The 72089-nt window shown below is 41.3% G+C and overlaps 1 protein-coding gene across 1 annotated transcript; it reads left to right on the plus strand.

Moving 5' to 3' along the window:
- Window positions 1-31311: 31311 nt before the first annotated feature.
- On the plus strand, window positions 31312-38511 carry LOC104680021 (protein FAM205A-like). Its single transcript, XM_010385808.2, has 4 exons — window positions 31312-32111; window positions 32761-32806; window positions 33334-33394; window positions 34407-38511. The coding sequence occupies exons 1-4, from the start codon at window positions 31968-31970 to the stop codon at window positions 38164-38166; spliced, it is 4011 nt and encodes a 1336-aa protein (XP_010384110.2). The 5' UTR covers window positions 31312-31967; the 3' UTR covers window positions 38167-38511.
- Window positions 38512-72089: the final 33578 nt, after the last annotated feature.

Below are 72089 nucleotides of genomic sequence, written 5' to 3' on the forward strand. Positions count from 1 at the left end.
GTGAGAGTGTCCCAATTTTCCAGCTACCATCTGTCACAGCTTCCCTTGGCTGGGAAAGGGAATTCCCCAACCTCTTGCACTTCCCGGGTGAGGCAATGCCCTGCCCTGCTTTGGCTCACACTCTGTGGGCTACACCCAATGTCCGACAAGCCCTAGTGAGATGAACCCGGTACCTCAGTTGGAAATGCAGAAATCACCTGTCTTCTGCATTGCTCATGCTGGGAGCTGTAGACTGGAGCTGTTCCTATTCAGCCATCTTGGAACCAGAACCCTAAAAAATTTATTCTTTACAGCAGTTTTAGGTTTGCAGAAAAATTGAGTGGAGTATGGAGAATTCCTATATATTCCCCTCCTGCCACTGGCCCACATACACACTTTCCCTTATTATTAACATGTTGCACTACTGTAATACATTTGTTACAATTGAGGAGCCAATATTGATACACTATTATTAATTAAAGACTGTCATTTACATTAGGGTTCACTTTTTGTGTTATACATGCTGTGGGTTTTGACCAATGTATAATGACATGTGTCAACCATTACAGTATCATACTGAATAATTTCACTGGCCTAAAACCCTCTGTGCTCCAGGGAGGGGAACACCACACACTGGGGCCTGTTGGGGAGTGGGGGGCTAGAGGAAGGATAGCATTAGGAGAAATACCTAATGTAGGTGATAGGTTGATGGGTGCAGCAAACCACTGTAGCACGTGTATACCTATATAACAAAACTGCACATTCTGCACATGTACTCCAGAACTTAAAGTATATTTAAAAAATCCCCTGTGCTCTACCTATTCAATCCCTCTCTCCCTTCCCCCAAATCCCTGGTAATCACTGATCATTAAAAAAAATTATGGTAAAAATAGATATAACACAAAGCATACCATTTTAGCCATTTTTAAGTGTAGAATTTGGTGGCATTAAATACATTCACAATGTTGTGTGACCATCACCACTATCTATTTCAAACACTTTTTCATCATACCAAACAGAAACTCTGTACCTACTAAACAATAACTCCCTCATCCCTCCCCCGAACCCTGAGACCCTGGTAACCTCTATTCCACTTTCTGTCTCTGATAATTTGCCTATTCTAAGTATCTCATATAAGCGAAATCATACACTATTTGTCCTTTCGTGTCTGGCTTATTTCACTTAGTGTAATGTTTTCAAGGTTTATCCACGTTGGACATGTCAGAATTTTTTTTTTTGAGATGGAGTCTGGCTGTGTTGCTCAGGCTGGAGTGCAGTGGTGTGATCTTGGCTCACTGCAACCTCCACCTCCCAGGTTCAAGAGATTCTGCTGCCTCAGCCTCCCGAGTAGCTGGGATTACAGGTGCGTGCCACCATACCCAGCCAATTTTTGTATTTTCAGTAGAGACAGGGTTTCGTCATGTTGGCCAGGCTGGTCTCGAACTCCTGACCTCAGGTGATCTGCCTGTCTTGGCCTCCCAAAGTGCTGAGATTACAGACGTGAGCCACCATCCCAGCCACATGTCAGAATTTTGTTCCTTTTTATGGCTAAATAATATTCTATTGTGTGTATATACCACATTTTGTTTATCCATTTCGTCTTTGTTTCCACCTTTTGGCTATTGTGAATAATGCTACTATGAACATTGGTGTGGAAATATCTGAGTCCCTGCTTTGTTTTCCTTTGGGTATATACCCAGGAGTAAAATTGCTGAATCATTATGGTAATTAATAGAGGAACTGACAAACTGTTTTCCTTAAATGGCTATACCATTTTACACTCCCACCAGCAATGCACCAGGGTTTCAATTTCTTTTCATCCTAGAGAACACTTTCTTTTTTTTTATATATATAATAGTCATTCTAAGTGGTATGGTGTACAGTTGTGGTTTTGATTTGCATTTCTCTAATGAGTAATGATGTTGAGCATCTTTTCATGTGCTTATTGCCATCTGTGTATCTTCTTCGGAGACTATTTGAACACGTTGCCCATTTTTGAATTGGGCCTTTTGAGTTTTTTGTTGTTGACTATGGATCTTTTTACTGTCTACATAGTTTTGCCCTTTCCAGAATGTCATATATTTGGAACCATGCAGTATGTAACCTTTTCAGATTGACTTCTTCATTTAGTAATATGTACTTAGGTTCTTCCATGTCTTTTCATAGTGTGACACCTCATTTCTTTTTAATGCTGAGTCATAGTCCATTGTATGGATATACCACAGTTTATCTGTTCATCTACTAAAGGACATCTCGGTTGCTTCCAAGTTTTGGCAATCACGAATAAAGCTGAGATAAACATCCATGTGCAGGTTTTTGTGTGGATATAGGTTTTCAATTTATTTGGGTAAACATAAAGGAGCTTAATTGCTAGGTTGTATGCTAAGTGTATTGGATCCAAGAGTCACAGAGATCCCTTTCTGTCATAAACATCTGGAATGCTCATGCTTTCTTTCAAATTCTTTTTAAAAGTCCATGGACCTGGCCGGGCGTGGTGGCTCATGCCTGTAATCCCAGCACTTTGGGAGGCCGAGGCGGGCGGATCACAAGGTCAGGAGATCGAGACCATCCTGGCTAACACAGTGAAACCCCGTCTCTACTAAAAATACAAAAAATCAGCCGAGCGTGGTGGTGGGCGCCTGTAGTCCCAGCTACTCAGGAGGCTGAGGCAGGAGAATGGCGTGAACCTGGGAGGCGGAGCTTGCAGTGAGCCGAGATCGCGCCACTGTACTCCAGCCTGGGTGACAGAGCGAGACTCCGTCTCCAAAAAAAAAAGAAAAAAAAAGTCCATGGACCTAACTGGAATATTCAGCTAGGGACTTGGAAGGAGTGTGTGAGTGTGTGTGCGTGCGTATGTGAGACAGAGAGAGAGAGACAGAGAGAGAGAGAGAGAGAGAGAGAGAGAGAGAGAGAGAGAGAGAGAGAGAGAGAGAGAGAGAGAGAGAGAGAGAAAAGAGCTTTTGCTTAGGCTATTGACCTAGGAGGTTCCTGAAATGAGAGGCTGGGTCAATAGGCCCCAGACACTGCCCACATGCCTCATGAGCACCAGATGTGCTCTATGGTTAGGTGAAGAAGCATGTCCCCAACTGAGAGGAACAGACACACCTGGTGGAAGAATGCAAAACTGAACACAATTCTTTACTGCATACATTTCATATGACCGATTATATTGTCAAGGCTCCAGTGCTTTCCTCAGAAATCTTTCATGGTATGTTTTTCAATTTTTTTCACTGTGACTATGTAGTGACTGTGACCCACAGTAAGAAATATAGTTTATGAAATAACCCTGCACATCTATTTTTATAAATATGTTTACAGATCTGTAACTGAATTCAAAGTTTTGTGAAACTATCCTACTTTTATTACATGTGATGCTCCCTAATATTTTCTATCCTGTTTCAATAAAAAAAACTCTAAAGGTGATTCTCTAAAATGATTTTGTGACAATAATGGGCCTGGACCTGCAGTTTGAAAAATATTGCCTTAGGATCATTTTACAGTTTTTATTAAAGAAATACACTTCTGTCATTTTGTTTAAAGATGATTACCTCTAAGAGACAAGAAGAATTTTGTGGAGTATAGGTAAGCTTTATCCTTGACTGGAGTGATGCAAGCACAGAATTCTCAAGCTTAAGAGTGTGTGATAGTATGTGATAGTATGTTCTCACTTTTCTGTGGAATCTAAAAATCAAATCAATTGAACTCACAGACATAGAGTAGGATGGTTACCAGAGGCTGGGAAGGGGGTGGGGTTTGAGAGGAAGGTGAAGATGGTTCATGGGTTCAAAAAGATAGAATTAATTAATAAGACCTACTATTTGATAGCACAATAAGGTGACTATAATCAGTAATAATTGTATATTTTAGAATAACTTGAAAAATGTGTTAATAATTGGATTGTTTGTAACTCAAAGGATAAATGCTTGAGGGGATGGATGCCCCATTCTCCATGATGTGCTTATTTCATATTGCATGCCTGTATGAAAACATCTCAGGTACCCCTTAAATATATACACCTACTATGTACCCACAAAAATTTTAAAAAATAATAATAATAATTTAAGAAGAGTCTGTGTGATTGAAAGGTCTAGTGAAAACAGACACTACTAACATAACTTTGACTGGATAAGACCCTGTACTATGTGAGAGGCTGATCCTTTCTGACCTGCAGGCATATCTAAATTAATGTTTGTTGGAGCATTGTTTATAGCGATTAAGAGGTAGAAAGAACTTTAATAGGGGAATTACTAAATAACTTGTGATATACTCATGCTATAAAAAATAGAAAAAAACAGAGTAAATCCAACAGGAATAAAAAGTCTGGGGCAACAAATCTCAAATGGTGAATTGGTTAGATCCTGGGCAGGCAGTGGGGTACATATAAGAAATTCCAGAAAGAGGTGAGAAATGAGTGGATTGAAAAAGCATATCCATTATAACATACATCTTTATGTTTGAAAAACAAACATTAAAAGCTGTTACTTTTTTCTCACTTTGTAACATAGACTACAAAACAGCAGAGCTTTACATTACCTTCTTAGTTCTTAGGGATACACAGAAGACACTAGAGCTTTAAATAATTAGGGTGTGCCCCTTCCCAGAAGTTGCATCAGAAGTTTTAGGGAGCAGTCATAAGACTTTCATGTTTTAAATAGTTGAGAAACATTTGTTTGAAGACCTGGTAGAAATACACTAAATTCACTTTTTCAAGAGTTACTCCTTGGGGGAAAATCAATGGTATGCATGTGGTTCTTATTGCTTTTTTTCAGATAATATAAAAATAGTTATTAGACAAAGGACAGCCAAGTAGGAGGGTTACTCTATAAGTAAATGACTCACTAAGAGTATATCGGCAAACTAACCATGGACATCTCCTAACACACTGTAGTCCTGCTATAAACCATAATTCTCTGTAAGGATAACAAGAATCACTATTAAGCAATCTCAGCTTTTAATGATTTAATTGCTATGGTTTTGGGAGTTTGGAGGAGTTTGGGAGAATTACAATGAAGACTAAAGCTGATATTCACCATTAAAACAAACAAACGCTACTTTTCCCACTCTTCCCACAAAAACTCAATACTTTCCAACCATGACCATCAGCTCTAGGAGCACTCCTGTTCCTTTTATCTGAGAAGGCTCAATTTTCTAGGCTTCCTTATGCTTGTAAAGGCAGAAAACGTATAACAGAACCGTTAAAAAGAAAACATCAAAAGCCAAACAAGATCTCAAGTCTTTAAAGACAGGCTCTTACCATGTTGCCCAGGCTGGACTCAAACTCTCGGGTTCGATCGATCCTCCCACCTTAGTCTCCTGAGTAGCTGGGACTACAGGTGTGTACCATCACACCTGGCTGTAAGTCATTTTGAATGGACTTGTCTTTTATTCTCAGAGTAACTGAGAACACAACAGATTTAGGCTTCATGAATGAGGCTAAAACCTTTAAAGCTTAAGGGAGGAAAGGATCAAACCTATATACAAAAGACACATTGATTAAAAGTGAATGTGGCCAAATATCTAAGATGTGTGCATGGGGTATTTGAGAAATAAACAAATTCAGTGCTAACTTTCAGAGAAACAAGTGATAGTGGTTAGTGATTGATACAGTTTGGGTGTGTCCCCACCCACATCTCATCTTGAATTGTAGCTCCCACAATTCCCACATGTTGTGGGAGGGAGCTGGTGAGAAATAATTGAATCACGGGGGCGGTTTCCCTTATATTGTTCTGGTGGTAGGGAATAAGTCTCATGAGATCTGGTGGTTTTATAAAAAAAAATTTCCCCTTTTGCTTGGCTCTCATTCTCTCTTGCCTACCACCATGTAAGATGTGGCTTTGTTCCTCCTTGCCTTTCACCATGAGTGAGAGGCCTCCCCAGCCATGTGGAACTGTGAGCCAATTAAACTTCTTTCCTTTATAAATTACCCAGTCTTGGGTATGTCTTTATCAGCAGCATGAGAACAGGCTAATATAGTGATGGATAAAAGCAAGTGCCTAAGGAGTCCTAGCTAATGCAGTAAGACACAAAAAGGAAATAAAAGGTATACAGATTGGGAAGGAAAAAAAATCAAACGGTCTTTGTTCACAGATGACATAAGCATCTATGTAGAACATTAGCAAGGATAGACAGAAAAATCTTCTGGAACTGATAAGCAATTGTAACAAGGTTTCAAGTTACAAAGTTAATCTACAAACGCCACTTGTTTTCTATATGCCAGCAACGAACAAATGGAAGTCGAAGTTAAAAATACATTGCTGTTTACATTGGCACTCAAAAGGAAAAAATAAATACATAGGTATAAACCTAACAAACTATGTACCAGATCTTTATGAGGAAAACAAATAAATATATACATATACAAAACCCTGATGAAAGATATCAAGAACTAAATAAATTGAAAGATATTCAAAATTAATGAATAGTAAGACAATACTGTCAAGATCTCATTTCTTCACAACTTGATCTACAGCTTTGATGCAATCCCAATAAAAATTCCAGCAAGTTATTTTATGAATATTGACAAATTGTTTCTAAAGTTTATATGGAGAGGTAAAAGACTATCTCAACATGGAAGGAGAAGACCAAGGTTGGAGGACTGATACTACTCAACTTCAAGACTTATTATAAGGCCACAGTAATCAAGACAGTGTGGTCATGGTAAAAAACACATAAATCAATGGAACAGAATAGACAGCCCAGAAATAGATCCACAGAAATATAACTGATCTTTGACAAAGGAGAAAATGGTGCTGGAACAACTGCACATCAATATGCAAAAATGAATCTAGACACAGACCTTACATCCTTTACAAAAATTAATTCAAGATGGATCATAGAACTAAACATAAAACGGAAATCTAAAAAACCCCAAAAGATAACATAGGAGAAAACCTAATTGACCTTGGGTATGATGATGACTTTTTAGGTATAACATCAAAGTCATGATCTGTGAAAGAAATAATTGATAAGCTGGACGTCATTAAAATGAAAAATGTCTTCTCTCTGAAAGACAATGTCAAGAGAATGAGAAGACACACCACATACGAAAAAAATATTTGCAAAATACACATCTGATAAAGGACTGCTATCCAAAGTATATAAAGCACTCTTAAAACTCAACAATAATAAAATAAGAACTGAATTTTGAAATGGGCAAAAGACTTGGACACCTCACTAAAGAAGGTATACAGATGGCAAGTAAGCATGTGAAAAGCTGTTCCACATCATATGTCATTAGGGAATTGCAAATTAAAACAAGACATAACTACATAGCTATTAAAATGGCCAAAATTGGCCGGGCGCGATGGCTCAAGCCTGTAATCCCAGCACTTTGGGAGGCCGAGACGGGCGGATCACGAGGTCAAGAGATAGAGACCATCCTGGCTAACACGGTGAAACCCCGTCTCTATTTAAAAAAAAAATACAAAAAAAAAAAAAAAAAACTAGCCAGGCGAGGTGGTGAGCGCCTATTAGTCCCAGCTACTCGGGAGGCTGAGGCAGGAGAATGGCGTAAACCCGGGAGGCGGAGCTTGCAGTGAGCTGAGATCCGGCCACTGCACTCCAGCCTGGGTGACAGAGCGAGACTCCGTCTCGAAAAAAAAAAAAAAAAGGCCAAAATCCAAAACACTGATAATAGCAAATGCTGGCAAAGATGTGGAAGCAACAGGCACTCTCGCTCATTGCTGGTGGGAAAATGGTACAACCACTTTGGAAAACAGGTTGGTAATTTCTTATAAACCTAAATATATTCCTGCCATATGATCCAGCAAGTGAGCTTCTTTGTATTTACCCAAATGAATTGAAAACTTATAGCCACACAAAAACCACATGGATGTTTATAACAGCTTTACTCATGATTTCCAAAACTTGGAAGCAACCAAGATGTCTTTCTATAGATGAATAAACTTTAGTATGTCCATACAATGCAATATTACTCAGCATTAAAAATAAATGAGGTTTGAAGCCATGAACAGACATGGAAGGTGGTCTTTGGGTTGATTCCATGTCTTCGCCATTGTGAATAGTGGTGCACACCCTTGGTCCCAGTTACTTAGGAGGCTGAGCTGAGAGGACGGCTTGAGTCCAGGAGGTCAAGCCTGCAGTGAGCCATGATTGTACCACTGCACTTTAGCCTGGGTGGCATGAGACCCTGTCTCAAAAAAAAAAAAAAAAAAAAAAAAAAAAAAAAAAAAAGACATGGTAGAACCTTGAATACATACTGCTAAGTGAAAGAAATCAATCTGAAAAGGCTACATACTGTATGATACCAATTATATGACATTCTGGAAAAGGGTAAAACTATGGAGACAATAAAAGGGTAAGTAGTTGCCAAAGGTTAGGGGGAGGGATGAATGAATAGGTAGAGCGCAGAGAATTTTTTTTCTGGACAGTGAAACTATTCTACATGATACTAACAAGGGTCGATTTATACTTACCAAAATATACATATATACTTTATACATTTATGTAGTAATACCATACATTATATACTTATCAAAACCCATAGAATGCACACTCCCCCAAGAGTGAACTCTAATGTAAATGATAGACTTTGGGTGATAATGATGTGTCAATGTAGGTTCTTTAGTGGAAACAAGTTTAGGACTATAGTGCAGGATGTTGATAGTGGGGAAGGTTTTGCTGGGTGGGAGGCATATGCAAACTTTTTGTACCTTCCACTTAATTTTACTGTGAACCTAAAACTGCTCTAAAAAATAAAGCTTATTAATTTTAAAAAAACAACAAAAACAAATACCTGATGAGAAAGACTGGCCTCCCTTGTGCTGGAGGAAGTTCTAGGAAAAAGAAATTGTAAAGAAACGAAATGACAAAGGTGCTACAAATTATGCCTAATGATTACTTTTTTAGTTGAAAACTGGGAATTTCTGCCTTCCTAACAAGGATGAAAAGTCAGATAATTTGTGGTGAGGACTCAAAAAGAACCTCAAAAAGTGGGATAAGAAGGTAGATTAGGGTCATCTGGCTATATGAACTAAAGCAAATGAAGGCAGATTATAGCCTGAATCTTTCCTTGGTACTGTTGCAGCCAAAAACAAAACAAAATAAAACAAACAAAAACCTCTCTAGATGTATCTGTAAGGTAGTAAGATATATGCAGGCAGTGTGTGTATATGTGTGTGTGTATACAAAACACACACATTTCTCTGCAGAGAACTTGCTTATTTGTAAGGGTAAAGTGGGAGGCAGAGGGAGCTGTTCTGCAGCAGAAGGAGAAGACATTCGTATGGCCAAGAAACATGAAAAAAAAGCTCAACATCACTAATCATTAGAGAAACGCAAATCAAAACTACAAGGAGGTAACATCTCATGTCAGTCAGAATGGCGATCATTAAAAAGTCAAGAAACAATAGATGCTTGCCAGGTTGTGGAGAAAAAGGAATGCTTTTACACTGTTGATGGGAGTGTAAATTAGTTCAACCATTATGGAAGACAGCGTGGTGACTCTTCAAAGATCTAGAAGCAGAAATACCATCTGACCCAGCAATCCCATTACTGGGTACATACCCAAAGGAATACAAATCATTCTATTATAACGACACATGCACTCATATGTTCACTGCAGCACTATTCAGAATACCAAAGACATAGAATCAACCCAAATGCCCACCAATGGCAGACTGGATAAAGAAAATTTTGCACATATCTACCACAGAATACTATGCAACCATAAAAAGAAATGAGATTATGTCCTTTGCAGGGACATGGATGGAGCTGGAAGCCATTATCCTCAGCAAACGAACGCAGGAACCGAAAAGCAAACACTGCATGTTCTCACTTATAAATGGGAGCTGAATGATAACACACGAACACATGGTGGGGAACAACACACACTAGGGCCTGTCATGGAGGGCTGGTAGAGGAAGAGCATCAGGAAGAATAGCTAATAGATGCTGGGCTTAATGCCTAGGTGATGGGTTGATCTGTGCAGCAAACCACTGTGGCACACATTTACCTATGTAACAAACCTGCACATGTACTCCGGAACTTAAAGTTGAAGGAAAAAAAAAAGAAGGAAAAGAAGAAATAAGAAGGCATTTAGGGAACTTCCCTCCTTTGCTTTTCTCTATAAGGATAAGTAGCTGCAAAAGTCTGATGAGCAGCCTCCTAATCAGCTGCAACCAGAGTTCTCTCATACTGCTTTGTTAAATGCAAATATAAAAGATGAGCCTTTGCTTTCATTTGATTCTTGACATGGGGGTGACAACTTTTTGGAAGACTCAAAAGTATATGACAGTGATTTCCTGTTAAAAGTGAGAGAGCTTCATTAGGCAAAAACAAATAAAAGAAACCTCTGAAAGGGAGAATGGGTGGAAGCAACCACAGAGGGTTCAATAGGTAGAAAATGAAGTCCCAGTTTCTCACAGAGAACAGGACAGAGGAAAACAAATTGAGATAGTTCTCACTGCCTTCCACAGAGCATGTGTTCTATATATCTTTGTTGAATGAATGTCACAAAGATGACTGGACAATGTAAAATGTTTGAGATAATGGTGTCAGGATTCTTTCTTTTTCTCAAATTGGGCCAGAAAGACTGATCAGACCAAATCTTCAAAACTCAATTCCAGGAACGACAAAGCCTTCAGCTCATCACACCCACTCTGCTTCCCCAGAAGTACAGCCCGAACTGTGAGTCAGGGCTTGCAAGGATGAGAACAGGTAACCCATATGCTAAGTATGGGTGATTTTTCTGATCACAGAGGAGAGCTACAAAATTTTGGAATTTAACCAGTTTCCACAACCACAATGATTAGAAAAGAGAGACCATCACTACCAAAATCAACAGTCCCCTGCATTTATGTTGTGTCCTTCAGACTTGTGGCAGGGCACAAGTAGGAAGCTTTGAAAATGCATATCCTCTGTCTTGGGTCTAAGCTGGAGAAATTTAGCAAGAGTATCTACACATACAGGTGAAAATTTTCAGAGTGGTTGACAATTGGTTTCTGAAGACATGTGCCTGAAGAATTGTTTGAGAGCCTTATGAAAAGCCACATACCTAACATAGAAGTTGGCAAGCCTCAAGGGTATGGAAAACCAACAGAACCAGGGTCTGTAAAAAGTACAGAATGCATGGCACAAATCCTGAGCTCACTGTTCACATCAGTATCAACCCTGAGACTTTTAACAAAAACCATCCAAAGGAGTTCCTATCTTCTGTGGTCTTTGAGGGAATCCAAGCCCCAAGGGGTCTGATTGTTCTCCAGTGACTGGCTGTTGCTTTAGAAATCCAGTGCCTCACTACAGTGCTCTTGAAGCCTGTTCCTACTCAGCCATTGTCACCTGGCAGTAGCCTACAGGCTATTTTCAGCTTTCATGTTTGTAGACCCTGAAGGGGTCTATCTGATACCTCCCCACCTCTCTCTATTACCTCTGTTTGTCCAAGAAAACATAGTCACCTCAACTGCACAGGCTACACTCAGCAAATGTTTACAAAAGAAGCAAATAAGTGGATGGTGATACATGGGGTATAATAATTGCATTAAATGGCGACTGAATCTGTTCATCAGGGACCTAGTGCAGAGAACAGGGAGTGCCTCTCCAGTTTGCTGAAAAACTTTGCTTCCTAAGTACAATCCCACCAGCCAGTCACAGATGGTGTGATGTTCTTTAACTGCTGCTCTGCTTCTGTGGGAAGCCAGCACCGTGGCTTTAAATGAAGACTCAGCCCAGACCCCCAGAGGCTGAAGATTACGCCATAATTTTGTTCTCATGTATATTGAGCTTTTCGAGCTTTCAGTAAATATTATACAGCAGCAGGACTTTCCTCATACCTCGTAGTCTAGAGCTGAGGCCAGGAGGACTCAGTTTCAGTACTCGAAAAGCCCAAAATAGTTCTGTTAATTTAGGATGGCCATGCTTTCCTGGGATGACTGAGGCTAGTGCTGCTGTGCTGGATAAACATGGTGAATGGAGGGACAGTTGGTCTACAGAGATGGAAGCTAAAAATAGCATGTAAGTTACTGTCAGGTGACTGGCTAGGCTGGCTATCAACAGGCTCCGAGAGCCTTGCAGTGAGGTACTGGATTTCTAAAGCAATAGCAAGTCCCTGGAAAATAGGCAGACCACTGGGCTGGATTTCCTCAATGAGCAGCAGTATCAGGAAGGAGGTAGAAGGACACTCTTTTTTACGGCTTTGGTTAGTCTTATCAGGGTTGATGCCATCCAGATGTGCACTGAGCTCAGGGTCAATGCTGTGCATTCTGCAATTTTTTTTATAGGCCCTGGTTCTGTTGGCTTTTCATACCCTTGTGGTTGGTCACCTTTTATGTAAGGTATGTGGTTTTCCCTGAGGTTCTCAGACAATCTTTCAGACAATTGTCGACCAGGAGTCAATTGTTGACCACCTTGACGGGTGTTTCATGAGCTATATCTTGAAAGATGAGTAAGAGTTTCTGTAACGGATAAAGAAAAATTATTCCAGGAGGAGGGAAAAAGCACACAGAAAGGTAGGCACACAGCTCTACAGGGACCCCACTGTGGCTTGAATGGTGTGAAACTTGCCTTAGTGCTGGGTAGAAACAGGCAAGGAACTCTGCTTTCACATAAGAATTATCATTATTCCAAAGAGTTGGTTGGAAATAGTATGCTTAAAGTATTTGTTTAGAAGGAAATATATTTGGATTTCAGGAATTAAAAATAATCTGACCCAGAGAACTGGATATTCTGAGGACAGGGTGGCAGCCCCACCTCCTGACATTCATGACATTGTATAATTCCTTCCCTTAAGTAACTTGTCTTTGACCAATCGAATAGGGCAACACTGAGGTGTGTCACCTTCCATGAGTAAGTTACAAAAGATTATTACTTGTGACTTGATAGCTGACTTTCTATTGCTTTCTTTGTGCTCATGCTTTTATGAAGTAGCTACACTGGAGAGGCCCACATGGCCAGGAACTAAAGGTGACCTGTGTCAAACAACCAGTGAGGAACTGAAGTTCTCAGTCCAAAAGAGCATGAGGAACTGAATCTTGCCAACAATCACTGAGTGAGCTTGGAAGTGGAACCTTCCCCAGTTGAAACCTCAGATGAAACCACAGACCCCGGGCTGATACCTTGATTTTGGCTTGTGAGAGACTGTGAAGCAAAGGACCCAGTTAAGCTATGCTAAAATTTTACTTTTTGGGTATCCTTTGTATGTTTTTTGATTTGAGGTTACTACCATGAAGTTTTCATTTAATTTTTATTTTTTATTTTTTAATTTTTATTTTATTTATTTATTTTTGAGACAGAGTCTTGCTTTGTTACTTAGGCTGGAGTGCAGTGGTGCAATCCTAGCTCACTGCAACCTCTGCCTCCTGGATTTAAGTGATTCTCCTATCTCAGCCTCCCGAGTGGCTGGGATTACAGGTGCCCCCCACTACACCTGGCTAATTTTTGTATTTTTAGTGGAAGCAGGGTTTTGCCATGTTGGCCAGGGTAGTCTCAAACTCCTGACCTCAGGTGATCCGCCCACCTCGGCTTCCCTGCAGTACTGGGATTGCAGGCATGGGCCACCATACCCAGTCCCATGAAGTTTTCAAATACTATCTTATAATCCATCATTTTAAGTTGATAACAACTTAACACTGTTTGCACAAACAAGCAAAAAAACAAAAACAAAAACAAAAACAAAAAAAACACTAATAAAAATTCCACACCTCAACTGCTTTTTTTTTTTTTTTTTTTTTAGATAGAGTCTCGCTCTGTAGCCCAGGCTGGAGTACCATGGTACCACCTCAGCTCACTGCAACCTCTGCCTCATGGGTTCAAGTGATTCTCCTGCCTCAGCCTCCTGAGTAGCTGGGACTACAGGCATGCATCACTATGCCCTAATTTTTGTATTTTTAGTAGAGACAGGGTTTCACCATGTTGGTTAACCAGGATGGTCTCAATCTCTTGACCTCGTGGTCCACCTGCCTCAGCCTCCCAAAGTGCTGGGATTACAGACCTGAGTCACTGCATCCGGCCTGTCTCTCTGCTTTTTAACTTTATGTTGTTTGTATTTATTTATTTATTTATTTTATTTTTTTATTTTTGTTTTTATTTTTTGAGACGGAGTCTGACTCTGTCGCCCAGGCTGGAGTGCAGTGGCCGGATCTCAGCTCACTGCAAGCTCCGCCTCCCGGGTTTACGCCATTCTCCTGCCTCAGCCTCCCGAGTAGCTGGGATTCCTCAGCCTCCCGAGTAGTTGGGATTACAGGTGCCCACCACCTCGCCCAGCTAGATTTTTGTATTTTTTTAGTAAAGACGGGGTTTCACCGTGTTCGCCAGGATGGTCTCGATCTCCTGACCTCGTGATCCGCCCGTCTCGGCCTCCCAAAGTGCTGGGATTACAGGCTTGAGCCACCGCGCCCGGCCATATGTTGTTTGTATTTATAAATTATACTGTCTATGTTTTGAAAAGTTGTAGTTTTTATTTTTTTGATTCATTCATCTTTTAGTCTTTCTACTTAAGATAACGGTAGTTTCCACACCACAGTTACAGAGTTATAATATTTTTCAGTGTATTTACTATTACTGGTGAGTTTTGTACCTTTTGATGATTTCTTATTGCTCATTAATGTCCTTTGCTTTCTGATTGAAGTACTCCCTTTAGCACTTCTTGTAGGACAGGTCTGGTGTTAATGAAATCCCTCAGCTTTTATTTGTCTGGGAGTCCTTATTTCTCCTTCATCTTTGAAGGATATTTTCACCAGATATGCTATTCTAGGGTAAAAGATTTTTTTCCTTCAGCACTTTATGTCATGCCACTCTCTCCTGGTCTGTAAAGTTTCTACTGAAAAGTCTGCTGCCAGATGTATTGGTGCTTCATTGTATGTTATTTGTTTCTTTTCTCTTTCTGCTTTTAGAATCCTTCCTTTATCTTTGACCCTTGGGAGTTCATTACAAGCCTTGAGGAAGTCTTCTTTGGGTTAAATGTGCTTGGTGTTCTATGACCTTCTCATACTTGGATATTGATATCCTTCTCTAGGTTTGGGAATTTCTCTATTATCCCTTTGAATAAACCTCCCACTCCTATCTCTTTCTCTACCTCTTCTTTAAGGCTAATAACTCAGATTTGCCCTTCTGAGGATATTTTCTGGATCCTGTAGGTGTGCTTTATTGCTTTTTATTCTTTTTTCTTTTGTATTCTCTGTGTATTTTCAAATAGCCTGCCTTAAAGCTCACTAATTCTTTCTTCTGCTTCATCAATTCTGATATTAGAACACTCTGATGCATTCTTCAGTATGTCAGCTGTATTTTTCAACTCCAGAGTTTCTGCTTGATTCTTTTTAATTATTTCGATTGCTTTGTTAAATTTCTCTGGTAGAACTCTGAATTCCTTCTCTGTATTATCTTGAATTTATTTGAGTTTCCTCAAAACAGCTATTTTGAATTCTCTGCCTGAAAGATCACTATCTTTTTCTCCAGGATTGGTCCCTGGTGCCTTATTTAGGTTGTTTGGTGAGGTCATGTTTTCCTGGATGGCACTGATGCTTGTGGATGTTTGTTGGTGTCTGGGTATTAAAAGGTTAGGTATTTATTGTAGTCTCTGCAGTCTGGGTTTGTTGGTACCTGTCCTCCTTGGGAAGGCTTTGCAGTGCTTCAAAAGAACTTGGGTGTTGTGATCTAAGCACTATCTGCATTAGGGGGCATCCTATGCCCAGTAATGCTGTGCTTCTTGCAGACCTGTAGAAGTATCACCTTGGTAATCTTGAATAAGACTCAGAAGAATTCTCTGGATTACCAGGCAGAGACTCTTGTTCTCTTCCCTTACTTTCTCCCAAATAAATGGAGTCTCTCTCTCTCTCTCTCTCTCTCTCTCTGATGAGCCGGCTGGGGGTGGGGTGACACAAGCACCCCTGTGGCCACCACCACTAGGACTATGCTGGGTCAGACCTGAAGCCAGCATGGCACTGGGTCTTGCCCAAGGCTCACTCTAACCATTATCTGAATGCTGCCTATGTTTGCCCAAGGCCCTAGGGCTCTACAATCAGCAGATGCTAAAGCCAGCCAGGCTTGTGTCCTTCCCTTCAGGGTGTCAAGTTCCTCCAAGCCCCCAGTGAGTCTAGAGATACTGTCCGGGAGCCAGAGCCTGGAGTTGGGAACCTTAGAAATCTACCTGGTGCTCTATTCTACTGTGGCTGAGCAGGCACCCAAACCACAAGAAAAAGTCCATCCCACTCTTCCTCCCCCTTTCCACAAGCAGAGGAACCTCACCCCATGGCCACCACACTCCAGGCTATTGCTGATGTTCACTTATGGCCAAAGGACTCTTCAGTCAGCTTGTGATGAATGCTGTCTGGTCTAGGGCAGCGGGCTCCCTTCTGGCCCAGGGCAGGTCCAGAAATGCCATCCAAGAACCAAGGCCTGAAATTGGGGACCCCAAGCACCTGCCTGGTGCTCTATCCCCCTGTGGCCAAGCTGGTACCTAAGATGCAAGACAAAGTCCCCTTTACTTTTTCCTCTACTTTTCTCAAGCAGAAGGTGCTTTCCCCCATAGCCACCACACCTGGCAATGTGCTGAGTCTCACTGGAAGCCAGCAAGTCTGTCTCACCCAAGACCCACAGCATACTACCTGGGTATTGCTGCTGGTTATTCAAGGCCCAAAGGCTATTTAGTTAGCAGGTTATGGGTCCTGCCAGGACTAGGTCCTTCCCTTCAAGGGAGCAGGTTCCCTTCTGGGCCAGGCTGTGTCTAAAAATGTTGTCCAGGAACTAGGGCTTGGGATGGGGGCCTCAGAACTCTGACTGGTGCCCTATCTTACCATGGTTGAGCTGGTCACCAAACTGCAAGACAAAGTCCTCTTTTCTCTCTCCTCTCAAGTGGAAGGAAGGGATCTCTTTTGGAGCCACAAGCCGTGCTGCCTGGGGTTGTGGAGGGGTGGTGCAAGTATTCCCTTAGATGTCCTGGTTGGTGTCTCAGTAGATTACGTGCCCCTCAAGTCCACTGGCTCTGAGCCTAGTTCAGCAATAGAATTTGCTTAGAAGTTGCAGTTCCTGTGGTCTAGGCCACCTTTTGAGTTTATTTAGGGCCCTAGAACACTTAAGCCTGTGGTGGTAAGGCTTGCTGGAACTCAGATTCTCACTACTGGGATGGGTGATTTCCCTCTGGCTAGGGCCTCCTGCATAAGTGTTAGCTGTCCTGCCCCTTCCACCATGTGAGGACACAGCAAGAAGTTGGCAGTATGCAACCTGGAAGAGGCCCCTTACCAGAACCCCATCATGCTGGCACCCGGATCTTGAACTTCCCAGCCTCCAGAACTGCAAGAAATAAATGTTTTGTTTGTATTTTGTTATAGCAGCCAGAATAGTCTAAGACAGGAGGCATATGGTTTGATTTGTTCTAGTATTGATGATGTTAGATTTGGTTAAAGTGATGCCTTAACCTATGGGAAAATACTCTGAGGCAATGAAAATATCCTGTTCCTCATCAAACTTTCACCTACTAGTTTTAGCAACCATTATAAATTTCCCAATGTCATAATTCCTTCTATATTTATAAACTGTCATTCTTCTGTAAGAAAGAACTTTTCCTTCTCCCATACCTATTTATATTAGTATAGACTAATTAATTCTTATTTTATTTCATGGGTTATATACATTATTATCATTATTTATTTATATGCTCAAATTGTCCCCAACTTGATCAGTGGTGGCCTCTTTACAATGACTGCTATATCCTTTTGATATGTCTTCATGATTCTTTGAGTCCTTCTAGACTTTACAGCACAGAAGTTCTACGATAATCTTATACCTCCTGTGTTTCAGCCTCCTATTTAAAAAATATTGAAATTTGCTCTGGCAGACAATTTACTGGCAGATCAGCTTGATCCTTTTCAAGGATTTTTCTAACCTTTGTAAAGGTGGGACTAAAGTGGCCCTTATCTAAGTCTAAAGTAGCCCTACTCTATAGTGTGGCCTTTCTGAAAGGCTAATTGCATGTCCATAGGGTTCAATGAGGTATTTCCATTTTGACCACTTGGACTTCCTAACTCTAGCAGCACTGTGAAACCTCCAGAAGTTCCATTCAGTTCACAGCTCTCCAGCAAGTGACCTGAGCCAAACCTTACAGGGTCTCATTCTGTTACCATTTGGCCAGAGACTTAATAGGCACACTATGCATATTCCCGGTGATTTTTTTTTCTGCACAGCTGCCTTCTCTCAGGTAATCTTCTCTGAAAACTCTACCTACTTCAACAGCCAGAAATGCTGATCTTTGCCTCCTAAGCTTGGCTATGTAACTGTGCTCTGTTTGGGCCCTCTACCTCTCTGCATGTAGTCTACAAGATGCCCCCAGGGAGAAATTGTGAAGCATTTCTCATGTGTTTCTCCTGTGTAAAGAGATCATAGTCCATTGTTGCTTGTTGTCCAAACAGTTTGTGCATGTACTTTGCCCAGTTTTATAGTTCTTTACAACAGAAGGGCTAATGTGGCTCAGTTACCCCGTTATTATCCAAAGTGGATGCAACATGTATTCTTTATAGAAATTGAATATAAAATAGAATCCTTAACATGATTATACATACATGAGTGCATGCACACACACACACTTTTAAAGGTCTCATTATAAAACTCGTCAATATCTACAGATCCATTAAAGTCAAGAGCACGTGAACTCTTGTATTAACCAATAAAATTAGATAAGAAAAATAAGAGAGATAAAAATAGAAGGAAGGATATAAAAACTATTATGTTCATATGATAGCAACAAAGGAAAATGAAAGTTTTAATCCTGGTTAAGAGGTTATACATAGGTTCAAACAGCATTTATTAGGTTGGTACAAAAGTAATTGCAGTTTTTGCCATTAAAAGTAAAAATAGCAAAAATAAAATATATAGGAATAAACCCTAATTAAAATCATGCAAGAACTATAGGAAAACAATTTAACAACTCTTCTAAGACTCCCACTTGCAGTCAAGATGGAGCAAGAGGGCCCATATATACTCTACTCTGAAATAACTAAAAAATTACAATGACTCTTAAGACATTAGACATCAGTCAATAAATGACAGTAATCACTGAGAGATGGGAAACCAGTGAGGTGTGCTCTACAGTAATATCAGCTTACAGCCTACACAGTTTCTAGACTGTGGTGCAAGGAGGGGAAACTCAAAATCTTGCAGTCCCCATGAGTTGAGAAGATGGAGCTGCAAGTCACAGAAGGGTTAGGCAGCAAGAATTTGCAGGGCAGAGTATCTGAGAACAGAGGGTGGACACAAAGAGAACTCTTGAGATTTGAAGAGCTCCCCTCTGGTATTCCGCAGATGACTGGTTGATATATGCATGGGAGAAAAGTATCTGAGGTGGGATTAAAAAAAAAACACTTGAAAAATATAAGGGTATAATACCCAGATATCATGCATAGAGGCAGGCAGAGTGCCTATGTCAACCATAAGCATAGAAAATATCATAATAAATGGGACACTGGGTGAAGCAGCAACAAAGGTCTTACCTTAGTAGTGAGTAAAAATTAATCCTAAGTGGTGATGGGTCTGCCTAATAAAGCTTGTAAGGATTACTTGAAAAAATCAAACTATTTCCAAGCAACTGAGACATATTTGGAAAACAAAGTACATGAATATTTATAGGGAAAAATGGTAGACTAGGAAGCTCCAAGCCCTTTTCCTCCACAGAAGCATCAAAAACAACCAGAAACTGACAAATATCATAACCTTATAGGAGATCTGGAAAACAGTCAAAGGTCTAGAAAAAACAAGCAAATGTGCAAAAGAGAAAAAGCCATATTCAAAACAGTAGAAAATTTCATGACATGTTTACTTGCGCTTGCCTGACCACTTCTTCAGTATGGCAGTCTTGGTCTGGAGGAAGTGGCAGCCCTGTTTTCAATTTCCCCTCTCAAACTGAAAGGAAGAGAGCAACCTTATTTGTAACATTCTTGGGGATGTTTAGGGGATGCCTGAAGGACTGGTCTCCGAGTCACCTATCTCAGACTTCAGGTGGAGAGAAGTGGCAAGTGGCATTCATGAAAACTTCAAGAGGACTGCAGACCCTCTGGGCAAGAGATTATGGGAAAATATATAAAGTAAACCATAAAATGCCCCAAGGAGTAGCTGTATGAGACTTTTTTGAGAGATCAAGACATTAAAAAACAGCTCTGTAAACCAGGAATTGAAAAAGGCACCTAGACCCAGGCAAGACGTGTGCTCAGAAAAGACCTTAGAAAACCTTCAACTTTTCCTCTGAGCTAATCCCTTTTACTTTAAACTAAGTAGATCATGCTTACCTAATTACTAAAGAACTTCCCTGACATAGAGTCAGTCTCCAGAATGTAAGAGAGGTAGCTGAATTTTCAAATGTTCAATTTTCAACCACAACAACAACAAGTCACTAGGCATACAAGGAAACATGAAAGCACCACCCATTTAAAGGAAGAAAATAAATAGAAACTATCCTTTAAAAATCACAGGAATTATACTTACTAGACAAAGACTTTAAAAGATTGTCTTAAATATGCTCAACGAGTTATACAGAAATACAAAGAACTAAAAGATTCCAAACCAACCCAGAGTCAGGTTGATCCATACAGCCCCAGGCTTCATGCTTGCCCCAGTGCCAAGTCAGCACCCTTGGACTCAGGCACCAGGCTGGCACCAATAGACATAGGCTTCAGGCCTGCCTAGTGTTTGGATGGTTCTTATATCCTCACCCTCTTGGCGGGCCCCTGCAGCCACATGCTCCAGCAGATCTAGGGTCCGGGTCTGCTCTAGTAGACCCAGGGTCTAGGCTCATCCCTACTGACCCCAGCATTGAGCCAGCCCCCATGGACGCAGGCTCCAGGACATTCCCTATGGTCCTCAGGCACCAAGCCAGCTTGCCCAAGAACTCCCCAAACAAGCTTGCCTGTGGACTATGCCACATAACCTACCCAGAATCTCTAAATGGGCTGACTGATGAAGGGATTTCTCAGACAAAGCCAGTCAGCAAAGACTGAAATTTATCTTTTCTTCTTCAAATGTACAGATACCAATGCATGGCCATGAGAATCAAAAGCAATTAGGGAAAAATGACAACACCAAATAAACAAAATAAAGCCCCAGTAACTGACTCTAGAGAAATGGAATCAGCTTCTTATGGAATGGAAAAAAAAGAAAACTAAATAAATAAATAATTTAAAAAGAAATAGAGATTTATGAACTATCTGACAAAATACTCTAAAATAATTGTTTTTTAAGGAAGCTCAGCAAATGTCAAAAAAAAAACACACAAACAAAACAAACAAACAAACAAAAAAACAGAGAAACAATTCAACAGGGCCAGAAAAATAAATAACCAACGTTAGAAATTTAACAGAGACTGAAATGATTTTTTAAAAATCAAATGGAAATTCTGACACTAAAAAATAGGATGAATGAAATGAAAAATGCAATAGGAAGCATCAACAGCAGAATTCACTAAGCAGAAGGAAGAACATATGAACTCAAAGACAGTTTACTTGAAAATGTACAGTCAGGGGGATGGGGTAAAGAAGGCCAATTAGAAGCAGCTGCATCTATGGCTCTCAAAAAGAGCAGTGAAAATGGCTAGTGAATTCTGCACTTTCAACTGAGGTACCCAGGTTCTCACATTGGGACTGACTAGGCAGGCAGCTCAACCCACAGATAGTGAGGAAAAACGGTGGCATGGCAACCTACCCAGGAGTGGCATGGAGCCAGCAGAACCCACACCCTCAGCCAAGGGAGGCAGTGAGTGATTGTGTGACCCTGCCTGGGAAACCATGCTTTTCCCACTAATCTTTGAAACCCAGGAACCAGGAGATCCCCTTGTGAACTTACACCATCAAGGTCTTGGGTCTGAAGCACAGAGCCGGATGGAGCCTCAGCAGAGTGCTTGGGCACACAGGGAGACCCAGGAGTTCTGCATACTCCAGCTTGGGAATTCCAACAAGACAGGAGATTCATCCATTCACTCTCCTAGGAATGGGGCTGAATCCAAAGAGGCAAGTGGTGTTATCCCACCAGCCCCACTCCCATGGCACCTCACAAGTTAAGACCTACTGGCTTGGAATTCCAACTGGCCAGTGGCAGCAGGCTGGAGATAGCCTGAGATGGACCAAGTTCCTAGGGGGAGGGGTGGCCACCATCTCTGTGGTTTGAGACAGCTGTCCTAGCCTGCTGACACCAGGGATGGGGAGCAGTTCCTTACAATGCAACACAGCTGCTATACCTGATTGTGGCCAGTCTGTTTTGTTAAGTGGGACCCTAATCCTTCCCTTCCCACTGGGCAGGGCCTCCCTGCAGAAATTTTAGCAACTCCAGCCAGGGTTATATGGACAGAACTCTGATCTCTCCCTGGGATAGAGTCCCCAGCGGCAGGGGCAGCCACTGTCTTTGTGGTTCAGCCAATTTATTCTTTCCAGCCTGCTGGCTCTGGAGAGTCCAGGCAGTCAGTGCAGCATACCTGCTCTGCCAAGGGGCAGCCAGACTGCTTCTTTAAGCAGGTCCCTGATCCCATTCCTCCTGACTAGGTGAGACCTCCCAACAGGGGTTTCCAGAAACCTCCTACAGGAGCATTCTGGCTGGCATTAGGTTGGTGCCCCCCTGGGATGGAACTCCTAGAAGAAGGATCAGGCTGCCATCTTTGCTGTTTTGCAGCCTTAACTGGTAATAACTGTAGGTGCAGGAGGGACCAAGGCAGCTAGGGTCTGGAGTGCACACCCAGCAAACCGTAGCAGCCCTATGGAAGAGTGGCCTGACTGTTAAAAGAAAAACAAACAGAAAGCAACAACAATAATAACATCAACAAAAAGACCCCACAAAAATCCCAGTTAAAGGTCAGCAGACTAAAAGATTAAAGGTAGATAAGCCCACAAAGATGAGAAAGAATCAACACAAAAACACTGAAAACCCAAAAAGTTAGAGTGCCTCTTCTCCAAATGATCACAACACCTCCGCAGCAAGGGCACAGAACTAGGCTGAAGCTGAGAAGGCTGAAATGACAGAAGTAGGCTTTAAAAGGTGGGTAATGATGAACTTCACTGAGCTAAAGAAGCATGTTCTAACCCAATGCAAAAAAGCTAAGAATCATGATAAAACAATACAGGAACTGATAACCAGAATATCCAGCTTAGAGAGAAACATAGCTGACCTGATAGAGCTAAAAAACACAACACAAGAACTTCATAATGCAATCACAAATATCAATAGCAGAACAGATCAAGCAGAGGAAAAAATCTCAGAGCCTGAAGATTATCTTTCTGAAATAAGATAGGCAGACAAGAACAGAGAAAAAGAATGAAAAGGAATGTACGAAAACTCTGAGAAATATGGGATTATGTAAAAAGACTGAACCTATGATTGATGAAGGTACCTGAAAGAGACAAGGAGAAGGAAACCAAGTCAGAAAACATGCTTCAGGATATCATCCAGGAGAACTTCCCCAACTTAGCAAGAGAGGCCAACATTCAAATTCAGGAAGTCCAGAGAACCCCAGTAAGATACTCCATGAGAAGGTCAACCCCAAGACACATAATCATCAGATTCTCCAGGGATGAAATGAAAGAAAAAATGCTAAGAGCAGCCAGAAGGAAAGGCCAGGTCACCTACAAAGGGAAGTCCATCAGGCTAACAGTGGACCTCTCATTGGAAACACTATAAGCCAGAAGAGATTGGGGGCCAATATTCAACATTCTTGAAGAAAATAATTTCTAACCCAGAATTTAATATCCAGCCAAACTAAGCTTCATAAGATCCTTTTCAGGACAAGCAAATGCTAAGGGAATTCGTCACCACCAGGGCTGCCTTGCAAGAGCTCTTGAAACAAGCACTACATATGCAAAGGAAAAACTGTTACCAGCCACTAAAAAAGCACACTGAGGTACACAGATCAGTGATACTATTAAGCAACCACATAAACACATCTGTAAGATAACTAGCTAGCATCATGATGAAAGGATCAAATTCACACATAACAATGTTAATCTTAAATGTAAATGGGTTAAATGCCCCAATTAAAAGATACAGAATGGCAAGCTGGATAAAGAGCCAAGCCCCATTGGTATGCTGTCTTCAAGAGACCCATCTAATGTGCAAAGACACACATAGGCTCAAAACAAAATGATGGAGGAAATTTTGGAGGAAATTTTATCAAGCAAATGGAAAACAGAAAAAAGCAGGGGTCATAATCCTAGTTTCTGACAAAACAGACTTTAAACCAACAAAGATCAAAAAAGACAAAGAAGGGTATTACATATGGTAAAGCATTCAATTCAAGAAGAACTAACTATCCTAAATATATATACACCAATACAGGAGCACTCGGATTCATAAAACAAGTTCTTAGAGACCTTCGAAGAGACTTAGATTTCCACACAAAAATAGTGGGAGACTTTAACATCCCACTGACAATATTAGACAGATCATCAAGACAGAAAATTAACAAAGATATTCAGGACCTGAACTCAGCTTTGGATAAAGTGGACCTGATCGATATTTACAGAACTCATCACCCAAAAATGATAAGATATATATTCTTCTCATTGCCACATGGCACCTACTCTAAAATTGAAACATAATTGGAAGTAAATACTTCTCAGCAAATGCAAAATAACTGACATAATAACAAACAGTCTCTCATACTACAGCATAATAAAAGTAGAACTCAAGATTAAGAAACTCAAAGTCACACAACTACATGGAAATTGAACAACCTGCTCCTGAATGATTCCCAGATAAATAATGAAATTAAGGCAGAAATCAAGAAGTTATTTTTGAAACTACTGAGAACAAAGAGACAATGTACCAGAATCTCTGGGACACAGTTAAAGCAGTGTTAAGAGGGAAATTTATAGCACTAAATGCCCACATCAAAAAGCTAGAAAGATCTCAATTCAACAACCTAGCATCACAACTAAAACAACTAGAGAACCAAGAGCAAACAAACCCCAAAGCTAGCAGAAGACAAGAAGTAACCAAGATCAGAGAAGAACTGAAGGAGACAGAGACACAAAAAAACCCCTCAAGGGGTGGGCACAGTGGCTCAAGCCTGTAATCCCAGCACTTTGGGAGGCCGAGATGGGCAGATCACGAGGTCAGAAGATCGAGACCATCCTGGCTAACACGGTGAAACCCCATCTCTACTAAAAAATACAAAACCTAGCCAGGCGAGGTGGTGGGTGCCTGTAGTCCCAGCTACTCGGGAGGCTGAGGCAGGAGAACGGTGTAAACCCAGGAGGCGGAGCTTGCAGTGAGCTGAGATCCGGCCACTGCACTCCAGCCTGGGCGACAGAGCGAGACTCTGTCTCCAAAAAAAAAAAAAAAAAAAAACCCTTCAAAAAATCAACGAATCCAGAAGCTGATTTTTTTGAAAAAAAAAAAAATAATAATAATAAGTTAGCTAGACTGCTAGCTAGATTAATAAACAAGAAAAGAGAGAAGAACCAAATAGACACAATCAGAAATGATAAGGGGGATATCACCACTGACCCCACAGAAATACAAACAAACATCAGATAATACTATAAATACCTTTATGCACACAAACTAGAAGATCTAGAAGAAATGGATAAATTCCTGGACACAAACACCCTCCCAAGACTAAATCAGGAGGAAACTGAATCCCTAAAAAGACCAATGACAAGTTCTAAAATTGAGGCAGTAATAAATAGCCTAGCAACCACAAAAGCTCAGGACCAGACAGATTTACAGCTGAATCCTATCAGAGGTACAAAGAAGGGCTGGTGCCATTTCTATTGAAACTATTCCAAAAAATTGAAAAGGAGGGACTCCTTCCTAACTCAAAGAAGGTCATTATATAATGATAGAGAGGTCAATTCATCAAGAGGACATAATAATTATAAATATAGTATATATGCACCCAGTATTGGAGCACCTAAATATATAAAGCAAATATCAATAGGTCTAAAGGGAAAAATAAGACTAATAAAATAACAGTAGGGGACTTCACACCCCACTTTCAGCAATTGGGCAGATCATCCAGATAGAAAATCAATAAGGAAACATTGGACTTAAACTATGCTTTGGACCAAATGGACCTAACAGACATTTACAGAACATTTCATCCAACAGCAGCTGAATGCACATTTCTCTCAAGCATACATGGAACATTATTCAGTATAGATAATATGTTAGGACACAAATAACAAATTTAAGAAGACTGAAATAATGTCAAGTATCTTTTCCAGCCTCAATGGTATAAAACTAGAACTTGTTAACAGGAAGAATTTGGGAAAATTCACAAATACCTGGAAATTAAACAACATGCTCCTGAAAAACCAATGGATCAAAGAAATCACAAGGGAAATTAGAAAATATCTTGAGACAAATGAAAGAGGAAACACAATATCGAAACTTATGAGATGTAGCAAAAACAATTCTAAGAGGTAAGTTTATAGCAATAAATGCCTACATTAAAAAAAGAAGAAAGGTCTCAAACAGCCTAATGTTGCACCTCAAGGAAATAGAAAAAGTAGAACAAACTAAGCCCAAAGTTAGTGAAAGGAAAGAAATAATAAAGATTAGAGGTTAAATAAATGAAATAGAGACTAGAAAAACAACAAAAAATATGAATAAAAGGAAGAGTTGGTTATTTGAAAATAAACAAAATTGACAAATCTTTAGTTACATTAAGAAAAGAAGAGAGAAAACTCAAATAAATAAACTCAGAATGAAAGAGGAGACATTACAATTGATACCACAGAAATACAAATGATCATAAGAGCCTACTACGAATAATTATTCACCAACAAATTAAATAACTTAGAAGAAATGGATAAAGTCCTAGAACATACAATCTACCAAGAAGGAATCAGGAAGAAATAGGAAATCTGAACAGATCAACAGTAAATATGGAGATTGAAACAGTAATAAAAAATCTCCCACTAAAAAAAAAAAAGTACAGGACCTAATAGCTTCACTACAGAATTCCACCAAATATTTAAGAACTGATATTGGTCTGGCATGGTGGTTCACACCTGTAATCCCAACACTTTGAGAGGCTGAGGCAGGAGGATTGTTCAAGGCCAAGAGTTAAAGACCAGCCTGGGCAATGTAGTGAGATACTGTCTCTAAAAAAAATAAAAACAAAAAAATTAAATTAAAAAATTAGCCAACCATGGTGAGATAATAAATGTATGTTATTTTGAATCACCAAATTTTGTGATAATTTGTTATGCAGCAATAAACAAATAAAACAACATTCAACACAATGCCAATTAAAATCCCACTACAGAAATTGAAAAACTTATTCTAAGATTAATGAACTATAATAGCCAAGATAGCTCTGAAAAAGATTACTTATTCCACCTGACTTCAAGACTTAGTATAAAACTACAGTAATCAAGACAATGTCACTGACATCAACATAGACAAATAGATCAATGGAACAGAATAGAGTTCAGAACTAGGCCTATACATATATGGTCACTTGATTTTTTTAACTTGTTATAATTTTTATTTTTGTGAAATGCATACTTTCCAAAAGATTTGCATTGTTCATACAGTAGTATTTTATAAGCCACATTAATAATGTTTTCATGCAACAAACTGTAAGGTTCAAAGTTGTTTGGCAATCTAATATTTTTACATTAATATTTTAGAGCTCATAATGTGGTGCTAGACTCCTAAAAGCCATCAGAATATTAGTCTCATTCTTTTGGAATCAGTTTACTAATAAGGATGGCAACAATCCAACATTTATGGATTTCTAGACAAGTAATGTATCCTTTACCACTTTTTGGTAATTGCTTTTTAATTGTTTTCTAAAAATTAACAAAATAGGAAAAATGTTTGTACAGAGCTTCACCATAAAAAATGGAAGACACATAGTGCATGAAAAAATGCTCAACATCATTATTAATTAGAGAAACACAGATTAAAACCACAAGGAGATACCATTACACACATAATAGAATGGCTAAAATTAAAAAGGATTATACCAAGGGTTGACAAAGATATAGGAAAACAAACTCTCATACACTGCTGGCAGGAATGAAAATAGTACAACCATCTTGGAAAACAGTTTGGAAATTTAAAAAAATTAAACACATACAGTTTTAATCCATTCATGCTGCTATAACAAATACCACAGATTGGGTAACTTATAAAGAACAGAAATTTAACTCTCACAGTTCTTGAGGCTGGATGTACAAGATCAAGGTGCTGGCAGGTTCTGTGTCTGATGAGGGCCCAATCTCTGCTTCCAAGATGGAACCTGGTTGCTGTATCCTCCAGAGCGGACAAATGCTGTGTCTTCATATGGTGGGAGGGGCAAACAGCTCCTTCACATCTTATTTATAAAGTCATTAATCCCACTCATGAGGGCAGAGCTTTCATGCCCTAATCACCTCCCCAAAAGCTCCAACTTCTAATACCATCAACTTGGTAATTAGGTTTCAATCTATGAAATTTGGAGGGACACATACATTCAAACCATAGCATACAGCTATCATATGATCCAGTCATTCTACTCCTGGGTATTTACCCAAGAAAAATAGGAATACATGTCCTTATAAAGACTGGTACATGAATGTTCACAGCAGCATTATTTCTAGTAGCCACAAACTGGTAATAACCCAAATGTCTATCAACTACTGAATGGTTAAACAAATTGTTATATATACATACAATGGAATCTACTCTGCAATAAAAAGGAATGAACTAATAATATACAAACAACATGAATATATTCAAATAATTGGGCTGAGTGCAGGAAGCCAGACATAAATGGATACATACTGCATGATTACGTTTATATAAAACTCTAGAAAAATGCAAACTAAACTATAGTGATGGAAAATAGATCAATGGTTTGGAAGAGAGAGGAAATGAAAGAAGTAGGGAAAAACGATTACAAAGGGGCATAAAGAAAGTTCTGAGGATGTGGTAATCTTGACTGTGATAATGGTTTCACAAGTATATACAAATGTGAAATTTTATCAAATTGTTCACAAATTGTTTGTTTTTTGAGACGGAGTCTCACTCTTGTCACCCAGATTGGAGAGCAGTGGTGTGATCTTGGCTCACAGCAACCTCCACCAACCAGTTCAAGCGATTTTCCTGCCTCAGCCTCCGGAGTAGCTGGAATGATAGGCGCCTGCCACCACTCCTGGCTAAATTTTTGTATTTTTAGTAGAGACAGGGTTTCACCATGTTTGACAGGCTAGTCTTAAGCTCCAGACTTCAGGTGATCCACCCGCTTCGGCCTCCCAAACTGCTGGGATTACAGGTGTGAGCCACCATGCCCAGCCTAAATTGTTCACTTTAAATATGTGTAGCTTATTGTACATTAATCATATCTCAGAAAAGTGTTTTTAATTACTAAGTTCTAGACAAATGAAAAATTTAAGCAACAAAAATGAAACTATGGTATATACTCAAAAGAACTGAAAACAAGGATTTGAACAGATACTTATACACCAACATTCACTGGAACATTATTCACAACAGCAAAAAGGTGGAAAATGACGTATGCATCTACACAGAAGACAGGTACTCTTTTTTTTTTTTTTTTTTTGAGACAGAATCTCGCTCAGACAGGCACCCTTAAAACATTTTTTAGAAGTATGAATTTCTACAATTGGAGGGCAATTAGGCAATATATACATTGAAAATGCACACACCCTTTGATCCAGCAATTTCACTAGAAGGAATTTTTCCTACATATATACCTATATATTTATGCAAAGATTTATATTATGTAAGGTTTATGTCAGCATTTTTAGAGCAAAATTATACGAAATATTCATGAATATGGCATTGAAGATGAACTGTGTTTCAGCCATATCAAGGAAAATATTAAAGACATTAAAGAAAATGATATGCTCAAGATATATTTATTTTAGTAAATGAAATAAGATTGTAATCCTAGCATTTGGGGGGGTTTCAGGTGGGACTTGGGAGGCTGAGGCAAGAGGAACCCTTGAACCCAGGAGTTAGAGGCTGCAGTGAGCTATGATTGTGTCACTGTGCTCCAACCTGGGTGACCTTGTAAGAAGAAAGAAGAAGAAAGAAGAAGAGGGAGAGAGAGGAGGAGGAGAAGAAGGAAGGAAGTAAGGGAGGGAGGGAGGGGAAGAAGAAGGAGGAGGAGGAGAATAAGAAGGAGGAGGAGAATAAGAAGGAGGAGGAAGAGGGAAATAAGAGAGAAAAGTATCTATACTATGCTTCCCTTTGTGAATAAAACATTAAAATTCAATTTTTAAATTTATGCTAGACTAGTCTGGAAAGATACACAAGAACCTGATACAAGTGATTGACTGAGGGAATAAAATAAAAATTAGAGATGAGAGACAAGGATGAGGAGAGAGTATGTTATACCTTCTATCTTTTGAAGTTTATACCATTTATATGTATGCTTACTTTAAAAAATCAATTAATCTAAGTGATTAAAATAAAATAAATGCAAAGGCCTTCCATCAAGGAGGCCTCATCCCTGCTCCTCCAATCTTTCTCACTATTGCTTTCCAATCCATTCATCTGCACCTCTGCTAAAGATAGACTGCAGTTTTTAGTATCAAATGAACTCTGGCACATTCCTTGGGGTTCTGCATTTGTTAGGAATTTTCTCTCCCACCTGGAACAGTCCTTTTCCCTATAACCTGTACTTTTAGACAAAACTCCAAAATTAATCTCCCCAGGAACCCTCTCTGACCAAAATGATCCCCTCCATGCATTCTCTCCCTTGAAAGGTTGAGACCTGAACCTCAATAATATATCAAATTATTTGAAATAAGTCATTGGCTCTAGATTCATGTAAATTTGTCTTGTTTTTGAAACTAGATTTTTAAGTGGCTTGAGAGAAGAAAGCCAACATGACTCAAAGTCCTTGTACCCTTGACATCACCCAGCTTAGGGATGAGCATACTGAAGGCTTACCATGCCAGTGGGGTAAAGGATGGGATACTGGATGAATGTTCAAAGATTTTGAGCCCAATAATTTTTTTCTCCGCTTTTGGCTGTAACCATTCTCACCAAGGCAACACCTTCTAAGGATATTCAGAAATCATTGACTGTTAGGGAAGTATTGCAATATTTATGGAGGTTAAGCAGGTAACATAAATGTATAAATTAATGGGCAGAGTATAGGAGTGATGGGTCCTGAGGCAAAAGTGGAAAACATCTGCCCTGCTTTAAAAGTTTCCAGAATCCAACTCAAGCAAACAATAAAAATCCTACAAGCAAACAGAATACATCCAGAGATGAACAGATCTGACCACAAGCAGCAACCAGTTCGTGACCCAAAGCCAGAAATGGCTACTAATCCATCTCTACAGGCATTCATCTCCCTGAGCAGGCAGAATGCTATAACAAGGACAGAGGCAGCTCTAGAAAACCATGCTTTGGACAGAACTCCAGAAGTGAGCCACATTAACGTGCTTCCAAAAGATTGCAGCGTTTACAATCTCTCCCCACCCATCTGCAAGCTTGAGGCCACACAGACTGGATAGATACGGCCACCTTGGCCTCTCCCTACCACCCTACCTCATAAGCCATGATCCCCTTCCTGCACCTCTGTTACCAATCATCCATTGCCTGAAACACCAAAGATCTTCATTTCCAAGCCATAACCAGACTCCACCCTCCCTAAATTCATGTGTTTCTCAGATATATTTCCAAAACAAGTGGGAGAGTTAGTGGAGGTTCCTCTGGCCTAACCACCCCTTCTCATAAGGTGCCCCTATGCCAAATCACTCAGTTTTCTGAGGACAGGTGACCATACAGTTGTGAAGGAGAGAGCCGAGCCATCAGGCTGGTATAGGGAGTGGAGAGTGAAGACAGACTAGGAAATAGACACTGCTTGTGGCACCTTCAGTCCCAGGCTCAAAACACCCTCATCTACAGACTGAATCACCACATGAGCTTCCCTACTACAGGTGCCTTATGAAATAGGAGGGCTTTGTGATGCAGTCTGGTGGCCTAGTTCCATCCTCTGTGAGGTGGACATGACAAGGCCTAGCACTGGGAGTCATTAGGCACCAGAACTCTGAATGCCCAGATATAGGGATGGCTGATCTCATGCTAATGAGGTTTAGACCATGTTGAGTCCTACTTTTGTTCTGTGGGATGTTGGATATCCCTTATACACCTATGGCTCCATCTTCATCATTATTCTAATCATCTGGCAAGTGAAAAGGAGCCACCATGAATTGAACTTGGAAGCTAAAAGGAGCTGCTGCCGGGTAGGGCAACACTATGATTCCAACTGAACTAATTAAGCCTCAGATAATATGCTTTTAAGCTCCAGAGTCCTTCCTTATTGACCCCACTGCCCCTCTCCTCCAAGTTTTATGCCATACCTTTAGTTACTTTTATACAGTCTTTTCCTTCTCAGATCCTAAAAGTAATTCCTTATCAGGTCTTCCCTGAACCATACTCTAATTGAAAAGCCAAGAAGCTTTCCATTTGACTTGAATAGAGACCTAGATGATATGGGATCTATCTCACTGGATCTCAGAAGACCTCACAATATGGGGGCACTTTTTTGGTTGGTGGCCCTTTAAGGTGTTTATAAACCGGTCTTTGGGTATTAGAACCACATACTCTTTGATCTGTACCATCCTTTCTCTTGCTTCATCGTCAGCATCCAGCAGGACTTATCTGGGAATCAGATGGGAGGTAAAGAATATGGAAAATCCTCCAGGTGAATCAGAAATAAGCAGAGAAGGAAAATGGGGTAAAAAGCTGGAATAGGCAGAGAAAATCCAGGAGAGTGTACAAAACACAGATAGATATACAGAAAGGGAGTGGAAAATGTATGTAAGTCTCATTTTGGACATGAGAAAGAAAATGGTGTTCCAGCTTCACATTCTAATGTTTTTGTCTTTTAAGCGTCACCAAAAAGTCAGGCAAAGAGCTAGAGATGCAGCATCAACAGGTAAAGTCCCAATCTCTCCTCTGACTCCCTTCCACTGTGGGTGTTTCCCATGAATCCTGTCCCTCTATAACCCCTGGAGCCAGGAGCCAGGTGCTCTGCCACTGAAGACTCCAGTTCCCCATACTGAAACTTCCATGGGTGGGAAATCTTACCTCGGAAACATTCCAAAAGTCGCTACATTATTCCCATGGGAATAAAGAATTGAGGAAATAGTGCAGATGTCCTTAGCTGTGTCATTTACTAGTTTTAAAACCTGTGCAAGTCACTTCATCTGTCAGTCTTGTTTGCCATAACATGGGCATCTGATGATTCTCTCACTCACAGTATGGTTGTTAAGGTCAAATAAAAATGGGCACAGGAGAACAAGTCATGATTCATTACACTGTGCACAGAAAGGCCTTAAAGCATTTATAATTAGGGTTCTCAGTGTCTTCTTGCTGAGAGTCAAAGGCCTCCAATCTCCTATAGCTACTCTGAAAACTCTACCATGCCACTGACTACTATAACAATGGCTTCTGGTTCCTCAGCTAGGAGACTTTCTCAGGAAGAAGCTGAGAAGCCACAAGAGCTGCTCTCTGTCATGAAAAGGTGATCTATTGCTATTTGTAGTCTCTAAACACCAGCCTGGCCTGTGGTGATTTTTTCGTTTAGCCTGGGGCAGGACTGAGGAGATGGAAAAAGGGCTGGGAGGGAGATATACACGATGGAGGCTGGTTCACTAGTTGAGAGGGTTGTAAAGGCATAATCATCTCAGGAGGAGAGTCACCCAATACTGATTTGCGATAGGGTCACAGTAATTCTGAAATTCAGGATTTTACTAGTACGTTATTCATAAAAGACATTATATGGGGTTCTACTCAGTTCTGAGATACGTTATCCAATCAAGAGAATGGATTTTGCATGAGGAAGTCACCCATGTCGCATTCTCTTTACAGTTACACCCTTACATGGGCAGACTCAGCTGAGCAAGATGAACCCTGATGATATTACCTCCTTTAGTTCTATATTCAGGGAGTCCAGTTTCTAACACAGCCCTAAGACAGTAGCCTATCATCTTATCCTCTTAAGATTTCTAGAGAAAAAGATTGATTCCCAGGAGATGTTGGGTACATCATCAGGGATATCTCATAGTCCCCAGAATGCATAAGTACCACATAAACCTCATTTTCCACAGTTTAGATGTACTGAAAACTAGGCTTTGGGTTTCTTAGCCTCAAATGAGACTGCAAGACAGTTCTGCCTTGTGATATTCCTGGTTATGCCCCATAAGCTAACCAACTGACTCTTCCACATGCTTGGTTCCTTTCTCCTAGTTCAGCTTCTCAACAAGGCCAACACAGAACTCAGCTCCCAGTCTTCTCTGAGGGCCGTGCCCTTCTGTGGGTTTTCTGAGGCCTTGTCCAACAAGCCCTAACCCCCAGCCCACCATACCTTACCAAATGCCATTTTCTTAAGAAGCAAAGTAGAGGAGTAGACATGAAGGAGGTATAGGCTTCTAGACTTGCAGGACTAGGGAAGGGCAACACCAACCCTAGCCCACACTCTTCCAAGAAGGTAGATGTCGCTCCATCATTAATGTTTGCCATGTTTCCCTTTCCAGCCTGGGCTGGCTTCCCCCGGAGGGAAGTCTGCGGCGAATCCTATGTACAGATCTCTGTTGCCAAATCTGCAATGCCATGGCTCTGGAGATTCAGCAATTGCTGGTGGGTGAGAATGACCAGATCTCCCCAACTTTATCGAGGAGTCCATCACAAGTCTCCTCTTGCCTAGAGATCTTGTCTGTGTCTAGTGTATCCTTTGAGCAGAGTCTAGAGCTCCATTCTAGAAACACCAGAGAACTTTCACTGGCATCTGTAACCCCAACACTGTCACAATTAACAGATGAGGAATCTTTAACCCAGTCAGCTGCCCAGTCAACGTATGCAGATGGCATACAAGATTACTGGGCTGATCACCTCCAGCTAGGGCAGGAATTTCAAGTGCCAGATGTACTCACAGGCCCAAATACCACAGCTTCTTCAAGGCTTGAGGAGCCAAGGGTTCCACTGAACCAGGAGGAGATGATGCAGAGCAACCCCAGCTTTGTCCAGGGGAACCAAGGCCAGCATCACTTGAATTCCCAGGTCTCCTTGCTGTCCCTGAACCCAGAAACCCTGAACCCAACGCATCCGATGGCCTTGCATATGGTCCTCCCTGCCCACCTGCCATTTCTCAGTCCTGAAGTGCTGAGGCTTCTTGAGGTACATGTTAAAAAATGGATGCATTTCCAGAGGTGGGGGCTCCCCAGACGTGTGGAGGAGTCCCTGAGGCAGCTTATGCCAAACCCACCATTGTATTACCAACCTGGAAATGACCAGCCAGTTTCTTTCAACCTGAATAATACTTCTCAGGTCTCTCTTCATAGATTTCAGACCATTTCCCTACAGACCTGGTATTCATGTGTGTCTGGCCAGCCCATCCAGACCTTCTGGGTTTCTGAATGGTCCACCATGAACCCAGAACAAAGACACCACTGTCAGCAAAGCCCAAACCCTATGGCTCTAGCCTTGCCCTCTCCAGCCCTTAAAGCCCTACGTGACCCCCATCTACTGTCTGGGGGACAAGATAATGACTCAGGGAGTGATCTCCAGCAGAAATACAGCCAGCTATTCTGTGGGCTCCCTTCTCTGCACAGTGAGTCCCTGGTTGCCACTTTCATGGGCTCTCAAGGCCTCCCCAAGAATGAAAATGTGCCCAAGCCCCCTTTGAAGGATGCTTTTCTCTTCAACAAACTCTCCCTCCCCCAACTGCTCCCTAAAACTTCATCCCAGTCAGCCCCATGCTCTTCCCCACTTTCCCCAAATTGGGTGTCTCCATCTGACCATCAACAAGCTCAGATCAATGTCCCATTTCTGACTTTGGCCGAGTGTGAAGCCTTGGAGTGGCATCTGCTACAGAGGCAACTCCAGCTTCAGTGGGGCTGGCCAACTGCCCTCCAGAGGTCTCAGCACACCCAGTGCCTCATGCAGCATGAGCCCTGTGGCAAAGCTCAGTCTCCTGAGACCATGACAACTTCCCAGCCAGGGAAGTCCATCTCAGTGCTCACCAGAGAGCTACTCTTCTTCCCGGAGCATGCCCGGAAGCTGCTGGAATTCCATATCCAGAAACAGTTGATTCACCATCGCTGGGGCCTGCCTCAGAAGATCCAGCAGTCCATCCAGCTGCTCCTTACCTCCACTAACCAACAGACTGTGTCCTACAGCAGCCCAGCCCTAGCCAATGTGAGCATCCCCAAGCCTGTAGCCCTAGAGGCCAAAGGGGCTTGTGCTGTGCTGTCACCCACTGTGGCCTCAGTGTCCATCCCCATGCCACACTTGTTAACCCAGGCCAAGGCAATATTGCAGAACCACATGGACTCCAAATGTGGACAGATCCACCAGGGCAAGATCCCTGCCTGTGTACATAGGTCCTGGAAATGCAGAATTTCTGGGGTCCTGGCAGTGGCTCCTTTACCCTGCATTCCAGAAAACCAGCTTCTGGAACTGCAGGCAGCAAGTGACCCAGACCTACATCACAAAGTTATGCCCTGGATGCCAACAGCCCTTGATCAGCAGCAACAGGTCTTACCAGGTACTGTCACTCAACACCCTAAGCTGCTCCGAGTCTTGTCCGTGGAAGCCATTGAGAAACTGGAGACAACTTTACAGCACAAGTATCTGGCCTTCCTGTCCGGGCTCCCTGCTCTGTATTATGTGGCGCTCTCCAGGGCCCTGGCCCCGGCAGTCACTAGCCAATCTGTCATCACAGAGATGGTGCCTGCGCTTATGGAAATCCCAGCAGAGCCTCTGACTCAGATGGTTTCATTTGAAGAACAGCGTATAAGCCTTGGGCCATGCCCTCAAGGCAACAATGAGACTTGTACAGATGTTGCAAAAGAATTCCAGTCTGCGGTGTCAGTAAAAGGAACAATGGAGATGCTGCCTCTAGAAAGCCAGACACATCCTGCTAACCCCCACTCACTCCAGACACATATCTTGACCAAACTAAACTTCCACCTGAGAAAAAAGGTCCTAGAGATACAATGGGGAATTCCCATTAAGGCAAGGGAGTCCAGGGAACAAACTGCTACAGCACCAGAGAACATATCCACAAAGAAGTCTCTTGAAAGTCTAAACCACCAAGGGGAGGCATTGCTCCAAGAACTGCCCATCCCACCAGACACTCTTCCTGCCCCTAATCCAGAAGGGGTTCACCTTAAAGAACAGCTGGCCAATGACTTGAAGGCAGTGCAGCAGAACCAAAGGCAATCTGGTTCCAAAGCAGTACTCAAGGATTCTGCCCACTGGGTCTCCAAGATCTCACAACCCAGTGGGGACATGACAGAGACCCACATGCTTTGTGTTCAGGTGGAGGCCAGTGTGAACAAGCCCAGCATGGAGGAACCCTGGGGCCCTGAGCCCCAAAGCCCTGGCAAGAGCAAAGACCCAGCCTGTGTCCCCATGCTAGCAGGAAAGAGAGAGGACCCAGAGGAAACCAAAGCAGCCAGGGACCATGGAGAAGGGGATACGGGGTTTGGGCACTCCTCTACCAGAGAAGAGAGACCCCCTGCTGAAGACCAGAGGCCAGCAGGGAGGCTTCCAAACCAGACACCCCGAGGCTTCTGGCGATGGAGCCGTAGCTTTCATCTTGCTGATCCCTGTCAACACAGCTCCCAGCATCACCCTCAGTTTAAGCTCCCACAGCTACCTCCACGAGTCCCTGGGGAGAAAGAATCTGACAATGACCTTCAAGACAATCAAACCGAGCTAAATGTCATCCTTGAACCAGAGATAATTCCTGAGAATGCCCAGACTGTGGTGCCCCAGGCTTCACAGGGTCAGCCTCTCCTGAGGCAACCAACTCAGGGTAAGCCTTTTCTGGGCCAAACTTTGCAAGGCCAGGTTTTGCATGGGCAGGTGATGCCAGCCCATACACAAATGAAGCCCAGCCTTCCAGAGTCTAGCTTGAGAAATAAAATTAAATCTTTTCTGCAGCATATTAACCCCAAGACAAAAGGCAAAGGGCATGAGGACTCCATGTTCTCAGCTGCTGCGAAGGTGGCCAAAACCAGAAAAGAAAATGTTGCAAAGAGCCTGGCTCCAGCCAAGAGTGCTGTGGGAAGAAGTAAGACAGAGAAGCTGACAGGGTACTCCAAGGCCCAATCTTGTCCTTCTGAGAAGCTGGTGGGCCCAGCTTTCTTGGATGGTCCCCAGTCCCTAGACAACAAGCCGTGGCTACACTCCAGACAAGCTGGCTCTGCCTCAGCCCCGGGCCACCTCCGCCACTGCCCTCATCACTGTCCTCGAGAGGCTTGTGCCACCCAACCAGGGCACCCACCCTAGCTCCTGACCCTCAGTTCAGATAGAAACATTGGTCTGCTCAAGGAGAACACACAGAACCATGAAAAAGAGTTTATAGGCTCCCCAGCTGCTGCAGCCCTCCAGAGGACCAGTACTGTCATTTCCATAAATGTGCTGGTGGGGCAGGGTGCCACCAGAAATACACTCTATATTTCTTAGCAATACGTTGCCTGTCTGCTCCTTATCTCCACTGTATTGTGTTAAGGGAAGGTGTGAGGGAGGCTAAAAAGACCTTCCTGTCTAGGGAAGGAGCTTTAACCCACCATTCAGATGGTTCATTTTAGAGGAGTGCCACAGTATTCCCTCCTTGAGGAGATGCTTTTGTGTTTATCAAAACACAATATCTAATATGACAGATGTCAGATCCAGATGAATGACTCTCCTCTGACTTCTCCCTGTTTATACTGGGAAGATCTTTTTAGAAAAGCCATCTTGGAGCCAGCTCTAATCCTGCTGCCTGTTTACTACCTCCACTGCCTCTCAGTTGCATGAAATGGAAGCCTCCTGGAATGAGATCACAGTAGAAAATGGAAAAGGGCTTGTTCCACAGGCCCAGGGGTTGGTAGGGAGCAGGGGCATGTAGTTGGAGGTCTGAGTGTCTGTGACAAAAGCTGATTCTCATGCCTGACCAGGGCATGAGAATGGAGAAAAGACAGTTTGCTTGGTGCTAAACGAGCCTAGAGCCAGGAGGCAAACCCAAGGCCCAAGTGCTTTGGGGAGGGATCACTGAGCTTGGTTCTGCTTGCCCTTAGTGTGATGAAGGGCAGGGAGTTGAGCACTGAAGTTTCTGGGAAAGAACCACAAATATAAGAGATTTTCTAAACATATGTGAGCCTGTCAAGTTACTGCCAGCAGCTTATACCCAGCCCTACTGTTTCTATACCACCTGTGCCTGGAGTCCTTCTCTACCACCCTCTTTGCCACGATCCTTGCTCCTTGAATTTACCTTCACAGTAACTAACAGTGGACACCCAGTCAGCTGAAGCCCCTCCCAGGATCTACCTGGTGCCTTTCCCGCAGGGGGTGACTCCTACACTTTTTCCGGTCAAGGATGGCTCACCCTTCTACATCTCTTCATTGTGTGCCACTGCATTTCTGAAAACACCAAAGTCAATCACCTTGGCTGTCAAAAGAAGACAAGGCTTTTGGAAAGTTAACACAGAAAGTGACCACAAATCTAGAATTTAATGCCACACATGAGTCTAACAACGAGATCAGCTGCTCATAACTGAGGTGATGGGACTCTGGCCCTTTTGCCTCCCTCTAGGAATGTCCAATATTTTGCTATTCAGGGAAATACATAGTTATTATTAATTGAAATATTATGTGGAATTCTCTGAAACCTTTGGAAAGAAATGAAGAAGTCCAAGAGGGAGGTTGAGTGGCAAGCTGAGATCTGTAAGGAGCTGCTAAGAAATGTAAGCCCCTCCAAATGATATCCTATTCACATTCTCCCTCACACACAGATTAAACAAAGTCCCTCCTACAGACCTGCTTTGGGAGCTCTCTCAGTGTAGCTTGCCATACCAAGACATTCCTAGAGTTCTTTCATGCTACCTTTTCAGTTGAGCCTCCCACTCCGATCTCAGCACCATCACTGGGTGAGTGATCCACCACCAAAGGCAGCTTTGGTAATCCTGGTCACACATCAAGCCTCTTAATAAGGGCCATCATACTCATATTCCCTGGACCCTCTAAGGAGACCTAAGGGGACCTTGTCCTTCCTTCTCCAGTTACTTGGGTTAAGGTAGGCACTAGTCTCCCTGGAACCCCTGACCTCTTAAGGAACCATGGCAGAACAGCATAGCTCAAGGTTGTGCTTGCTCCACTCAATAGGTTAAACATGAGTAAAAGATTTGGGTCACCCCCTTCCCTCTGGAAGGAAATTTCTGGCTGAAGTGACCAAAGAATGATTTTAGGGCAAAATGATAAACATGAACAAAGGGCAATAAAACAGCACAGAGAAAATATTACAAAATTCTTGAGCAAGTGTTTTTGTAACTTTTAGGACAAATGTCTGACCCTGCAGGGAGAATGCAGATTTTAAGGTCAAAGTCACAAGAATGGAATGTGGGGAAAAATGAAGTTTAGAATTCTAGCTCAGATATTTGACGAGTTACTTAACATTTCTGAGCCCCAGTTTCTTTATCTGGAAAAGGGGGATAATTATACATCCATACCCCAAACCTCAATTACTGTTAATGTACTGGTGATTCTCAAAGCCACATTTCTGACCCAGTCTTTCCCCTGAGCTCCAAACTGTATATTCAACAACTGACACAAAACTCTATCTTGTTACAAAGACAATGCAAATTAATTCAAAACCTCTACCTCACCAAATTGATTTCCAAAGTCAGGGAATGTTATCACTACACATTCACTTTTTTGCTCAGTTCATACATCAAGACAGTCACTGAGTTCTAATCTTGATGACTCTCAAGTTAGCCCCCTTTCCTCTATTTTTACTGACTCTCCTTGTAGTTCAGTTTCTCATTCTTAACTTGCCTGAATGGTTAAAATATGCCTCATTACCCCAGGGCCTAAGAAAGTAGCTAATGCATAGTAATACCTTATATTAGTTGAATCCAAGTCTGTGCTGGGGAGGCAGAGAAAGCATTACATCTTTGTGATGAGTGCTATAAGGTGTGAGGTTGTGCCACAGGAGGAAGTAATTAGCTGGTCAGGAGGATCCCAGACGGTCACAATAAAAATACTTTGAAAAACATCTCACATTCAACAATCAAAATATTGGAGTACTTACTCACTATGTGCCAAGTACTATGCCAAACACAACAAACAAGACACAAGCCTTGCCCCAGAGGAGCTCATCATCTCATGAGGTAGATAGTCTCATAGGTTCAAATTGCCTAATCAACATATATATTTGGATATCAAATATTCATCTCAACCTATATAAAAATGAACTCTTGATTCCCTGCCCACCCACCATCATCATCCATTTACACACACCAAATCTGCTCTAATCATGGTATTTCTCACATTAGTTAAGGACAATTCCATCTTTCCAGTAATTCAGGACAAAAACAATAGTGTCATTCTTGAATTTTTTTCCCTAACAGTCCACATCCGTTCCATCAGTAAATCCTGTTGTCTTTACTTCAAAAATCCATCCAGAACATGACCACTTCTCACCCTCTCTACTGCTACCATTACTGCAGTCACATCATAAGGTCCCCCTTTTATCCTGATACCATATCCCCAACAGTCTATCTTCAACACAGAAGCAAGCCTGATGGTCCTCAGGGAGGGTCCTGGTTGCAGATAACAGACAGATAGATATAGATATAGATATAGATATAGATATAGATATAGATATAGATATAGATAAAACCATGCAACTGGATAACATCACCATGGAACTAAGTGTAAATGGAGAGATCTAAAGACTGGGCTAGGACACTCTAAAGTTAACTGGGAATAAAAGGAGGAACCAGTAAGTAGAGGAACGAAGAAGTATTAGCCAGTGAGGTAGGAAGAAAAACAGAAGAGTGTGGTGTACTGAAAGCAAAGAGAGGAAAGTATTTCAAAGAGAAAGTGATCAATTGCATAACCAGTTGCCAACTAGCCAAGTAAGATGAACGGCATTCAATTTAGAAACATAGAGATCCTCTGTGACATTAAGAAAAACAGAATTAGATGAGTGATGAAGGTGTGACGGGAGTGGATTCAAGATACAATGGAAGGAGAGCAATTGGTGATAGCAAGTATAATCATGTATTCAAGGAGGTTTGTTCCAGAGAGGTGCAGAAAAATGAGGAACTAGCAGAAAGAGAACATGGGATTCAGAGAGAGTTTTTGAAAAATATGAGATACATAGCACGTTGGATGTTAATGGGAAAGATTCAGTTGAAAGGGATAAACTGATGAAGAAAAGAGGGAAGAGCTACTGGAGCAATGCCCTGTTGTAGAGGACACAGAATAGAAGTGAATTCCCAAGTCAAGGGGCTGGCTTTGGTTAAAAGTACAGACACTGGTGGTAGATAGAAGGCATTGTTAATGAGAGGGAACTTTGTGGATGAGGGAAGAAAAAGGTTTATTTTACATATACAAGAGTGTGGGCACAGACCCAGAGGGACGAGTGAGAAGCTGGGAAGGGGGCATGGCTGTGGGAAGGGAGAATGGCATGCAGAGCCAAAGCTAGAAAGCAGGAGGTAGAGAGGGATTCTGGAAGTTACTATGGAAAGTTTTTATTAGGGCCCAAGCAGTTGGTGGCAGTGTGAGTGGTAGGTGGGTGGGGAAAGGTGGTTAAAAGTTGCTGATGATATCTGTGCAGCAGGCGCTCTTGGAAGACTGTACCAGCAAGAGAGATCACAGAAAAAGCTCTAAATGCATGGAGGCTGAGCAAGAGCATGAGGCTGGAGATGGAGAAATAGGGCAAGGGTGGCATCCCAGTGCTCAGTGAGATGAGGGATCAAGGAGGTTATATGGATGGGAGGAGAGGACAGGGAAACAGGAAGACAAATAGGCTGCCCTGAGAAGATGGGAGGGACATCAATTTTGGACAGCTATTATCCCTCAGGAGATGGCACCTCCGCATTCCCCTTCTGACCTACCACAGAGGAGCCAAGAGCTAGACAAAGGGCAAGAAGTACTGTGACTTCTTTATGACATGTTTTGAGGGACAGTGGGACGTTCCTGGTTCCTAAGGAAACCCAAGATCACTCACCATCCCATCATCAGGAGGAGAAGGTGGCACGACTTGCTTCCTCTGATAGGACCCCAGCATTTAGCACAATGTGTCTACTGCTTGAATACAGAAGATCCAGGATGGGAAGAAACATGCATGTGTCCCTGCTCTGAATGCTGATTCTGTGCCTAAGGGGTGGGGGCCCAGCCCATGGATGGTCTCCAGGACGGAGAAGCACAAAGTTCAGGCCTGCTGAACTAACATTCAACAGGTGTTTTTCTAAAGCATCCCCAAAGAGCAAAGGAGGTCTTGTGACAGGCACATCCTCCCTCCCTGGTGGGAGCGGGGCAGGCAGCCACACAGCTAGGAGAATAGAGGGAGGCCCAGAATGAAGTGAATTGACTCAGAAGGGTCACAGCAGCATCAGGTAGGGAGCCAGGGGTTAGCATGCACACATCCTGGTTTAGGGTGGAGCGGGTCCTTTCCATGGTTCCCTGCAGGTTCCTACCTGCTTGAGGCCAGCATGGGCTCATGCTGCTGACAGAAGTCCCAGGGGCAGAGAAATGAGCTGAAACTGATAGCTTCAGGATTCTGAGTTCTTGGCAAAGTCAAGAGCTAAGAGAAATCGAAGTCATAGCCTATGACTTATGTGGAATGCTGATGGTGGGTGAAGCCTTGCTCATCCCATAATCCCTGCACAAATCCATGTTCTATCTTCCCCAGGGTGAAGAGAGGCAAGAAGCAAAAGTCACATGAAGGGTATAAACTCAAGAATTTACTACTTCAGATTTGGGGGTAGATGCTAGGAATATATCAGTGATTGCCTAGGATCTTTGGGTTCACCTTCGGCACACTCAGGTAACATCATGTCATGGTGAAGGGCCCTGACCTTCTAGAGCTCTTCTCTTGGGCTTTCCAGAAGGGCACTTCAGAATTGGCTAGAGGGAATTTCAGGAAACCGACCACCAGCAGTGGGAGGAGGGTGGCTTCTCCGCACATCATTTTTGTTCAGTGCTGGGTTGTTGAGGGCAGGGACCATGGATGCTTCACTTCTGTACCTGCTCACTGCAGCCCAGGCAGGGAGGGTAAGGGACACAGGATGAACACAGGAATAGACCCCATGGAGACACTGCTTCCTGCACCATGTAGAAGGTGGCTGAGCCTCTGCTGTTTAACCAGCCAACCAGGGCCGAATGCTCTACCTGGCCTCTGGAGCCCATGGTCTAGGCCAGGACTGTCATAGATGGAAGGGCCAGAATGGCCTCTGTGTCCACTGCAGGGACAGGAGAGAAGGGAGAACTTCCTTGAGCTCAGGTGGGAATATGAGAGGTAAGCACAATGCAGGCATGTAAAGTGCTTGGGGACACAAAGGAACAGATGCCTCACAGGGCTGACCAGGCTTGCAGAGGTCTGTGCATTCTCATGCCCGAAGACAGTGAGGCCAGGACTCTGGGAAAGCATGGGGAGGGAGAGGGGGGCCTGGGAAGGGGCCAGTGAGATCGGTTTCCAGAAGGAGGGGTGGGTGCTGCCAACTGCCCCCCTTTCCTGCCTTGTCCCTCTCCTCCACTATAAACTTCTCTCGTGTTCTTGCCTGGTCCATGGCCAGGCAAGCAGCATACTAGGGAATTTCCAGAGTGTGTCAATTCCAAGGTCAGGGCTAATACAAAGGCCACAGGGGCAGGTCCCTGGGCAGGCAGACTGACCCATGGGAATCCAGACTGACACATGGGCAGGCAGACTGACCCATGGGAAGCCCCCCTTGCAGTAAATTGTGCTAGCAGCAAGTGTGTGTCAGGGGAGAGGGGAAAGATACAGTGTGGGGCCAGGGCAGAATGACACACATATGGTTTTGCCATAATGGCTAAAACCACTATTACTTTTGCACCAACCTAAGAGTTCAGAGTAAGCCCAGACATATCAAGAAAGACACACTTATGTCTTCCTTGGACATGACTTGGGTGTTCTTGGACTCATGAACTTGGATTTGGGTGTTCGTGAGTCCTTGGGTGTTCACAGATTCATGAACACCCTGCATCAGACATGCTCGAGCAAACACAGGCACAAACACAGAGACACAAAGACAGTTTTGCACACACAACAGACAGCCCATCTTATAGACCCATAGACACAAATGCAGTACAAATCCATTCTGCAAAGCCCGTCTCCTCCATAAATCCTCTAGGCTACCTCAGACTAGGCTCATCTCTCCTTTAAACTCTGGTTTGTCACTTCTGTCCCATTGCTTGTCTTTAATAGGATAGTTATGGATTCACGTGCATACCCCTGGTCTCAACAATGTGGCCATGTTCTCTTAAAGAATATCAGGGTCAGGAAGAGAGTCCACTGCCCTCTTCAGCAGCCTCATCCTTCGCCTACACACCCATCACCCCGAGGGCCCCCAATTTACTTTTGGCTCCATCCTTGCAGGGTCCTGACTCTCAGACTCTGAGTTAACAGACACAAGGAAAGAACAAACCAGACAGACACACTTAGTCCAGGTTATCATCGGGAAACCATGAAGAATCAGGTCCTGGTTCCCCAGTTACAAAACCCTTACACAAGACATGATCTCATATGTAGCTCTAGCCTAAACTTTATGTTAACCACAATTCCACCCCTATCGACCATACCTCTAAACCCAACTCCAACCCCATTCCCAAAGAAACTTTTAAATCATAGTTTTTCAAATAAGAAGGAACAACTGTACCTCAGACAGGTAATGCTAGTCACTGTGATCCAAAATGTTTACATGGCCAAAAAAGTTTGAGATACAAAACTGATGCGCTCTCTCCCCAGCAGCTTAATGCCTACCTCCCCTAGCTGGACCATGGCCATAGTGACCACTCTGTACCCATGACCTGTGGAGGGCCCAGAAACAGCAAACAACCTGTCATCTATGCAAGATTAACACCACAGGTTATGCATAAGCCTGAATCCCTCTCCACACTATCTTGAAAGCTTAAAATCAGCCTCCAACACGAAATTTATCTCCTTGGCTAAATTCTAAATGCCAGCAGTGCCTTACTCCAACCCTAACACCTTCCTTATCTAAGATACACCAACTTCTATCAACAGGAACCACAAAACCAGTTCCAAACCCTACTTTAACATCACCATGATTCCCACCCTATCCTTACCACTACCTCACTCCAAACTGGAACCATAACATCAATGCTGTTCTAAGCATAATTCTAACTCTAACTGTAACCCTAGGTAGCTACACATTGAGGAATACATATATCTATGCTAGGCACACACATATGTGTCCTATATACCCGCAGGAGCTTAGGAGCTCTTTCAATAACAGCTGCACAGTCCATGGGGCATCTTGTTCCTGGAAGACTCAATGCTCACCTGGCAACCCAGGAGCAGCCATGCTCCCAGACCCTGTGATCCTTGTCGGATATACAGGCCTATAGGGCCCAGCCCACTCCAAATTCTGTTGCAGAAGTAGCCCAGCCCTTGAGCTGAAATTCCCACCATACCCCTCTGTGGCTCTTACCTGCCAAGCTGGGAGCATCTGCTGCCCTGGAAACTCTACCAGGCAAGAGCAAACAGGCCCTGAGGCTGAAGGGAATGTGGTCCTTTCCAATGCGGGGATTTCCAGACTCTTGCAACACCCAAACCTAGGATGTCTACTCCAGAACTGGCCGAGGTGCCTGTCCTAGAGAGATAGTGGGCCTGCTAACACTGTGGCTGAGGTAGATGTGAATAAGCACAGTTCCTCTTCCAGGATCTCAGTCTCATGATAGAGTGTTAAATCTGAATCCATCATCACAGGTAGGGCTGAAGTCATGTGTGGCTCACTCTCTTCTAGGCTACCTCAGTGCCTCCCTCTCAAGCTTCCAGGTTCACCCACAGACCAGAGTGTGGGCAGAGACTCACTATCCCATTCTTGTTCTCAGGGCAGCTGTTTTCCGACCTAGTTTTTCATCCAGCAAGGTTGCCACCTCCAGCAAAGCTTCCCTCCTTTCCTTCAGGGCTCCTAACTTTGTTTCTAAGCCACAGGACCAAGCATGAAGGCCCCAACATCTCCAGGATGGAACATCTCTCTGAGGCTGCTCAACCACTGAAGGCTCTAGGCCACAGGTAGGGGCTTAGAGTCTATACTAGAAAGAGCTTCCTGAATCTAGAAAAGGTAGGCAAGGATGGGACCTGAAGGTGCTGTGGACACCATCTGACACTAACAAGTGGCCTCCTGGATGGCATGACCAAGGGCAAGGGACAACAGGATGTTTTGAGTGAGACAGAGAACCTGTGATTTTAGGAGAGGAAGAAGCACAGCCCCTTCCTCTTCCCTGCCATGTTCCCCCTAGCTTTCTCAGAGGCAGTGCCAGGCTGGAAAGTCCCTTCCCTAGGTGAGCACCACCCCAGCTTCTTCAGACAATCTTTTTTTGCTTCCTACTGGGTCTGTGCCCATATGAAGTACGAATGAGGAGCAGAATAGATCCACATGGCTCTTCTGGCTGCACCTCACCAAATGCTAGACTACCTGCACAGCAGAATCCTGGACAACGTGGTAAAAATAAAGATTCTTTGGCTATACTCTGATGATATCCTATTTAAGAACTGATGTAATGCCTCTAATTCTATTTTTTAAACAAGGTCCACAAGTGATTCTGATGGGCCTCCAAGTTTTGGAAACTGTCATCCATTGCAACATATTATTCTGGAATCATGCACATAACAACCCTACTACATATACACACTAAGCTCATGACACCCTGCCTTTCTTGGAAGTACAGAATGAGAAATGACTGCTAATGGGTATGGAATCTCTTTTTGGAGGTATGAGGATGCTCTGGAATTAGTCATGATAGTTTCATAACTGAATATTCTAAAAACCAATGAATTGTAAACTTTAAAATACAAATGTTATAGTATGTGAATTTTATCTCTATTTTAAAAAGACAAAGGTGAAATAAAAGACTTTTTCAGAGATATAATAGCTGAAACAATTCATCATCAACAGAACTTTATGAAAAGAAACTTTTTTTTTTTTTGAGGCGGAGTCTCGCTCTGTCGCCCAGGCTGGAGTGCAATGGTGCGATCTCGGTTCACTGCAAGCTCCGCCTCCCAGGTTCATGCCATTCTCCTGCCTCAGCCTCCTGAGTAGCTGGGACTACAGACGCCCGCCACCATGCCCGGCTAATTTTTTTGTATTTTTAGTAGAGACGGGGTTTCACCATGTTAGCCAGGATGGTCTTGATCTCCTGACCTCGTGATCCACCCGCCTCGGCCTCCCAAAGTGCTGGGATTACAGGTGTGAGCCACCGCACCCAGCTAAAAGAAACTTTATAGAAAGTACTTTAGGCAGAAGGCAAATATTACCATACAGTAATCTGGATATACACCAAGAAATGAAGAGCAGAAATGATAACTATGTCAGTAAATATAAGATCTCTTTTCTTAATTTTTAGTCACTCTAAAAGATAATGGATTTTTAAAATAATTACATGAAAAATAATGATAATGTCAGGTTAGGTTTAGAAAAAATAGAGACATAAAATGAATGACAATAGCACAAATGCCAGGAGATACACAAGTGGAAAAGAAACGGTAATATTTTTAGGCTATAAGTGGAATAATATTACTTGAAGATTGTATCAGTCAGAATTCAATTAAGGAAGCACAACCACTAGGAGATACTTTATACAAATAAACGTTTAAGTATATATGAATATGGGTTGTTGAAGGGATTTGGCCTTATGCAAGTGTGAGAGCTGGTTAAGCAATCTTAGATAGCTACTGTCTTTACCTTTGATACTAGAGATTGAAATCCTTAAGGTGGGAATCAGGAGTAAAGGCGGATATAAAATGAGAGATAAGACTAGGAAGGACCAATCAAGAATGAGCTGGGTCTCATGAGGATGGACCAAAATCCATGTCAGTTCTGCTGTCACTGATCTTAGTGGTGTGAGTGTCCTGCAGAGATCAAGACTCTTCAGCAGAGAGCTAAACACAGGCACTCAGCTCAGGTGTTAGAGAGCCTGATGGAGGATCCAGGGAAAGGTGGGGCACTTGCAGACCCACCCACTGCCACCCACCAGCAAGTTGAGCCAGCAAATAGGAGACATGTACATATACTACAAAATAGTTGCTACCTCACTTCTGCTTTCCAAGCCCCTATAAGGATCTGTCCTGTGACCCATTATAACCATAAACATAAAGGAAAGGGAACCCTGAGAAATTCAGTTCAACTCCTCCAAATTGACACATTATAAAATCATCACAAAGATAAGTTAAAGAAGTATATGCCCTAAAACAACCACTGCAGAAATAAACATCATAAACCAAAAAGATGGGTAACTACAAAGCAGAAAGAAAGAAATAAAATGTTTTAAATCATAAAAAGAAAAAGGAAGCAAAGAACATATGGACAAATGGTAAATGGCAAGATGGTAGATTTAAACACAATCGTATCATTAATTACTTTAAATGTAAATGTTCTAAAAATCCTAATAAGAGGCAAAGCTTGTGATATAGGATTTTTTTTTTTAAGTAAGACCCAACTATATGCTGCCGTCAAGAAGCCCATTTTATGGGCAAATGACTTGAACAGACACTTTTCAAAAGAAGACATATGAGTGTCCAGCAAACATATGAAAATATGCTCAACAGCACTGATCATTAGAGAAATGCAAATCAAACCACAATGAGATTCCCTCTCACACCAGTCGGAATGGCTATTATTAAAAAGTCAAAAAATAATAGATGTTGCAAGATTGTGGGGAAAAGGGAATACTTATATACTGCTGATAGAAATGTAAATTAGTTGAACCATGTGGAAAGCAGTTCGGAAATTTCTCATAGAACTTAAAAGAGAAGTACCATTCAACCCAGAAATCCTGTTATTGGGTATACACCCAAAGGAATATAAATCATTCTACCATAAAGACACATGCACACAAATATTAATCGCAGCAGTATTCACAATAGCAAAGACATGGAATCAACCTAAATACCCATCAATGATAGACTGGATAAAGAAAATGTGGTACATATATGTCATGGAATACTACACAGCCATAAAAAAGAATGGGATCGTGTCCTTTGCAGGGACATGGAGGAGCTGGAAGCCATTATTCTCAGCAAATGAACACAGGAACAGAAAATCAAACACCACATGTTCTCACTTACAAGTGGGAAGCTAAACATTGAGTACACATGGACACAAAGAAGAAAACAACAGATACTGGGGCCTACTTGAGGGTGGAGGGTGGAAGGAGGGTGAGGATCGAAAAACTACCTATCAGTACTACATTTATTATCTGGGTAATGAAATACTTTGCACAACAAACTCCTGTGTTCACACAATTTACCTATATAACAATCCTGAACAAGTACCCCTTAACCTAAAAGTTTTTTTTAAAAAAGAAACCCATTTTAAATACAAAGACACAAGTAAGTTTAAAATGTTATGTGTGGATATATATATATATATATATATATATATATATATATATAATATACATTTATATATATTTATATATATAATGCTAATATTATTCAGAAGAAAGCTGGAGTGGCTATATTATTATTAGTCAAAATAGATTTTATAGCAAGGAATACTACCAGATTAAGGATCATTTCAGAATGGTAACAGGTTCAACTCATCAAAAGGATATAAAAATCCTAATGTTTAAGCATCTGGTAGCACAGCATCAAAGTACAGGAAACAAAACCTGATAGAATTGCTAGGATGGATCCACAATTGTAATTGAAGATTTCCAGCCCCTCTCACAATAATTGGGAAAATAAATATACAGATCAGTAGCTTACAGAAGATTTGAACAATACTTGCAAGCAACTTGAACTAATTAACATTTGTAGATGATTTCATCCAACAGCAGCAAAGTATGCACTCTTTTCAAAAACACAAAGGACAGTAAGCATGATATACCACATTCTGGGCCATAAGATAAGACTGAATAAATTTAGAAGTTTTCCATTATACAGAGTATGTTCTCTAAATATAATAGAAGCTAGAAATCAGTGGCAGAAAGATGTCTGGAAAATCCTCAAATATCTGGAAACTAAATAACACACTTCTAAATATCTCATGGATAAAGGAAACACTCAAAAGGAAAATTAAAAATATTTTGAACTAATGGAAATTGAAAATGTAATGTATCAAAAATTGTGGTATGCAGCTAAAGCAGTTAAATTTATAAACACATTCTATAAATACAAATTTAAAGGGAAATTTATAGCAATAAATACTGATATTAGAGAAATAAAAAAATCTCAAATAAATTAAGATTCCACCTTAATAAACTAGGAAAAGCAAAGTCAATTAAACACAAAGAAAGCAGAAGGAAACAATAAAGATAGCAGAAATCAATACTATAGAAAACAGAAAAACAATATAGAATCTTAATGAAATCAGAAACTGATTCTTTGAGAACAAATGATAAAACTCTAGTCAGATCGATCCAGTAAAAAAGAGAGAAGACACAAATTACCAATATCAGGAATTGAGGAGTACTATAAAACAGTCTACAGGTATTACAATCAGAAAAGGAATATTATAAATAACTTTATGCCAACAAATTTAACAGATTAAATATAACCAAAAGATATAAACTATAAAAGATCACTCCAGAAGAAACAGATAACCTGAATAGCCTACATCTAATACAAAACTTGAAATTGTCATTAAAAGCTTTCACACGAAGAAAATTTTAGACCCAGATGTTCTTACTGGTATTCTATTAAACACTGAAGGAAGAATACTGCCCACCAAATCTCCACACACTCTTCCATAAAACTGAAGATGAGGTAGTACTTGCCACCTCATTCTGAGGTGAGCACTATTTAAAATATATATAGAGAGAGACGGGATCTCACAGGCTGATCTTGAACTCCTGGCTTCCAGTGATCCTCCTGCCTCAGCCTCTCAAAGTGCTGAGATTACAGAAATGAGCCAGTGTGCCTGGGCAAAGTGAGTGCTGTTTTAATGCTAAAAGAGGCAAATTTCAAGAAAAGTATAGCAAGCACTCTTCATAATCAAAGACACTAACTTCTTAAGAAAAAATTAGCAAACAAATCAAACTATATAAAAAAATATAAATTTTCATGACTAAGTGGGGGTATGCCATAGGGAATGCAAGGCTGGTTAAACATTTGTAAATCAGTTAATGTAATCTGCAATATCAATAGGTTAAAGAATAAAAAACAATATGATCAACTCAATAGATGCAGAAAATACACTTGACAAAATCCAAGACTGTTCATGACAAAAACACTCGGAAAACTAGGATAGATGGGATCTTCCTCAACATGATGAAGGGCATCTGCAGAAGTCCTACAGCTAATATCATATGCAGTGGTAAAAGACTGAATACTTTTCCCTACTAGCAGGAACAATGCAAGGAAGCCCACTTTCACCACTCGTTTTCAACATAATACTCAAGTTAGCCAATGCAATAAAACATGATAAAGAAATAAGAGATACACAGATTGCAAAGAAACAAATAGTGTCCCTACTCACAAGCAACATTATTGTCTCCGTAGACAATCTCACAGATAAAAAGATAGCAGAACTAGTGAGTTTAGTAAGGTCACAGAATATAAAGTAAATATGCAATAATCAGTCATATATCTATGTATTATCAATGAACAATTTGAAAAAAAATTTAAGTATCATTTAGAATAGCACCAGTGTGGTTATTGGAATAAAGTCTGAAAAACAGATCTATGAAACAACAGAGATTTCAAAAATAGATTCCTACATGTATGGCCAACTGATTTTCAATAATAGTCTTCAATAGATAGTACTAGAACAATTGCATATTTTCACTTTTAAAAAGAACTTCAATCCTATATCTTGTACCATACACAAAATTACTAGTCCAATACCAAAATGATCCATAAAAGAAAAAAATTGATAAATTCTACTTCATCAGAATTAAGAACTTCTGTTTCTTAAAAGATATGGTTGAGAGAATGAAAGGACAAGCCACACTTCGGCAGAAAATATTTGCAAATCACATGTCTGATAAAGGATTTGTATCCGGAATAAATAAAGACCTCTCAAAACTCATTCAACAATACAAAAAAACAAACAACCCCCACAAAAAGAAGATATAAGAGATTGTTCCCAGGACTTTGGGAGGTGAGGGCAGGAGGATCGCTTGAGGCCAAGAGTTTGAGACCAGCCTGGGCAACATAGTGAGACCCTGTCTCTACAAAAAATAAAAAAAAATTAGCTGGGCACAGCGATGTGCACCTGTAGTCCCAGCTACTTGGGTGACTGGGATAGGAAGATGGCTTGACCCCAGGAGTTTGAGGCTGCAGTGACCTATGACTGTGCCACTACACTCCAGCCTGGGAAACAAAGTAAGACCCTGTCTCTAAAAAGAAAATTAATAATACAAATGATAAAAAGAAACGGTCAAACATATAAAGAGCCTCTGCATTATTAGTCATTGAGGAAATATAATTAAAATCATTTAGTTAAAAATAATTTATATTTCAAAATAGCTAGAAGAAAATATTTAGAGTGTTCTCAACACAAAAATATTATCTGTCCTAGTTGATTAAAACAATCCTAATAGTGACTTTCTAAAATGACTTCATGATCTATTACTGGATCTATACACAACCTGAGGATCATTTTAAAGTTTTAATTAAAGAACTACCACTTTTTCTTTTGATTTAAAAATGGTCACCTCTAAGAGACAAGGGCAACATGTGAGGTATAAGGTAAGTTTTGCCTTTGACTGGAGTGGTACAAGAACAAATTGCTCAAACTTGTCCTAAGAGTCTGTGTGGTTGGGAGGTCTAGAGATGGATAGCTACTAATATGACTTTGACTGAAGAAGAAAAGTCTACTCCATACAAGAAACTTACTGCTATGGTCTGAATGTGTCTCTCCAAAATTCATTATATTGAAACCTAATAACCAATGTGATGGTATTAGGAGGTGGGGACTTTGGGAGGCTCTGCCCTCATGAATGGGATTGGTGCCCTTAAAAAAGAGTCCCCAGAGAACTGCCTCACCCCTTTCACCATGCAAGGACACAGCAAAAAGGCACTATCTATAAACCAAAAAGCAGGCTCTCACCAGATATCAAATCTGCCAGCATCTTGATCTTGGAATTCCTAGCTTCCTACACTATAAGAAATACATGTCTATTGTTTATAAGCTGTCTGATTTGTGGCATTTTGTTATAGCAGCCTAAATGGACTGACACTGATCCTCTTTGATCTGTAGGGATATGTGAAAAGAATGTTTATTGCAGCACTGCTTATATTGATAAGTAGGTAGAACAACCTCAAAAAAATGAATTATTTAATAAATTGCAATATATTCATGCTATGAATAAGAAAAAGAAAATGACTCTGCTTTAATCCAGGGGGAACACAGTGATTAATCACTGATTCCATTTGCAAATTGGATCAGCTGTATTTTCAGCACAGGATGGTGTATTCAGAAGTTCCAGTGGGAAGATGGAGAAATGAGTGAATTGCAAAGCTTTAACAGTTATAATATTTATATTTGAAAAAACATTTAAACCCCCTCATTTTTTATATCATGCAGACTATGAAAGGCAAAACTCAACATCTTAGCTATCTGGTTCCTAGGAATATGCAGACAGCTCTAGTTCATCAAATAGTGGAGCAAACCTGTCCCCTGAGGAGCATCAGAATTTAGGAGGAGAAGCATCAATGAGACTGCTATATTCATCAGAAAGAGGGCATAGGCTAAAAAGTCTTAAAATATTGATTTGTAAGGCCGGGCGCAGTGGCTCAAGCCTGTAATCCCAGCACTTTGGGAGGCCGAGACGGGTGGATCACGAGGTCAGGAGTTCGAGACCATCCTGGCTAACATGGTGAAACCCCGTCTCTACTAAAAATACAAAAAACTAGCCGGGCGAGGTGGCGGGCGCCTGTAGTCCCAGCTACTCAGGAGGCTGAGGCAGGAGAATGGCGTAAACCCGGGAGGCGGAGCTTGCAGTGAGCTGAGATCCGGCCACTGCACTCCAGCCTGGGCGACAGAGCGAGACTTCGTCTCAAAAAAAAAAAAAAAAAAAAAAAAAAAAAAAAAAAAAAATATTGATTTGTAGACCTGGAAGTCTTCAAATTAGTATGGAAACATACTAAATTCACTTTTTTGAGGCCTGCTCACTGGAGGAATATCAAGGCTATGCATATTTAAAACAAACAAATACACACAGAAACCCCAAACTGTTTTCCAGCCCTGACCACAGGATCTGTGAGGGCAGAAATCCACTGAATAGAATTATTAAAGGAAGGGGGCCGGGCACGGTGGCTCACGCCTGTAAACCCAGCACTTTGGGAGGCCGAGGTGGGCGGATCACGAGGTCAGGAGATTGAGACCATCCTGATTAACATGGTGAAACCCCATCTTTACTAAACATACAAAAAATCAGCCAGGTGTGGTGGCAGACACCTATAATCCCAGCTACTTGGGAGGCTGAGGCAGGAGAATGGCATGAACCTGGGAGGCGGAGCTTGCAGTGAGCTGAGATAGTGCCACTGCACTCCAGCCCGGGCGACAGAGCGAGACTCCATCTCAAAAAAAAAAAAAAAAAAAAGAATTATTAAAGGAGAACAAAGTCCAAATCCAAATAAAAACAACAGAGATTAACCAAGTCATTTTTAAAGTGACATAGCTTTAGTTTTGGGAGGAAATTTTGGGGAAGCAACCAATTAGGCTAACACCCTTGATGCTTAACTGAGATGAGTATCAAACTTATATTACAGGACACTTTGATTAAAAGAGATGTTGCTCCAGTATTCAAGATATGCACCTGCAGTGCTTGAGAAATTAACAAAATCAGCTTTAGCTTCTAGAAAAACAAATGGTAGTGATTGTCAATAATTGTGCCAAGTGCGGTGACTCAAGCCTGTAATCCCAGCACTTTGGGCGGGCAGATCACCTGAGGTCAGGAGTTCAAAGACCAGCCTGGCCAACATGGCGAAACCCTGTCTCTATTAAGAGTACAAAAATTAGCTGGCCATAGTGGTGGACACCTATAATCCCAGCTACTCAGGAGGCTGAAGCAGGATAATCATTTGAACCTGGGAGGCAGAGGTTGCAGTGAGCCGATAACGCGCCACTGTACTCCAGCCTGGGTGAAAAGAGTGAGACTCCATCAAAAAAAAAAAAAAAAAAAAAAAGAATTGTACAGGGTCTGCGATTTTATTTACAAGTTAACAAACTATCCTACTACTGTTTCATGAATGCTGGCAGAAGATGCAAGACTCCCAAGTCAGAGATAAAGGACTTTATTAGTCACAGTACAGCCACAACAAAAGCTTCACCATTTTTTTTTTTTTTTTTGCATCAGTTCCCCTTGTCTCCCAAGTCCCATGGGATTGGCACAGCTGGCACAGCATCTATGACAGATGCCTGCACACGCAGTGGGCTGCATTACAGTAGAGAAACACTGAACTTTGGGGACTCACTGCTTTTACAGTAAGAAGAAACAAGCCTAATCTTTGTTCACGAGTAGACATTACCTTAACCCTAAAAGTTGCTCGTTGCAAATATAACGCTGAGAAACAGATAAAAAACAGTCAGAACCTTGCATTCTCAGCATCCCTAGTATGGCCTAGGACAGGCTGCCTCTCTCAACGGTGATTAGTGATAGGTAAAAATAAATGGCTAGTGAGAAAAAACAAAACAAAACAAAAAAACTGGCTTTCCTTGTGCTGGTAGAAGTCCTAGGAAAGACACTTGGGTTAAAAAGGAAATTAATTAACAAAGACCCCCCATAAATTATGCTAAATGATTACTTCTTTAGCTGGTAGGTGGAATTGAGGTTTCCTGTTTCCTTATTAAGGAAGAGAGACAGAAAACATAATCACAGGAACAATATGAATGTCAAAGAATCTGTGGTAACTTGAGAAGGGTATGGAAAAAACTTCTGGAGGAAATCAAAAGTGGTGCTAAACAACAATGGGACAAGAAAATAGAATAGACCTATCTGGCTGAATGGAATGAAAGAAATGAGAGTAAATGGTGAACTTAAACCTCTTCTTGCTATTGTTGGTGGGGATAGTCTCTAAGATGGCCCCTTATGATTTCCACCTCCTGGTGTTCATGCTTTGTGTAATCCCATCTTCTTGAGTCTCTGGGTGGATACGTGACTTGATTCTAATTAACAGAACATGGCAAAGGTGAGCAGAAGTCACTCCCATGATGACACTGCATTATATAACTTCATCTTCTAGCACACTTGCTCTGGCTTAATGAAGTGGCCATATTGGGAAAGCCCACATGGCAAAGAACTGCAGGTGGACTTTAGATACTGAGAGTAATCTCTAGTTGACATCCAGCAAGAAGCCAAGGTCTTCAATCCTAAAACTGCAGAGAAATTAATTCTGCCAACAATCTGAGTGAGCTTGGGAGAAGATTCTTTCCCAGTCAAGCCTCCAAATGAGAATGCTGCCCAGACAACACCTTAACTACAGCCTATGAGACAACAAGCAAGGACCAAGCTGGACTTCTGACCCACAGAAACTGTGAGATAACAAGTTGTATGTTATTTTAAGATACCACATTTGGGGTCATTTGTTACATAATAATAGAAAACCAATATATATAATGCTGTAGCCATGACTGAAAGAGAAGTGTTTGTCAGGTAGCAATGCGTATGTGGGTAGCATGGAATTTGAAGAGCACCTGCTTAAAGTGCAGTGAGACTATTTATAAAGGCAAGCAGAGGTAGGAGGAAGATATGACTGCTCCATAGCATGAGCTAGGGAAGAAATGGGGAAGAAAAAGGCATCTAGGGAAATCATCTCGCTCAGCTCATCCTATAAAGAAATTTACAAAGCTGTGGTGAATTTGAAGCCCTAAGCAGGAAGGAACCACCTCATCCTGCATGTTAAGTGTAAAGTATCTTTATGTGCTTTCACTGTCTTCTTATATGGGATTGGCAGATTTTTATAAAAGGCTTTAAAAATGTCACAGTGATCTTGAGGAAAATTCAGGTTGGGGATGGGGCAGGCAATACTAAAGCAAAAGAAACTTCTGAAAATGGAAGCAAGGAAACACTAAAAATCAATGGGTTTCACAGATAGAAAAAGGAAGTCTCAATTTTCTTTGATCTCAGGAGGAAGGAACAATCGGGATAGTTTCCACTGCTTTACAAAGCGCAAGTGTTCACGAATCATTGAATAAATGCTGTAAAGATGACTGGGGAAAGCAAAGGGTTTATTTGAGATCACAGCGTCAGCACCCTTTCTCTAGGTCAAAGTGGGCCAGAGAGGGCTGAGGAAACCAAATCTTCATAACTTGTTTCTAGAAACTATGGAGTCACAAGCTCATCATATCCACTGCTTCCTCAGAGATAGAACCTGAATGGTGAATTGGGTTTAGCAGGGATGATGGTACGTAACTAATACAATAAATATAGGTGATTTCTCTGACATCAGGGAAGAGCTACTAAATTTTGGAATTTAGATGGTTTCCATACCACATCTCATTTCTCTTAAATATACACATCAGTATATAGCAGAATTGCCAGGTCATATAGAGATTCTTTTTAACTTTTTGAAGAACCACGAAATGTTTTCCACAGCAGCTGCACCATTTTACATATCCACCAGCAAAGCACCAGGGTTCCAATTTCTCCACATCCTCACCACACATTATTTCCTTTTTTTAAAATAGCCATCCTACTGGGTGTGAAGTAACATCTCATTTTGTGTGCGTGTGTGTGTGTATGTGTGTGTGTGTGTGTGTGTGTGTGTGTGTGTGTGTTTTAATTGGGGCTGGGTCTCCTGTGTTGCCCAGGCTGATCTCAAAGTCCTAGGCTCAAGCAATCCTCCTGCCTTAGCTCCCTGCAAGTAGCTGGGATTACAGTCACATGCCACTGCATCCAGCTTCACTGTAGTTTTGATTTGCATTTTCCTAATGACCAATGACGTTGAGCATGTTTTTAATGTGCTTATTGGTCATTTGTATATCTTCTCTGGAGAAATGTCTATTCACATCCTTTTCCCATTTCTAAATAAAGTTTCTTTCTTGTTGAGTTGTAGGGTTCTTTATATATACTGGATATTAATCCCTTTATCAGATGTATGATTTGCAACTATTTTCTCCTATTCCATGGGTTGTCTTTTTGCTTTCTTTATGGTACTCTTTTATGCATAGAATTTTTAAAATATTGATATTTTATCTGTTTTTTCTTTTGTTACTCATGCTTTTAAGGTGTCAAAATCTAAGAAATTATTGCCAAATCCAAGCCAATAAATATTTTCTCCTGTTTCCTTCTAAGAGATTTATTATTTTTGATTTGCCTTAGTCTATTTTGTGCTGCTATAACAGAACAAGAGATTTATATCTTACATCTCTGGAGGCTGGGAAGCCCAAGATTGAGGTTTCACTTTCAGTGAAGGCCTTCGTGTGGCATCATTTCATGGCAGAAGGTGGAAGGGCAAGAAACTCACTTTTATAACAAACCCCCTGCCATGACTTACCCATTCCGGAGATAATGTTAATTAATTTATGAGGGCAGAATTCTCAAGACCTAATCACCTATTAGGCCCCACCTCTCAACATGGTTGCATTGAGAATTATGTTTCCAACACATGAACTTTGGGAGACACATTCAAACCATAGTGGCTCTTAAACTTAACCAGGAGTACATTCTTGCTTCTTCCTCTCCTTTACATTTCTTCCCAAATAAAATCTGTGAAAAACAGATCTCATGAGTTTAATCTTTGTAATCTTGGTCAAATTCCTTAATCTTTCTAAATCTCATTTTAGAAGACGATAATTTCACAAAGCTGTTGTAAGAGTTATATGAGATGTTTAAACATACCTAGTATAGTGCCGAGCGCACTGGTGCTCAAAAATCCTATACATCCTTTATTCTTTCCTTCAAAGGTCTTTCACTCCAGGACCTGCCAAAGTCTGTTATTCCACCTGACCTTACTGCTTCCTTCTAGACGGTCAAACCCAGGGGCTCAAATCTCCTATCTTTGCTTGAGAGGCCTCACTGGTCCTCATGCCCCGCTTGGGGCCCTGTGCTCTCGCAGCAGTTTCTACCTCCACTAAAATGCGGCATGGAGCAACATGGATAAGAAAAATCCGAATAGGGAAAGAGGGGAGTGGAAAGAGACCCTACAAGGCCTCCACCTCTGGGCCGCGGTGGTGGAAGACAAGTGAGGGCACATGGAGGCCTTTAGGGAGGTTAACGCCAAAGTCCTTGGAGCCGTGGGAAGTCACTCATTGATCCCATGGCAGGATCCCCCCTTCCTAGTCAGAGGTTGCTTCTGACAGTTCAAGGGCACAGTTTCAGGTCCTCCTTTTCTAGGGGGTCCTCTGGGGGCTCCACCATCACGAGGTTCCTGCAGCTCCCCTATGTTCCCAGGTGGTCTTCCATTGAGCCAGCTCCAGAGACCACCCTTGTGCCTTCTCCCACAGTGACACGGAAGGGCTCCCTAAGGGCCAGTGCTCTCCACACGGGGGCTCCCCATCGCAGCAAATCCAGAGAGCACCCCGGGAGTCCATTCCCACAGTGGGCCTTCATGGGGGCGGTTCCCTGTAGCACCTCAGGGCCTTCTCCTAATAGAGGCAGCTGTCAGTCGGGGTTCATCCAGTGACACGGGGGCCACCTTGGAGGCAGCTCCCACGCAAGCACTTCAGAGTCCCCGGAGGACTGTCCACGGCCGCAAACCCGCCCCTCAGGTAACGGCTGGGTCCCCGTCGCCCCCGTCCCCACTTACCGGGGCCGTCCGGGGCCGGCGGACTCTACACTGCGGGCCCTGCGCTGCCCAGCGGAGCTCGAGGGCCGGCTTGCTGGGTTGAGGGCCGGCAGCATGCAGCGCTGGCTGAGCTGGCGGGTTGAAGCTTGGACGGCGGCGGCGCGTGCGCCCACGCTAGGCTTTCTTGGCCCGCAGGTGGGCGCGCGCTGCTTTCCGCCCCGCCCTCCCGCGCCTCAAGGTACTGGCCTCTCGAATCAGCTAGGGGCGCCGGCGTGCTTAGTGTGGGGGGGACGCGGGAGTGGGGTTCCATGGGCTCGCATGAGCCGTAGGCCCAGGTTGGCGCCAGTTAGCGCCCCCTACGAGCGCCCTGGACAGCGGCGCGGGAACTGAAGCCGCCGGCCGACTGAACCCGCCGGCCGACTGCAGCAAGGACAGCGTCCGCCTGGAGGGGGCGCAGAGCTGAGGCAGCTAACACTTTGTTGCGCTCCTGCCCATAAGGGTGAGAATGACTCTTCCAGCGACTTTGGCCCTTGTGCTCTCTCGCCAAGCTGCCCACCCTAGGCCTCCGGCCTCACGACACTGGCATTCGGACACTCTCTGCAGTACTCCACTGGCCTCCGGAATGTCCAAATGACCCAACTCTGACTGTGCACTGTTTCCTGAGAGTATTGGTCTCCCATCTCTGGCAGGAAACCTGGGCTGTCGTGTAACCCACTTTTTGCTGCAGCAACCTCATCCCTCAGACTATTCAAACAGCCAGCTGTTCTGAAGGCTTTAATGTGCATTACACCAAACCAGGTGCTTCGAAGAAAGTGAGGGCAACACAAAGAATATAAAAAATAATTAAACCACTGATAGCTAATTATAAAGAAATAACTGAAGAAGTACAAATGAAATACTGAGGACCTTATTTAAATTATTTTATTTATATATTTATAGTTTATGTACATTTGGCATACCTTGTGTTTCCAGATGAATTCAGTTTCTATACCATAAAAATCAATTCATCTCCTCTTGTGGGGGATACAAACAAGAATTCATTTTGTCCTTACGGTCATGAAACTTACCAATAAGGACTATAAGGGAGGTAAATATAGTATTTGCTATGGTTTAAATGTTTGTTCCCTCCAAAACTCCTTGAAATTTAATTGCCATTGTAATAGTATATAGAGGTGGACCTTTAAGAGGTGATTTGCCCATGAGGGCTCTGCCCTTTTGGGTTAGTTTAATGCCTTTTAAAAAGGGCTTTCAAGAGTCATTTACTCTCTTGACTCTTCTGCTCCTCTGCATGTGAAAAACAGCATTCCCTCACTCTGGAAGATGCAGTGCTCAAGGCACCATCTTGGAAGTAGAGACCAGGTCCCTTACCAGACACCAAACTGTTGGTGCCTTCATCTTGGACTTCCCAGCCTCCAGAACTGTAAGAAATTAATTTCTGTTCATCATAAATTACCTAGTCTGTGGTATTTTGTCATAGCAGCACAAAATGGACTAAGGCAATACTATATTTTACTATTTTTGGGGGGGGGATGGGGTCTCCGTCTGTTACCCAGGCTGGAGTACAGTGGTGTGATCATAGCTCACTATTGTCTCAAATTCCTGGGCTCAGGCAATCCTCCTCCCTCAGCCTCTGGAGTAGCTGGGATTACAGGCATGAGCCACCCACCCAGCTTGCTATCACTTTTAGACACAAAATGCTAGATACTAAACACTGTACATACATGTATTAAGTCATTTAAACTTCACACAACTATGAAGTACTATACTTCTATTATTTTCGTTATACAGCTGTAGAAACTGAGGTACAGAAAAATTAAACAACCTCCCTAAGATCACATAACTAATATGTGGAATCTACGTATTCTGAATCCAGAGCCCTTACTCCAAATCAGGTTGAGTGTACTGCTTCCAGGACCACCTTTAAAATGTGGCAGGATCCCAGATAAATATTTTTTTGCAAGGTTCTTAAGTATGTAAACAATTTGATTAAAATGTCTACTGCAAAATCCATGGGCTCATTAATGAAGATTTGAGATAACGGCTAAGGAAATGGTACTTACATATTTGTTTACTGTTATGTCAGTGCACATAAAGCTTCTTGGTGGTGTCTAGGCAGTGTTCTTGTTCAAGTCTAAGTACTGTCTCTTTCTGTCTTTATTATCAGATGCACCACTTATGGTTAATTTCACATCTCCCACATAACAAAAAGTAATGATGCTATTGTTACTCTTCAGAACCTGTTTGTATCAAGACAATATAGATCTTCTTGTCTTTATAGCTTCCTATCATTTATTTAGCGCTAATTAAATCATCTTGCCACCTGTGAATACTGACTTCTAAAGACTCTCCCAGTGATTATTACTGAATTTCATTAATCATGACCACAAATTCAAGTTTTATGCAGAGGATATGGTCAAATGTGAAATGATCACTTGTTTTCTGGATTGTTAAATATACCCTTTGGGATTTTATAATATAAATATAAATATAGAACAACATGTCTTCCAACCATGGCTTTTCTTGAAATTTTTTTTAGGCCATAATCACTGCATTCCTTGAGTGAGCTCTTTCAATGTTTACTGCATCCCTATCTTACTCACACTGCCCCTAGCAGAGAGAATAGGTGAGGGACTGTTGACTTAGTGAGAGGAGCAATCCCATTTGGTAGAGGCTCTCTGATACTCTTCTAGGATGGCTTAAGATCAACCAGGGAATACCCCCTTTATAATAAAAATGCTCAACAAACTAGGAATAGAATGAAATTTCCTTAATCTGATAAAGGGCATCTATTAAAAACTCAATAGTAGCATCATACTTAATGGTAAAAGTCTGAATGCTTTCTTGCTAAGATCAGGAATAAAACAAGTATGTCCACTCTCACCACTTATACTCAACATTGTATTGGAGTTTCTAGTCAGGGCTGTAAGGCAATGAAATCAAGTAAAAAACATCCAAATGAGAAAGGAAAAATAAAACTATCTGCAGATGATATGATCTTGTATATAGAAAATACTAAGGAATCCACTTAACCTGTTAGAACTAATAAATAAGTTCAGCAAGGCTGCAAACTACAAGATCAATATACAAACTTAGTTTTATTTCGATGTACTTGAATGAACAATACAAAACTGGAATTTTAAATAATTCCATTACTAATAGCATCAAAACAATAAAATACTTAGGAATAAGTTTTGCAAAACTTATAATCTGGGCCAGGCGTGGAGGCTCATGCCTGTAATCCCAGCACTTTGGGAGGCTGAGGCGGGTGGATCACTTGAGGTCAGTAGTTCAAGACCAGCCTGGCCAATATGGTGAAACCCTGTCTCTACTAAAAATACAAAAATTAGCTGGGCATAGTGGCAGGCACCTGTAATCCTGGCTACTCAGGGGGCTGAGGTGGGAGAATTGCTTGAACCCAGGAGGTGGAGGTCTCAGTGAGCCGAGATCATGCCACTGCACTCCAACCTGGGTGACAGAGCGAGACTCTGTCTCAAAAAAAGCACACACAAGAAAACCCAAAACAACTACAACAACAATAAACTTTTACTGTGAAAACTACAAACCATTGTTGAAAGAAATTAAAGAAGAGCTAAGTAAAGACTTTTTAAACCCCGTTTTCATGGATTGGAAGACATCATTAAGATAACAATATTCCCCACATTGATTTATAGATTCGAAACAATGCCTCCCAGAATCCCAGCTGACATTGTTTTAGAAAGTGATAGATGATTCTAAAATTCATATAGAATTGCAAGAGACCCTGAATAGCCCAAGAAATCTTGAAAAAAAAAAATAAAGTAAGAGGACTCACACTTCCCAATTTCAAAACTTACTATGAAGCAACAGTAATTAAGTCAGTGTGGTACTGGCACAGGGATAGATATATACGTCAATGAAATAGAGTTAAGAGTACAAAAATAAGCCCATACATCTATGGACAACTAAGTTTCAACAAGGCTACCAAGATCAGTCAATGAGAAAATACAACAACAATGAAAATACATTTAACAAACAATGCCTGGCCAACTGTTTTCTTTTGTATCCACATACAAATGGATGAATTTGGACCCTTACTTCACACCATACACAAAGTTGTATCTAAGACTTGAACAAAAAGCTAAAACTATAAAACTCTTAGAAGACAACATAAGGGAAAGCATTCATAATGTTGGACTTGGCCATGACTTCTTGGATATGACACCAAAAACACGGGCAACAAAAGAAAAAATAGATAAATTGGACATTGTTGAAATTAAATAAAAACTTTTGCTCATCAAAGGACACTATCAAGAGAGTGAAGAGGCAACTCAAAAATGGAAGCAAGTATTTGCAAATCATATATCTGATAAGGGACTTGTATCTGAAATACAAAAAGAACTCTTATAATTCAGTAACAGAAAGATAAATAACTAGATTTTAAAGTGGACGAAGGATCTCAATAGACATTTCTCGAAAATAAGTTACACAAATAGCCAATAAGCACATGAAAAGATGCTCAACATCATTAGTCATCAGAGAAATGCAAATCAAAACCACGATGGGTTACCACTTCATACTTACTACGATGGTTAGAATCAAAAAGTCAGATAACGACAAGTGTTGAGGCGGATTTGGAGAAATAGAACCCCCATACATTGCTGATGAGAATGTAAAATGGTGCAGTTGCTTTGGAAAACAGTTTGGCAGCTCCTCAAAAGGTTAAACAGTTGCCATATGACCCAGCAATTTCACTCCTAGGTATATTCCCAATAGAAATGGAAACATATGTCCACACAAAAACTTTTACATGAATTTCATGGCAGCATTATTTATAATAGCCAAAAGATGGAAACAACCCAAATGTTCATCAGCAAATAAATGGATAAACAAAATATGGTATAACCATACAATGGAATATTATTCAGCCATTAAAAAGAATGAAATACTGCAACATGCTACAGTGAACCTTAAAAACATTATGCTAAGTGAAAGAAACCAATCACAATAGATAGTATACTATATGATTCCATTTATATGAAAGTCCAGAATAGAAAAAGCTAGAGAGACAGAAAGTAGATTACTGGTTATCTAAGAACTGGGAGGAAAGAGATGTGGTAGATAAAAGGTACAGGGTTTCTTTTTTGAGGTGATGAGAATGTTCTAAAACTGTAATGTTGGTTGCACATATCTGAATATACCAGAAACCTTTGAATTGTCTACTTTATGTGGGTGGATTTGGTATGCATGCTATAATCTGTATATCATAGCTCAATAAATATTTTTCAAGCGTGGATTCTGGAATCAGAGAGATCTACATTCATACCCCAAAATTGCAATTAGTAGGTATGTGTCCTTGGGGGTGGTTTCTTAATATCTTGAGTCTTAGTCTTCTCATCTATGAAATGAGGATTTAATAAAGTAATATAGATAAAACACTTAGTCTAATGCCTTGAATAAAGTAAATATTCAATAAATGTCAACTATTAATAGTTGACATTTATATTGCCCAAGATTACAAAAATCGTTTAATGCTGAAATTCTGATTTCACAAACATTGCTCAGTGTTCTTTATATAATACTGCCCTTAAGCCTATATCCCCAGTGACATAGCAGGGGTGGTATATAAGAACTTTATATATTATATGTGACAATGTGTTTGCTTGCAAAAACAGACTTTTTTATTCTGCCACTGACTCACTCCTTCCTCACATCACCTCAAACTTACTCATCAAATCAATTCTGTCTTGAGATTCCTAAACTCTCTTTCATGACAGAAACACAATTCAAACAAATTTGAGAGGATAAAGAAATTTATTGATTCATATAACAGGAAGTTGGGAAGTCCAGGGGTGGAGCTGAGTTCAAATCATTAAAAATGTCATTTCTTTACAACCTTAGGTCTCTCTGTGGCCCCTTTTACTCCCACCAAGCTTGGGTTTTGACAAGCTGGGAGACTAAGAACATAGCTGGAGACCATTTCAGAATTATGTCATACCAGTTTAGCAGTCCCAGTGAAAAGAGAAAACATCTCTTTCTTAGCATCTATATGAAAAATCTTAGAAATTTCTTCCAGCGGCTATGTGAAAAATGTGTTTTTTAAGCTTAGGAGAATTTTATCAAGATAGCATATACTAATGCTGCATATTATTGCTGAGGCCTATATTTAGTGTTCTTCCTCAAGACTAAAATGTGTGCCTTATTTTAACATGTAAAAGGGTCTACTACAAGAAGCCAGTCCTTATGGACATAGGAAGAGTGTAAAACATGCCTATTCCGGTTGGGAATAGCATTCTGGCCATCTCTCCCATCATACAACATTTTCTTCAAGGAAGGCTCTTAGAATACTAACAGTCTGATGAGGTTGTTAGCCCTGCTGCATACACCCAGAAGAATAGCAGAACCATTTATTCTTCACGCTGCCAAGGTACTGAATTTTAAAGGAAACAGATCCTGGTCACTTCTTACACCCCTGTTTTCACAGTCATGCCTCATCCCTTTGCTTTTCTCTGACCTAACCCTGGCCTTTGAACAGACTTAGAATGTGTTAAGTCCAGGATGTCTGTGGGCTGCTGCTTTTTTTTTTTTCTTTTTAGAATTCAGCAAATTAATGGGTTCCCTGATAAAGAAGTTAGACATTGACTTGATAGCTCAAGATACATAAAAAAGGTATTAATTTAGAACTATTAGATATTCCAAAACAATTGCTCTTTAATTTTCCCTAGTCTGTTTTTGGAAGGGAGTCTTTAAAAGACATCCACCTGAGTTGATGCTAATACTGGGTCACCACCTGGAATGTGATTCTTGATTGGCAAGCTGAACCTACTCCAAATTCCCCAGGGGCCTCGCAGTCTGGTGATGTATCTGTGTCCTTTCTGCATGGTTTATGCTAGAAAAATAGAAAATGTATTTAGATGGCTCATTGCTAGGGCATGGGACATGCATATGCCCTGAGATATGGTTTAAAGAAAGCACACTGAGAGAATGGCACAAGTAGGTGAGGGAGCAAGGATTTGTTCATGTTTAATCAGGGTCTATTAGAATTCTAATGGCTGCAAGTCTAATGGCAGGAAGTCTCAAAACCCATTTGGGAAGGAGAATTTCTAGAGGAAGTCAGTGAAGGTCAAAGTAAAACTCACCCCCAGGACAGTAAGGTTTGAGGTTTTGTAGTGGGCAGCCAGATCAGATAGGAGGGTTAGAGGTTCAGCCTTCTTAGCATTTAAGATACTACAATGGAAAGGATCTGAAAATCCTGTCCACACAGGGAGTTCCTTGACTACTTGAGCAGCCTTTTCAGATTGTAAACTGGCATTGTCTAATCATGTGACCTCACAACAGAGTCAGACATGTCTAATCCAGAAGTAAGTTTCATTTGGTAAGGGGTTGCAGATTTATAAATATCATTTTGCTTTTCAGGTTAGATTAGGATGCAGAAAGAGTTTTCAAGTTTTTTTAAACACTGACAATCACTGAGTATTAACGGAAACATAATGCATAGGGGTTCAAATCAGGATGATGCATGGGATGGATTACCTTGCTGTGATGCAAATGTGTAAAATAAAGATCCTATGACAGAAAAAAAAAAAGCGAAGGGAAAGTTGGTGATTGGAATGACCTGGGTCATGTGCCCATTACTGGAATGACCACTGTGGCCGGAAGATGAGACTCTACAATTGGCTAGGTCTGGGTCTCATGCCCACCTTGTGTTAGGAAGTGGGGCGCTATAATTGGCAGCTGAATGAGAACTACATGGAGTGGAGCAGGGGAATGTCTCCAGAGGAGAGTGTTGCTGTGAGTAGAAGAGAGTAAAGGAATTGATGGGCAGATTGAAAGGAAGAAACAAACCAAAAAAACTGGATACCCATTCTACTTTCTCTACTAGACCATTCTTTCTTATTTTATTTTATTTTAAGTTACGGGATACATGTGCAGAATGTGCAGGTTTTTTACATAGTATACATGTGCCGTGATGGTTTGCTGCACTTATCAACCCATCATCTAGGTTTTAAGCCCTGCATGCATTAGGTATTTGTCCTAATGCTCTCCCTCTCCTTGCCCCTCACCCCCAACATGCCCCACTGCGTGTTGTTCCCCTCCCTGTGTCCATGTGTTCTCATTGTTCAACTCCCATTTATGAGTGAGAACACACAGTGTTTGGTTTTCTGTTCTGGTGTTAGTTTGCTGAGAATGATGGCTGCCAGCTTCATCCATGTCCCTGCAAAGGACATGATCTCATTCTTTTTTTTTTTTTTTTGACAGAGTCTCGCCCTGTTGCTCAGGCTGGAGTGCAGTGGCACGGTCTCGGCTCACTGCAAGCTCTGCCTCCCAGGTTCACACCATTCTCCTGCCTCAGCCTCCCGAGTAGCTGGGACTACAGGTGCCCGCCACCACGCCTGGCTAGTTTTTTGTATTTTTAGTAGAGACAGGGTTTCACCGTGTTAGCCAGGATGGTCTCAATCTCCTGACCTCATAATCCATCCACCTCAGCCTCCCAAAGGATCTCATTCTTTTTAATGGCTGCATAGTATTCCGTGGTGTATATGTGCCCTATTTTCTTCATCTAGTCTATCACTGATGGGCATTTGGGTTGGTTCCAAGTCTTTGCTATTGTAAACAGTGCTGCAATAAACATACCTGTGCATGTGTTGTTATAGTAGAATGATTTATAATCCTTTGGGTATATACCCAGTAATGGGATTGCTGGGTCAAATGGTATTTCTGAGTCTAGATCCTTGAGGAATCACCACACTGTCTTCCACAATGGTTGAACCAACAGTGTAAAAGCATTCCTGTTTCTCCACAGCCTCGCCAGCATCTGTTGTTTCCTGACTTTTTAATGATCTCCATTCTGACTGGTGTGAGATGGTATCTCATTGTGGTTTTGATTTGCATTTCTTTAATGACCAATGATGACGAGCTTTTTTTCATATGTTTGTTAGCTGCATAAATGTCTTCTTTTAAGAAGTGTCTGTTCATATCCTTTGTCCACTTTTTGACTTTTTTTTTTTTTCCTGTAAATTTGTTCAAGTTCCTTATAGATTCTGGATATTAGACCTTTGTCAGATGGGTAGATTGCAAACATTTTCTCCCATTCTGTAGGTTGTCTGTTCACTTTGATGCTAGTTTCTTTTGCTGTATGGAAGTTCTTTAATTAGATCCCATTTGTCAATTTTGGCTTTTGTTGCAATTGCTTTTTAGTCATGAAGCCTTTGCCCATGCCTAGGTCCTGAATGGTATTGCCTAGGTTTTCTTCTAGGGTTTTTATGGTTTTAGGTTTTACATGTAAGTCTTTAATCCATCTTCAGTTAATTTTTGTTTAAGGTGTAAGGAAGGGGTCCAGTTTCTGTTTTCTGCATATGGCTAGCCAGTTTTCCCAGCACCATTTATTAAATAGGGAATCCTCTCCCCATTGCTTGTTTTAGTCAGGTTTGTCGAAGATCAGATGGTTGTAGATGTGTGGTGTTATTTCTGAGGTCTCTGTTCTGTGCCATTGGTCTATATATCAGTTTTGGTACCAGTACCATGCTGTTTTGGTTACTGTAGCCTTATGGTATAATTTGAAGTCAGGTGGTGTGACAACTTCTGAAATCTTAGTTTTCCCTGTTTCATTTTTCTTGCTCAGCTATTAGAACAAGTTAACAAATTCCTATGATTTTTTTCCATTCTAAATGTTCCTTCTCTTTTTTCTGATCATTATAAATGCCATCACCTTAGTCAGATCTTCATTACCTCACACCATCTTGTGCTGATAAACGCAAAATTAGTCTCCTTGCCTTGTCTCTGTAAGACCAGTTCCTCTGAATTCTGTAATTAGTTGAAATTTCTTTTTTTTAATTTGTATAAAATTATGAGGTACAAGTGTAATTGTGTTACCTGGGTATATTGCATAGCGGTGAAATCGGGTCTTTTAGAGTAACTATCACCCAAATAACGTACATTGTATCCATTGAGTAATTTCTCATCTTCCACTCTCTCCCACTCCCCCATCCTTCCAAGTCTCCGTTGTCTATCATTTCACATTCTGTGTCCATATGTACACATTATTTAGCTCCCACTAATTGAAACTTCTTAAACCACCATCTTCATCATCTAATAATGATAATGTCACTACTTAAAAAAAATCTGTGGTACTTCTCCATATTGTCAAATATGGAAAATATATATTCTATTCCCCACATAGAAGTCCTGTATGTATCATTATATATGATATAGTGACTCTTACTGTATCAGGATATGATTGTGCCTATAAGTCTGTAAAAGGGCAATTTCATGTTTCTATATAAGAGGTGGAAAATTAAATCTTGCACAAAGAATAGTGTCAATCACTAGGGAAAAATCACCTGGGAAAAAGATATCTTCTAGACTAGAAATTAGAACCCTGAGTGAACAGCAAAAAAGGGAATGTGTCAATTGGTCTGGACCAGAAAGGTATCAAAGTATGCAGAAGGTAGCCTCTAAGTAGTAAGACAATTAGATAATTTTCTCACATTGAGGCAAGGCAGGAATCAGCTATTATTAATAAGTTATAATAACAAATACATGAACTTCTTGCTATGTGCTATCATTAAGTATTTATATACGTTATTTCATTTCATCCTCAAAATAACCCTATGACAAAGACATTAATTTACCATTTTGCAGATTCAGAAACTATAGTTCAGTGAGATGAAGATCTTGCCCAATGTTATATGGTTCAATGGCAGTGCTAGGATTTAAATACAGGATTATGTCAAAGCCCAAGTGCCCAGACTATTCCTGTTTTTTCCCTTCAGTAAGTCTTCTCTGTTTGCTTCTTCAGATTCTATCTGCCTGCTTTGTTTTCACTTAATCTTTTAATCTGTTGGAAAGGCTTTTTTAAAAAAAGTATGTCTTACAAAGAACTAATATCCAGAATCTATAAGGAACTTAATTAAACACATCAACAAGAAAAATCAAATAACCCCATTAAAAAATGGGCAATGGACATACAGACTCTTCTCAAAAGAAGATATAGAGGTAGCTAACAAACATGAAGAAACGCTCAACACCACTAATCATTAGTGAAATGTAAATCTAAACCACAATGAGGTACCATCTCATACCAGTCAGAATGGCTATTGTTAAAAAGTCAAAAATGACAGATGTTGGCAAGGCCGTGGAGAAGAGGGAACACTTATACACTGTTGGTGGGAATGTAAATTAGTTCAACCACTGTGAAAAGAGGTTTGAAGAGTTCTCAACTAAAAATAGAACTACAATTTGACCCAGCAATCCCATTACTGGGTATATGCCCATAGGAAAATGAATTGTTCTACCAAAAAGACACCTGCACTTGCATGTTCATCACAGCACAATTCACATTAACGAAGACATGGACTCAACCTAGGTGCCCATCAGTGGTGGAGTGGATAAATAAAATATCATACATATGCACCATGGAATACTCTGCAGTCATAAAAAAGAACAAAATCTTGTCCTTTGCAGCAACGTGGATGCAGCTGGAGTCCATTATCCTAAGCAAATTAATGTAGAAACACAAAACCAAATAATATATGTTTTCACTTGTAAGTGGATGCTAAACATTGAGTACACACAGACAAAGATGGGAACAATA

Source organism: Rhinopithecus roxellana, chromosome 16 (genome assembly GCF_007565055.1).
Source record: "Rhinopithecus roxellana isolate Shanxi Qingling chromosome 16, ASM756505v1, whole genome shotgun sequence".
Taxonomy (NCBI): domain Eukaryota; kingdom Metazoa; phylum Chordata; class Mammalia; order Primates; family Cercopithecidae; genus Rhinopithecus; species Rhinopithecus roxellana.

Coding starts and splice junctions, on each gene's coding strand:
- LOC104680021 (XM_010385808.2), top strand. CDS start 31,968: ATGTTGAGTCCTACTTTTGTTCTGTGGGATGTTGGATATCCCTTATAC. Junction 32,807..33,333: donor TAGAGATGCAGCATCAACAG/GTAAAGTCCCAA, acceptor CTGGTTCCTCAG/CTAGGAGACTTTCTCAGGAA. Junction 33,395..34,406: donor CTGCTCTCTGTCATGAAAAG/GTGATCTATTGC, acceptor TTCCCTTTCCAG/CCTGGGCTGGCTTCCCCCGG.